Below are 71,252 nucleotides of genomic sequence, written 5' to 3'. Positions count from 1 at the left end.
CCCTTTCCTGGTCACCATCAACTCCTTTATCAAGATGTCGGTCTGTTCTTTTTCTACCCTCTGTGAGTATTAGACCCTGAGACTCCAGGGTCCCCACCTCTGGATCCACATCTGCATCTGTTGAGAGGGACCAAGCCTGGCCAGCTGTCTATGTTGAGGCCAGATCTTAAGGGAACACCGGCTCTAATCAGGACCAGCAGCAGGTGGTACTCCCTGAACATCACCAGGTGGACTCCCAGATGCCCAGGGGCTCCTCCTCCCAGGGGGCCGGGAAACAGGGGGTCCCACCCTGAACTCCTCAGCCCAGCTTGACTCTGGCAGCCGAGCTCTTGGGTTGGCATGAGCTGGTGGCTCACCCAGGAGGGGAGAGCAGCTGCAGAGAGGGTGGGAGAATTCCTCCCGCTGCTGGATTTGTAAAACAATTGATTAAAGACAATGCAATTAATTATTCTTTGATGAAATAGTGGAAATTACCAAGAAAATGAAGATTTCAGCAGCCGAACATTAAACCCCTCTAATTATGTCATTTCTGAAAAGGGGGGAGGGAAGGGAAGGGTGGAAGTGGCAAGATGGAAAGAAGAAAAGAAGTTTAAAAATAGATGGGGTGACCCTGGAGCTTCCTGCAGGCTGGGCAGAGGAGGCATGGATGAGGCTACCACCCTTAGGCCTAAACCGCATGGTTGTGAGGAGGAAATAGGGATTCTGGAGCTCTCTGTGGGGTCTTGAAGCAGCCTGGGGGGCAGACACTGAGATACATGCCTTGAGTCCTTAGAAAGCATTCCCAGCCTTTTTATAAATGGGACCGAATGAGGCTCAGAGAGGCATCATGGCTTGCTCAACAATGCATAGCTACAACCAGAGATAAAACTTGAACTTGGATCTTACCCTAGAACCTGAACTGTTTCAGCCCTGCCTGACTGGAGTCTACTGGAGCAGACACTGCAGACAGCTTTGGCACATGCCCCTCTGAGAGCTGCCCGTCTTCCCCATCAAGTCTCCATCTCAGGGCTGGTTTCAGCACTGAGTAGCTGCCAGGTGCCAATTTTGGCTGATCTGAATTGGGCCAGGCATCCAGTAGCACCTGGTGCGAGATGAGGTCTCCCTACCTTCCTGTGTCCTCTGTGATTCCCGCCCTCCAATAGGCTTCTGCAGGCCAGGGAGGGGTGGCAAGTATGTCTTACCTACACCTGACCCAACTACCTCTCCCAAGAAACCAAGATTCGAATGCTAAAGGCTTAGGTGCTGCCAGCCTGGCTTTGCTAAGTGATACTGGGTGGCCTTCTTTCTCAGTCCAATTCCCCTGTCTGCCACAGAGGGTACATCTGTCTGCCTGCCCATGAGAGGCTGCTGGGCACAGTCTGTTTCAGTTCAAATAGTAAACTCAGTCCCAGGGAACCTCAGCCAGCTCCAGAAGAGGGAAAAGAGGAATGAGGGAATTCAGAACTAGGAAAGAAAGGTTTTTATGGGACGGGCTGGAGGGCCAAGGGAACAGAGAAAGGCCAGCAGGAGTGTCAGTCGGGGGACCAAGGAGAAGGTGAGAAGCGGGCTCTGGAATAGGGCTAACTCCTGCCCCTCACAGACCATCACAGCAGGTCCAGCCTGCAGGAATGGTTGGCCCTGGCAGGGCCAAACACAGAGGACTAGTGGTTCTCTTTCAGCTTGGCAGAGAGTCCCCACCACAGCTTGCTCTGCAGTTCCCTCTCCTGGACCTTATCTCAGGCCGATCACATCATTTTTCTGAACACTCTCAGTCACTATCAGCCTCATTTTTTATCAGTTAATATTTCCAATCTGATCTAGCTTCGAAACTCCAATTTTTCATCCAGTCCTAACAGGCCTTTGCCTCTGCAGCCTAGCAGGTGCAGCGTGAGACACCTGAGGTGGGGAGGCAAGGCTCTGGTTCATGTGAAACACAGAGACCAGAAGTTGCCTCCAGGGAATATCGCTGATGGGACTTGGGGGACTTTCTCACTGGGACCCTTTAACTGGTATCTCCCTGATGGGGACCTTGGTGTCTGCAGCTGTGATGGCTCAGCTTCTGCTTCCAGGCTCCCCACTCAAGCTTGGAGAGCTTCCTTGTGCATCAGGTATCCCTCCGCGCAGCGTGCCTGCAGGGACTACTCAGACCAGAGAGAAGCCACCGCAGAAGGCATGGAGTTACCACCCCTTCTAGGCCCGCCCCTAAGCAGGGTTGACTCTAGGCCACAGGTCAGTTTTTTCAAGCTTTCCCCCTGAAGTAATTCTTCCCAAACAGAGTACATCTGTCAGGGGGCTCCTTGCTGCAACCCACGTCCCTGCTCCATCCTCACCACTCTCTTAGCGTGGCACATGGGTCACAGGACCAACTTGGGGCTACCATCTCACAAGACCTGAGGAGCTGATCTACCAGTCTGGAATGTGAGGGTTCTCAGCACAAGAGGTAAACCCCGTTTGGATACCCACCCTTGTGTAACAGTAACCTCCATCAGTTCAGAATTCCTTGACCGCCAGCCCTGTCACCTGGCCCAGACCCTCCTCCACTGGACGAGACATACAGTATTGAAGGGCAGGACCTCTCTGCAGCCATCCCAAGGTCTCTGGACAGGGCACGGGACCTGAGGCAGGCGGAACGCCACAAGTCTCCCAGCAGGCCACCTCACTGATCACACTCTTGTCACAGTTCAGCCCCCAGACTTGTTCTCTTTGGTCAGCCTGCTGATGCAGGGGTGTTGGCCAAGAAAACCCACATCCTCCGAGGCAGCAGCAAGAACAAGGCTAAGAACTGGACCGGCCTTGTATTCGAATTCCGGGGCTATCTTTTTTGACTGTCGTTTCTAAAACCAGTTTCTCCCTCTCTGAAAGGGGTATGCTAACACAACCTACGCCATGGCTGGGAAGATCCACTGAGAGGAGTCTTAGCCAGGTGCCAGCACAAAGCAGGCCAGCCTCTTCAGAGCCCTCCCTTGAAGAATCTCTTCCTCCTGGGCTTGACTCAAGCCCAGTAACAGAGTTCCTGGCTGCACAGGGTCCTGAACTTGTCATTTTTGCCAAGTAGAGGATGGCTGTGATGTGCCCAGGGCTCTCTGAAAGGGTCCTTGGAACCAGGAGTGGGGCACAGCCTCCCGAGCAGGGAGGGCTGTTCCTCCACCCATCTGCTCCCAAACCCCTCCCACCAGGGGGATGGCGCTCGGCCCCTCCCCCAGCTCCCGGCACAGATGGCAGGAAGGAAATGCCAAGGCAGGGACAGGGAGGGGCCACTCAGCCCCCAGCGGCAGCAGCCCCTGCCAAGCTTCCCACAGAAACAAGAAAGGAGCCCCTCCCTCACCCATGGCATTGCCCCTCTGAGAGCCACAGCCCACTGATGCCCTGGTGCCTTGCATCCTGTTGTCATGGTAACCAGGACGGGGCTGACGTGCCGACAGGCAGTCCAGGAGCCGCTGCCACATGCATCACTTGAACTTGATGTGACAGACACTGGCAGGCGGCTTGCACAGGGGTGGAGGGAGGTGGTGCCCCTTTGGGCAAAGGGATCTAAACCAGACAGGGGAAGCTCTCATGGAAGCCTGCCAGCCAGGACATGTTTAGGGTCCTCTGAAACCCATGAGGCCCTAGAGGCCCCACCCATGGCCTGTCGTGGGTCCTCTCCAGCTCCTTTTTTTTTCTTTTTTCTTTTTTCTTCTTCGCTTTTGTAAAAATTTTGTAAAAATTGGAAGAATGGGCTAGGTGGAAAAGAAGAAATAAAATAGCACGGGCTTGTTTTGTGATTGAAATATGACACAGATGTGGCTATTGTGGAAAGCCAGGCTCTATCCTAGTTTCCACTCCTTCCTGCCATCTGCCAGCCCTGACTTTCTGTTCTGCAGAATGGGGATAAAATGCTGCCTTCTCCACTGGGTTTGACTTTCTCACTCATCCGTGTCACAAAACGTTGTCAGTTTGGTGATGCGGCTCAGTTAACAGAGTGTGTACCTGGCATGCACAAAGCCCTAGGTTCCATCCCCAGTACCATATATACCAGGCATGCTGGTGCATGATTCTAATTTCAGAATTCCTGAGGTAGAGGCAGGAGGATCAGGAGTTCAAGGACATCCCTGACTATGTAGTGAGTTTGAGGGCCAGCCTTGGTTACCTAAGAACTTGTTGGGACACAGTGAGCAAGACTGACCTGTTTCCTACCCTCCTCGAGCTGATATTCTAATGGGAGGGGCAGACTCAACATGTGACAAGACTGTGGTGTCACTGGGACATGAGAAAGCAAAGATCAGGAGTAGCAGAATACCTGAGCCGAGGCTGATTTTAGACCTGGGTGGAGGTTGACTTTAGGAAGAAAGCTAGAAGGTGGCTTCTCAGCTTTGAACTCATTGAAGAGCGGGACTCTCTTAGCCTCCAGGCTCCCAGGTAGAAGACAACTGTATTAACGAGAGGGGGGGTGGGGGGGCGGGGAGAAGCATGGAGGAAGAAAGAGCACTGTGGCTAGGGCTGGAACTAGAACTGGCTGCTTTATTCCCAATAGGACAGCAAGCTAAGGACAGAGGCCATGTGACCTGACCTCCATCAGCCTGCTGTTTGCAGGTGCTAGTGCCCAGAGACTGCACCTGTGAGGTTGCCCAAGTAGAAGCCAGGTGCAAGGCAAGGATGTGGTGTGAGTTTGGGGGCAAGAGAAAGAGATGGGGAGAAGGAATCAGAGACAAGATAATTTGTGGCATAGAATCACTAGGGTTCATTCATGGTCAAGGTGTGTGAGTGTTGTGTGGGGGGAGGGGAGTGACACACAGGTCTCTGGTTTTAGTAGGGCTTAAGGTATTGGGGGGGTGCCTATTTCTAAGACCAGGAAACCCAGGTAATTTGTGAACCATCTATAAACATGAGACTTAAGCCGGGAGTGGCGGTGCACACCTGCAATCTCAGCACTCAGAAGCCAAGGCAAGAGGATCTTGATCAGCCTTGGCTACTTGGTGAGAGACTAACCACACCTTCTATACTGGCAAAGAATGTAGCTCAGGGGTAAAGTGCTTACCCAGCATGTACAGAGCCCTGGGCTCCATCCCCAGCACTGCAGGAATTGGGCACAGCGGGGAACACCTGGAATCCCAGCACTTAGAAAGTGGAGGTAGGAGGATCAGGAAGTCCAAGGGCATCCTCAGCAATACAGTGAATAGGGGCTAGCCTGAGAGAGAGAGAGAGAGAGACAGAGACAGAGACAGAGACAGAGACACAGAGAGTCAGAGAAAGAGAGAGAAAGAGAGAGAGAGAGACTTCACCTCTCATCTCCTGGTCCAGCTTCCTCCAGAAGACAGACCTGGAGAAGATGCATGATGGGAGCTCTTGGTTTATAAATGACAGACACACCTGGGGCATCCACAGGCACAGAGAAGAATGGCCTCCTTGAGGAGCCCACAGACATGGCTAGAGAGATGGAATCACTAGTACACTCGCTCTCCCAAGTTCCAAGTCCTCTAGTCTTTTTAAAATTGGGATCAAATTTAATTTTTTTAAAAAACTTTTTCCCTCTTCAGTGGGGCCTCTTGGCCACCTAGGATCTAAAAGTATGGAAAATGAAGAAGATGGCAGGCACACTGTGATCTTAGAGGTTGGGAGGGTGAGGTGGGAAGATGGCAGGTTTGAAGCTAGCCTGGGCTACATAGTGAAACCCTGGCTTAAAAACCCAAGCACAAAAGCACTCACAGGAGGGACATGATAATGAATCATTTGTGGAGTGGGAAAAGACTACCCCAGAGGCACACAAATATATGTTTTCAAATGTCACTATTCTGGAAACAGTGAAAGTAAATCGGGGTGGGGGGAGAATAATAGTAGCACGCTCTCAACTTTGATGTAGCAAACAGACTCCCACACTCCCATCCCAAAGCTTTAGAGAATGTTACTGGCTAGGCTCAAACCACACACCAACCTGTGGTTAATCAACTATGGGCAAGGTCCAAGAGGAACATGGGAGACCAGACAATCTTAGATTGTCTGCCATTCCTAGGAGGAGAGAAGGGTGCCAGGCAGACAATGCCCCTTACACGAGTGTCAGCAAAATCTCTGACCAGAGTAGTGAAAGAGCCCAGAAGACAAGGAAGATCTACAAAGAAAGGGAACACTTGACAGCTGGGACTCAAGACCTGTAGAAGGGAAAGCCTGTCAGCGGAGGAATGCAAACATTACCCGATGAAGGGAAGGATCCACCTCAGAGAAACCAGAAAAGAATGGACCAGGTTCGGGTGAATGGGCATTACTAATAATGACTACAAAGTCTATGTCCCTGGAGCCTAGGGTTACCAAGGCAAAGGCCTAGAAACCCATTGGGGTTGCACTGAAAAAGCAGTCTAGGTGGCGGTTAGTCAATCACTTTCAGTGGCGCTGGTTAGTCTATCTTTTCTTTTTCTGACAGGGTCTCGCTGTGTAGCCCAGGCTGGCCCTGAACTCACAGAGATCAGCCTGCCTCCTACATACCAGGCTTAAAGGAGGCCTGCACCACCACACCCAGGCCAGCTGGCAAATCTCCAGGCTCACTAGCTGTGTGAAGTTGGACTTACTAGATGTCTTATCTCCAAGCCTGAGTTTGCTTCTATTGAAAATGGTGGGCGTGAACCAGGCGTGGCAAATACATACCTCTCATTCCCACACCTGGGAGGCCAAGGCAGAAGGTTTCTGAGCCCAAAGCCAGCCTCGTCTGCATACTGAGGCCTTACCTCCAAAAAATAAATAAACAGTAACAAAATGGCGACCGTATTAATGGAAATAAGGCCTAAGCAGGGTGCCTCTGTCACAAACCTGAGTGCAGATGCAGAGAGAGGGGCATGTAAAAACACCTGCTCCCGGAGCAGGTACCATAAGATGCAGCCAATAATGTCATCTTCCACGTCTACGGCCTCCACAGGGGAGGAGTGTGGATGGGGAAAGGGCAGGGAAAGTGCGCTGAACTTTTGAGCTCTGATGAGAGAGCCTTCCGGAATGCAGGCGGCTTTCATTTGTGGTCCAGGGCTGCATCCTGAGCAAGTGACGGAGGCCCTACTTTCTGACCTTCTGCTCTGTGTCAGGCACTCCGCCAGGTAATTTACTCCCATTATCTCACACAGCAATGATTGGGGGCCGTGTATCGGTTAGCTTCTGCTGGATAATAAGTCAGCCCAACGTTTGTGGCTTAAAACCACCACCACTTACTGGTGAAGCTTGTGATGCCGTGGTTTGGAAATGCAGCTGGGCTGCTCCGCTGTCGGCTGGGCTCACTCAGGCATCAGCAGTCAGCTGCTAGACAGTTAAGTGGCTCTGCTTCTGGGGTTGGCCAGCTGTCATCAGAGTGATGGGCGGGATCTGGCCATGTGTCTCTCTTCATGCAGCAGGACAGTCCCAGCTTGTTCACACCACAGCTGGGAAGGGTGCCAAGAGGACAAGGGAGAGCATGCAAGACCTCTTGAGACTCAGAACTGGCCCCGCCACTTCTACCACATTCTGTCACAGGCTGGAGTCACAAGGCCAGCCTAGATCCAAGGAGAGCAAAGAAACTACAAAGTTGTGTTGATGTGAACGAGATATGTTCAGTACAGAGCCAGGTGTGGGGGTGCATGTATTTAATTCAGGCACTTGGGAGGCAGAGGCAAGCAGATCTCTGAGTTCGAGACCAGCCTGGTCTACAAAACAAGTTCCAGGACAGCCAGGGCTACACAGGAACACCCTGTCTTGAAAAACAAAAGACATGCTCAGCACAGGGGATAGATGCAGCTACTTGCAGTCACACCCACACGTTTCACTACCACTGCCATCTTATATGGCAAGCCCCACCCACAGGTTCCAGTGCATTCCAAAGGCAGGGAGCCTAAGGAAACAAGACGTGCTGAATCCACAGGGGTGTAGAGTGCAAGAGCTGTGACCCAGCCAGCAAGACTCAGAGAAGTAGCAATGTCTTGCCCAATTTATATAGCGAGCAAGCTCTAGATTCTTCCATTTCACTGCCTGGCGACACTCAGACTCTATTCTCTCGGGAGATGGTGGTAGAGCCCTGTTTGACACAGTCTCGAACAACCCACGGTAACAAGCACCAGTGAGCCTGGCTGACGTGAGGATGAAGAAGGAGAAAGGTCTGGAGTCAGGTTAGAGACGCTAGGGAAGATGGCTGGTGAGCAAAGTCCTCGCTGTGCAGGGATGAGGACCCGAGTTCTGATCCCCAGCACCCATGTAAAAAATAAAATTATTAAAAAGCCAGGCTTGCTGACAGGCACCTGTAGCCCTGTGGAGACAGGGAGCTCCTAGGGCTTGCTGGCCTACCAGTCTCCTCACTCTGTGAGGTCCTATTAGTGAGTGACCTTGTTTCTGGGGAGGGAGGGGTAGAGAGTAACTGAGGGAGACATTTGACATCCACCACTGGTTTCCACATCTATGGTTTCCACACACACACACACACACACGCGCGTATATACATCACATGGGAAACAAACAAATAGCAACAACAACAAAAATCTTAAAGGCGGGGGAGAATCAGGGGATGGCGCAGAGCCCGTGGCCCTGGCAGAGGCCACAGTTTTATGCTAAGGATTCCAGCCTGCCACACAGAGAGAGAGAACCCTGTTAGCCAGAACAACATTGACCCTTTCCAAGGCCAAAACTCTGTCTGGGCTTCAGGCTGGCAGGGTCCCATCAGAAGCCAGCGGTGAGGGAGCTGCCTCTGGTGTCTCACTGAGTTCCCAGCCCCAGAGGTGACAGGCAGGGCCAAGAGATCAAAGAGGTGCCACAGGGCTGAATAAAAGATCTTCCTCTCAGAAGTGCTCTCATGACATCTCCGCCTGGCTGAGGCTGAGTAGAGGGCACTGGCCTGCCAGGGGACTGCCCCACCTCCTCACCTCTACTGCCACCACCCCTCCCCCACAGACACCAGAGCCAGGAGCACAGCTGTGCCCAGCCAAGCTGCCGGGTGCCAAGCGGGGCCTGGCGGGCTCCCTCTCATCTGTCTCTCTTTAGCAGGAACAAATGGGAATGAGGGAATCAATTAACAAGGCTCCTTAGCCAAATGACGGCTGCTCCCACCTCCCCAGCCTATTAACCCTTTTCTTCCAGGGCTGGGGAAGACTATTGAGCTTGTTGCTGCAAGCCCAGGCCCTGGGGTGCCACTGAAGGCCAGGCTCTTGTCTATGTCAGATGTGGGTGGCAGCTGCCAAACTGGAGAGCAAGTGCCAAAACATGAGAAGCGAATTTCACCTCAGCAGAACCTGGGGTCAGTCCCAGAACACTCAGAGCTGGCTGCTGCAGGGCAGACCTGGCTCTTTTCTTTCCTCTCTAGGGACCTGGGACCCCTCCTAGAAACGAAAAGTAAACAGAAGGGGAAGGTATAAAGGTGGTCCTTAGCCCCGGAGGGTGAGTCACAGTCAAGTCCCCTCTGAGACCCAGGCTGGGTCTGGAAAGTTTATGTACCTAGGGGACAGGGTGGGAGGTGTCAAATGACTTTGCATCAGCCCTGAGCACCTTCCCTCCTCCGAAAGCAAATACCCAAAGCTAAACAATCTGAGTGATTCAGGAAGGCAAGAAGAAGATTCTGGAAGTCCTGGATTGTCAGAAGCTCTAGGTTCAAGTACCTGTTCAACATTGACACATTGCCTGATGGCATTTTGAATTATTAACTACTAGGCCATTCTCATCAAATGTCATTGCTTTGGGCCCAGGAAGTTTCCCAAGCCTTGGGTTGGCTTTAGCCTTGAGCTGGCTATGTTATACAACTCAAGAGGTACCGTTCACAGCCTACACCATCACAGACAGGACCACTGAGGTCACTATTGTATTAGATGAGAGTAACAGAGGCTTATGCAGAAAGACTTAAGGAGCTGGAGAGATGGCTTAATCAGGAAAAGGTCTGCTATGCAAACAAGGGGACCTGAGTTTGGATCCCCAGTATCCACATAAAAAGACAGCCATGGTGGCACGTACCCCCAGCACTGGGAAGGCAGAGACAGGAGGATCTCTGAGGCTTGTTGACAGCCAGTCTAGCCAATCTGTTTAGCTCCAAGTTCAGTCGAGAGACCCTTAAAAAAAATAAGGTGGAAAGTAATTGAGTAAAATATCAGAAGGTTACCTCTGGTTTCCATAGGAACACACACACACACACACACACACATTACAGAATATATATACAAATTTTTAAAAACTGGATGTAGCTTACATTGAAAAATCTACCATTTCCATGTGAACCTCAAAGGCAACGGATAGCAAGAAAGACAATTGAGGACAGGACAATCGGGAGATCAATCTGCCAAGCCCCACCCACACACTCCAGCGGTTTCCAGGGGCAGGGAGCCAAGTGTGCTCCAAGACAATTTTCTCCACGTGGAGGTAGGGTATAAGTAAGTACTGTGCTCCAGCCAGGGTCTCCGAGACATTTTGGTTAATCCACCCACCCATGGTTCCTTGTCACAAATAGGCAGTGAGCTTCTACAGTTAGCCACTCACCAGTTAGGTTGCCAAACGGTAGGGTTAGCATAGGATGTAGATAAAACCACACATATCCACCACACCGACTTTGGTGAAATGGAGATATACGGAGTCTCACCTTTCCGACCGGGAAAATGGAGACAATCATAATGCCAACCTCGCTGAGCCACCGTGAGGATTAAGCGAGACAACTCAAATGAGAGTGGCCTAGTACACGCTGATATGGGAAACAAGCTTGACTCAGGACCTCTCCAAAAGAAAGCATCTTGGCTAATTCACCCAGCTCTGATGCTCCAGGGCCCCAGAGCTCCAAAACAGTTGGTGAGTGAGCCAAGAGCCTCTTCTCAAAGGTCTGGAGCCTGCTACTCTTACTCAGGATGGGAATTCTTGCTCTCCTTCCTTGTCCAGGGCTACTCCACCCTCCAAGGCTCTGCCCACTGCCCCCGGGAAGAGCATTCACACATATATCCAGAGCAGGCCATTGGAGTTCAGACTCTATTCTGGCTGGATGATGGTGCTCAGACCCCCCTCCCAACCCCTTTGTGCCTCAATTCCCTCACCCTAAACAACAAGACTGGTAAGTGAAGCCACCTCACAAGGTTGTTTTGTATGTGGCCCGTCACATAAACAAATGCCATGCAAGTATTAGCCATTCACGTTATTAACGCGGCTGGCTCCCACTCCATCCTGTTGCGGAAATGGCATGGACCTCTGCAGGAGAGAGCTGAGTGCTGGGACAGAGCCGTAAACAAGACTGATTGACGCCGTCTGTCCTCCTTGCTCCCATCCTGGAGGGAGGCAGACACATCAACAGGCAATTGCAATGCAGCGTGACCAGGGCCACTCCCCAGGGAAGTCCAGGCTGGGGGCTGGGGGTGGGGTATGGAACACACTGCCCAGCCGGAAAAGAGGCCAATCGCATAGAAGGCCAGGCCACCTCTAGTGGAGGTGAAGTCTGTCAGACAATATAAGTTGTCTAGGGAATAAACAAACAGGGAAGGGCCAGCAAGATGGCTCAGCAGGTAGAAGTACTTGCTGCCGAGCCCAAAGACCTGAGTTCCATCCCTGGGATCCATATGGCTCGAGGAGAGAACTGACTCCCTCAAACTGTCCTCTGACCTCCACACACATGCTCTAGCATACAACTGCATGCATATACACACGTGCACATGCACATATACATATGCATGCACACTAAATCAATAAATGCTTAATTAAAAGGGGGAGGCAAGAAGAAGGGACCGGGCAGTCCAAGTGTTTGAGAGTGGGGAGAGGGGATGCGAAAACACATGTCACCTAGGCGGTTCTTGGTCAGTACTGGTGAAGGAATCCTGGGAGAGGATAAGATAAGCCTGGAGGGCATCTCAGTGGTGGTGAGATGGAGTTGCTCCTCTCATTGGCCAGTGTGTGATGTGCGATTTGACTGGGGGGGGGGTGGGAGGGGGGTGCATAGAGACCGTATTGGTAAACTTGTACTTCAATAACATTGGGTGTGAGGGTGTGAGGGTGTGCGGTGTGTGGGCATGTTTGGAAGGGTGGGGGGCTTGTTAAGGGTCACTATGCCTGTCTGAGTCAGTGGAGAGAGAGGGCACCCATCGTGTGTGAAGTTCAGTGTATATGTCTGCGTCTGCAGGTGTCCCTACGCCTATGGATGGCGGTATGTGCATTTTGTGTGAGAGTATGTTCTTGCAGGTAAGTTGCCCGAGTGTGAGAGAAAGAGAGAGAGCCGCCGTCCCCCCCCCTTCTAGCCCTGCTGCAGATCACACACACACACACACACACACACACACACACACACACTCCTGGGTTGAGCGGGAGGGGAGGCTGCCCGTGGCTGCCACAGCCAGTCAGGACTTGCTCATTTGCATGTTAATGAAGCCCTGGGAACTCTCCAGCTCCAGACTGACAGGAGCCCCTGGCCCAGTCCTCCCCTGACAAGCCTGGGAGGGAAAGGGAGGCTGAGATCTAGCCAGGGAAAAAGAGGCAGCAGAGGAGGAGGGGCTGGGAGGAAGCTCCCCTGGCCCCCACCCCTACCCTGTCCAGCAGCTAGCTGAGTGTCCCATGGCCTCCACTTTCCTTTCTAGGCTCCTAGCCCAGTGTAAGAGAGCTAGGGAAAAGCCTTCCCCAGACTGGGGAGAATTCAGGGGAATCTGCCTAAGGATCCAGATCAAATATGGAACACCCTTCAAACCTCCCACAGTCTGAGAGGTCTTCCTGGGAGCAGTGTGATGCCCTCCAGGTATTAGCCACACTAAGGGAACCACTGCATGCCCCTGCCACTTCTGCCCAACAGGAAGGACAAGGTTCATCTGGTACCAAATCTCTCAAGCCCTAGCCACCGCCAGAGTTCTATCAGGATGGGGCATGTCAGGGTAGGGAGGGGGAAGGATCGAGAATGGGGTCTCTGGAGACATGTGGAGACTGGGGTAACAATGGAGGGGTCCCTGTATCTGTAGTGTTCAGGAAGTGTAGTTCCCCAGCTCTGATCTATAGCCTGGGTTCAATTCCTGGGGCTCCTACTATTTTATCCCTAGGACCTAGCCAGCCCCTGATTCTGTCACCTTCCCCATCCCCCAACTCCCTTTAGGCATCACCCATTCCTCCCCCTGCCTTTTTTTCTTAGCCAGTCACTTCCCACAGGAGGCCATTACTCTCTGGGGAGCCCACAGCAGCTGGCTACCAAACATACTGTCTGGTTTTGTCTCAGAAATGTGTCCCCTGCCTTGGCACCGGGACTCTTGGGCTGGGGCCCTGGCTCCTCCCTCCTCAGTCTGGGCTCACAAGGCACTTTCTTTTCCTTTTGCTTTCCTGTCCTCCCATCTCTCTGCTCTGCCCTGGGCTTGGCTGAGCCCCTCTCTCTCTCCCCAGCCTCTGCCTCCATCTCTCCCTCCTTCCCAAATGCTCCAGTACTCAGATTCATTCTCTCTCTCTCTCTCTCTCTCTCTCTCTCTCTCTCTCTCTCTCTCTCTCCCACCTCTGGTCTGGCCATCCCCCACCCCCATCCCCGGCCCTGAGATGTCCTTACTATAGAGTTGGAGAGGTAGAGGTGAGGCCCCTCCAGGCCCCAGGTCTCTGCAGGTGAGAGAATAGGTGGTTGTTGCGGGTGTTGATTGCAGAAAGGATATCTGGCAGAAATAAGCTGCTTTTTCTGCTTCAGTGACGACTGTTACAATCAAATTGTCCACAGACAATTAGTGGAGTGGGAGAAATAAGAATTAGATTTCTAATTATTTTCTCAGTAAAAGCCTCCCTGGACTTGTGGGTGAGGGGGAAGGGCTTCTCAGTGAAGCTCACAAGTGCTTTGGGGCTTGGCATCCTTCGAGCTGGGGGCAAGGGCCCAGGTTAGAGTTGGTGTAGCCAAAGGGAGATGGCCTAGTCAAGCCCTCAGCACCTCAGGGAAGCAGAGAAAGAAAGGCCTTTGCCTCATGAGCCTCGGGCTACTCGAAAGAGTTGAAAACTGAAAGACTTGGGTCCTAAAACATCAGCCTTGACACCATTTGCTATTGGTTCCCATTTTTGACCCTCATTCCAAAAGTTGCCAAGGCATGGAGTTGTGTCGATGGGGCTAATGAGCTCCTCAGATGAGGCAGGTGTCCTGAGGCCCCGGGCCCAGGCTCACACACTGCACATACATTCACACTTGTATCTCCTTCCATAGCCCTCTGCCCCCGGATGTCCACCTGTCCCTGTGGAAGGAGGAAGGGACTCGAGGAAAGAGTGCAAAGCCTCACGTCCCCACAGGAGCCTCAGCTCCCACCCCTGTAGACGTCAATGCCAGCATCTCCTGAGGACGGCAGGCAGGAGGACAGCTCCTGACTCCCGGGTCACTTGGAAAGGAAAGGACAGTCTGTCTGGTTTGGCTGATGTCCTCTAGCACCTAGGGCATGGTTCCTACATGGTCCGTGTTCTCTAATGCATTTCTGTCGTGTTGAAGCTACTGACTCTGGTGTTCTGAGGACGGGAGAGATAGGAAAGGGGTGTCTCTAAGAAACAGCTTTAGGAAGCTGAAGGGAGGAATGGGCAAGCATTTAGCAATCTCAGCTGTGCCCAAGGGCTCTGGTCTGAATGGTGAGGCCCACCAGACCCATGCTTCATCAGGGCACACACCCCCCCCCCCCCGAGACTGACAAGCTAGCAGGAGAACCTGGAAACAGGACAGGCTCAGGTTTGGGTCTGGGCTGTGCCCTTTCACGCCACTTAGAACACTTCTACTCCCCCCCCCCCACCTCACTAACACTCAGCTTTCCTCTCTGTAGGATGGGAAGAGGCAGTGGCAGCTTTCTGGAATCATCTTGCTGCATGGTTCTGTGACCATGCTTTGTACCTGGTGACATGCTTTTGAGTCTAAGAATTATTGTCCCAACCCCTTTGACAGAGACACCAGCCCCCCCCCCCCCAACACACACACACGTCCTGATCCTAATTTAGAGTCTTCAGAAAGGAGTGCCTGGCTGTTTCAGCACCTTCAGGCCTGACTCCATTTTCATAGGGAGTGTAGGCCTAGCAAGCTACTGTCCTGAGTGCCCACTGACCATTCATACACTTGCACACAGGTCTCATACAAGTGATTCCTGTGGTCACCCATAGTCACCCACACACACCCTTCCAGGGCCAGCTCCCTCCTGTACCCAGGAAGAAGCAACCAGGCAACTGCTGTCCCTAAGGGAAATGAGGGGAAGCTTGAGTCCCATCCACCAGGGCTGTGCAAGCCAGCTACAGGTCTGGATTGGGTGAGGGTAGCTACTTTCAGCTACACCGCCGCTATATCTCCACCATCCTACCTCTGGGACCAGCTGTGTGGGCTCAGCAGGGAGGAAGTCACCTGCCTGGGATGACAAGACCCTCTACCTGTATTGATTTACCTGCTAACTGGCCTTCTTTGACAGGGACAGAGATGCCTCCCCCACCACCCATCTCTTTCTTCCTCCCCCCCACACCATCTCGGTTTCTCCTCCTGTCTCCCTGGATCCCAGGTCTCCGCAGCTCTGGGTCTGGGTCTCCCACACCCTGCCTGAGCTATGTAAATGTGGTATTTCCTTCTCATCACCCCGGCTGCCTTCCTGGCTCACATTTAATTTGATCCACAGAGGCGCCTCTACAGAGTCACTCATCAAAGCTTGAAGACAATTAGGTGAATGTCAGGGTGGCCTGGGCTCCACGGGGGCAACCAGAGTCTGGAGCTGGGCTGTGGAGGGTGGGGGTCAGAGGTCGAGTAGGAATCTTGGCCACCCATGGGGTTTGCCCAGGCTCAGTGGTCCACTCCTGCTGGGGGACCAGAAGTCTGAGCCGCCCTGTATTAGCAGGCCTGTCCTGCCCGGAATTCTACTTTGAAGCGTGTGTGGCGCCCCTGCAGTGGAGGACTCCTCTTCCCGTCCCCACCCAAGGCACAGAATGCAAGAACTAAGGTTCCGTGGATCTGAGTTCTATATTGGGTCAGGGTCCCCTGAGAAAACCACACATTCTTTTCTCAGACACTCCCTGGCCCTGCCCATGTCTGCTCCCACAGGGTCTGTCTGCTAAGCTAAAGTTCAACCTTTAACCCTCCTCCTTGCCTCTCTGCCTATCCAGTGTTTCTTTGTAGCTATGATCATTTTGTGCTGTTTCTCCCCGGTTCCCACCGCCTTCCTTCATCCTCAGACCTCTTATCTTGGTCCTTGCTCAGCCCCCAGCCTCCTGTAGCTTAAGCCACTTGACTCTGATTTGCCATCTCCACCTCTGACGCTAACGCTGCTCTAAGGGACCGTCCCCCTGGATGCCTCTCCACTGCCCCCTAGTTAGTCCCACCTCTCTCATCGACCCTTCTGGTTATTTCTCTTCCACCCTGTTCCTACCAGGCAGGCTGTCAACACATTTTCTCTTCCCCCTTTTCATAAACGATAATAATAAAATAATTTATTTTTAGTTCTTTTGTATGTGTGGTGTATGCATACACGTGGAGGCCATGTGTGCCCTCATGCACATGTGCAGAAGCACAAGGAAGACACTGGGTACCCTCTGTATCACTCTCTGCTTTATTTCTTTGAGACAGAATCTCTCACGGAAGCAGGAGCTCAGTTTTTCCAGCTAAGATGGCAGCCAGCAAGCTCCAGCAACCCTCCTCCCCCACTCCCCTAGCACTAGGGTTACACGTATGTATGTACAGTCATGCCTGGCTCTTTACATAGGTGCTGGGGATTCTATTCATGCTTGAATAGAAGGCACGCTTATCCACAGAGCCATCTTCCTAACCTATAAAATACCATTTAAAACTACTTTCTCTTAATAGCCCAACTTCTATCCTATTCTTCACTCCACAGAGAAGCTTCTAGAGAGCTGTCTACGCGAGATGTTTATCCTCTCCGGTATTCCTTGGCCCACTCCAGTGGAAACACCCTTGCCAAGGTCACTGGTAACTTTCCTCACTCTGTCCCTGGTCATGCCTCAACTGGATGCCAAGATATCCATGGGCACTGCTGACCTTGCCTTTCCTGTTGGCCCTTATTGCCCTCATGATGCCTCCTGGAGTCCCCCACCCATTCTTTGTAGGGACATTTCTAATGCCTCCTCTCCTTGCCGCACAGGGCTCCAGCCCAGGCCCTGCTCATCCTTCCCAGGACCCGGGTCATATACTTCAGCCCAAGGCTTCAGAAACCTTCCAAATGCCCATGGCCTGGGGTCCCCGGTTCTGGAACAGGGCCGTTTTATGAGCTAGGGACCTGACCACCCACCTATAGTTCATGGCACTGCCAATGTCTTCAAAATTCTCACCAAACCTTCCTTCTGACCTCTTCTCGTGGCTCCCCCAACTTGACAATTGAATGAACTATCAACTCTGAGTCTCCCCAGACAGAGCCTCCTTCTCCCACCCTTCCATTTGGGGTGTTGAGGAACTGTCTCTGAGACTGCTCTTCCTGTCTGCTTAGGCCTCAGAGTTCCCATGGTGCCCTGAGGCACCATAAACTGTCTACCTTTGGGTGTTTATTATCCTGTCCCCCCCCCCCCCACGGAATGATGTTTACTTTCTTGATTGTCCAAATCCATAAATCCATCTTTCCCCCCTTCTTCAAAGTTAATCTCCAACCCTTCCCCAGGAAGCCCCCAGTTTCGGGCCCCAGATGGCATGACTGACTCTCACTTAAGCTGGGCATTCAGGAGTCACCTCCACTCTCCTCCACCGTCAGACTCCATGGGATTGCCCAGGTTACCAGTTGACCAGTGGGCCATGTGATTATCCCTAGCCAATGAGCTGTGGACAGGGGTAAATGTTGCCTACCTGGTCAGCCCACAGTGGAGTGGGTATCTGGTCTTCTTGCTGTGATAAGTCTTCAAGACCATGCAGCCAAGAACACCAAGTTAACCCCAAAAGGAAAACAACCCTAAAGAGAAAGAGTGGAGCGGGGAGGGGGGAGGGCAGGAGGGGTAGCCCTGTTCCTTGGTTCTGCCGCAGGCTTGGCCTGAACAGGTAACAAGCTTGTATTCATATGCTAAGATGGGGGAGGGTTGTCTGTTTTCCTCAGTCTCGACCACTGCTACTTTCCCTGTGGGTAGCCAGGGGATGATCCTCAGCTCCTCACCAGGGGTTAAAAGTCTTGCACTCTCTGAGTGCCTACTGAGTGCCAGACTCATTGTGTATCCCCCAACTAGGAGATCTTCCAACACAGCAGGGCTCAGTGTTGAGAGAGAAAAAGACAGCTCTGCTCAGCTGCTGGGCTTCTGGGCTCTGGTGAAGTCTGTAGTGGGAGGAGTGGGAGTCACTTTCCTGGAGCTGTGAATTGTAGTAGCTCCTTTTTTTTTTTTTTTTTTTTTTTTTTTTTGGTTTCTCTGTATCTTTTGGAGCCTGTCCTGGAACTAGCTCTTATAGACCAGGCTAGCTTCAAACTCAGAGATCCGCCCGCCTCTGCCTCCCAAGTGCTGGGATTAAAGGCTTGCGCCACCACTGCCCGGCAGTAGTAGCTCAATTCTGTCCAGGTATAAATGTTGAGAATTTGACTGGTCCCTAGAGAAGGAAGAATTGGGGCTCTGGAAAGGGGAACCATGACTGTAATATACTAGTGTTAATATCATAACTGCGACCTCAGAGACATTCGTGTGTGTGTGTGTGTGTGTGTGTGTGTGAAGCACTAAACCGACCACACTCCCTAGATACCAATTTGTTTCTCTCAGCAGCAGCCTATGAGGCAGACATCCTCACTCACAAACTACAGACAAGGGTGTTGAGGCAGGGCTGAGGTAAGGAAGTCACTAAGAACAGTAAAGCCAGGGCTCGAAACTAGGATTTGGCTTCAGCGTTGTGTTTCTCACCCCCATAATAATAATACGGGCTCCTGGGACAGGGGAAATGTCGCTGGATGTGAGCTGTCAGGGCTAAGGTGAAGATAGAAGTTGATAAAACCGGTTTTCTGTCTGTGTATAGCTCTGAAGGGGAGGGCAGGCATGATGGCCAAGCCTCCCTCCCTCTTGTCTACAACTTTTGCCTTGATGCATACCCTAGACTGTTCTGACACCCCAAAATCACATAAGAATGAAGCCAGAGGCCATCCCTTCTTATGGCACAGGTGGGAGAGACGGATGTGTGACTTCCGATAGCATGCTCGGGGAGAGCAGTGTGTAAAGGGGTCTTTGAAGAAAAAGGAGAGAATGGGTAGAGAAACAGGTATAGATGCCATGGGATACTCACCCGCCACTGCCAGGAGCCTGCTTGTGATGGGTGTTCCTGGTAACGAGAGTCCAAGGCTGTGCTGTGAGGATGTGGGCGTAGAGGTTCCCCAGCTCCATGATACCTCATTCCAAAGACAGAGCTCAATTAATCTCATATCACCCTACTTTGCAAATGAGGAGGCTAAGGGTCTGAGAAACTGACTGCCCAAGGTCACTCCACAATGAGCAGCAGCAGAGTCCTGGCAGAGTCCCCATTCAAGCGCTGCGCCCAGCTCCAGCTGTTCCCAGCAGTGCCAGTCTTGATGAGAGAGAGAATTCCCCATGTCCCCAAGGAGACCTCCTACCGTGGGATCAGGTTACCTGGGCCTCCAGCAGCCAGGGTGAGCCCTTGCCTCACACGCCCACCCGTGTGCTAGGGACAGAAGGGGGACTTTATGTGCAATCTGCCAGACTCTCCAGAAAGCACTTAGGTTTACGATGTGCATGAAATTGATCGCCAGTTGGCGCGGCCCCCGCTCACTCAGTGCCAGCCTCTCGCTGGCAGGAGGCTATCCCCACCCCCACTTTCAAGGAGCATCAAAGCCGCCTGCCAAGGCCCCTTGTGAGGGTCCTTCTCCAGGAACAAGTGCAAAACGGAGGGAGGAATTCTGCCCAAAGGCCTTTCCACTGTGCACACCCCCCTCATTCGCCCCGTGAGAGTTAAATAGCTACGTGTTTTATGCCAATTTCAGCCTCTTCGGCTTCCTCTCTAACGAGCCAGTGCTTTCAAAGGCCCCACTAATTGGTGTTTGTGCCTCACACGCCACGACACTTTGATAGTCACTTAGGACGATGGTCCATCTATCACAGCCCTGGTAGAAGGAATCTGCTCACCTTGCTGCACCAGGGTTCCCAGCCTGTGTGCCCTGGTGCATGCACACAAGTGTGGGTGCATGTCAATGTGCAACCTGAGGACACACAGTTGTCTTCTTCCCTGTAAACAGGCCATCTCTGTCTGGGCACACCCCTGTGCACATGTGCACAAACGCTCCTTGGAGAGTAGCTCTTGTGTACCTGTGTTTGTATGTGAGTATGAGGGCACATGGGGCTGTGACTCTGCATATGTGCTCAGTTTCCTGGGCAGAAGGATCTGTGTGCACATGCAGCAGTGTATGCGTGTTCATGCATGTGCATGTTTGGGGTGGGGGATTTCTCCCTATGGGCATGTCTGTGAGAATACTTGCAAGTCTACTAAAGAGGTAGTTCGTGTCCAGTTGCACATGTGGATATGCAGGCTTATGTCCCTTAAGTACAGGGGAAGGTGTCAATGTCATGGAGGGCATGCAGGCAGGGTGCTGAGTAAGTCTGGTTCCCTGTGTGCCTCAGTGCCTCTGTGTGCCTAGGCGAGTGTGTATGTAGCTTCTGTGGGTGGTATGCAGAGGCAGGTGGAACACCAGGCCAGACTCAAGGCTTTGGGCTTTGCTCTGCCATTTGCTAGCTCCACAGCGTTGGTTACTTGTATAACCTCTAGATTTTGGGTTTCTCATTTGGAAAATGGAGGTAATAGAAATATTTACCCCATCCTGTCATGCAGACCAAATGGGAAGAGCTGGTGACTATGTGAGAAACAGGACATAAGATGTGCCTGTGTACCAGCCTGTGTGCTGTCTGGTGGGTGGCGCACACCTTTAATCCCAGCACTCTGGAGGCAGAGGTAGATGGATCTCTGTGAGTTCGAGGCCAGCCTAGTCTACAGAGTGAGTTCCAGGATAGTCTGTTAACACAGAGAAACCCTGTCTCAAAAAACAAAACAAAAGTTGCGCCTGTGTATAGGGCAGGTAGGACAGGCTCTCCCTCTTTGGTTTGTTCTTCCTCCCTCAGGCAGATACCTTCCTGGGGGCTTGCTATGCAGCCAAGGGAGCTGCTTGAACACTTGGGGAAAGAACTAGAAGAGTGGTGGTGAAGGCTGGCCAGGCCTGGAGCCATCGTTGGCACCTCTGAGATCTTAGTCCCTTTCAAAGTGAGTTTATGCTTTTATTACCTACGTATTGCACATGGGAAACTGAGGTACAGAAGTAGGTGGGAACCAGAGAGAGCAGGGTTTGTTCTCAAAAGCCACTGGCTGTACCTCTGATTCTGGAAGGAGATGAAGCATGCACACTGTCTCACACCCTACACATAGCCCTGTACGTCCAGAACAAGGGTTTCTTCACTGAGCCTTGGCCTGGGGTGCATGCCTTGGATTGTGAGGACAACCTGTCCAGGAGCCCAGCCCTGTACTTCTCTATAAGCAATGGTAAACAGCTCCGCTCTTACCCCACCAGGTACTCACAAAGAAACCTACCCAGAAAGGACAAGGACAGGAAAAAGGCTAAGGGCAGAGTTCCTTGTACCCTAGAATATAGTTCCTACTTTCTTGTTTCCCTTGTTTGCCACACTGCCCCTTAGTTGGTTGTGCCTGCCAGGTGGGTCATGGCAAAGATGAGCTCTATCCATAGGCAGGTCACAGGTTCTTTATATCCACCTAGTGATCAGTTAGGTGACCTAGTGTGCTACCAAATGAAAGAATGGCCCAGATCTGGGCCACACTGCCTGAGATTATAGCTAGTATATGTCCCTGTTTTAGTGTGTGCATGGTTTTTTTGTGTTTTGTTTTTGTTTTTTGCTTATATTTTGAAGAGGAGCTTTTTAAAAAATATATTTTGCAATTGAGAAATAAGACTTTAAAATCTCACCCATCTATAGCCCTGTCAATTGGCATTGCCATCATTAACACCCTAAATTTCAAAGTCTTCACCTGCTCCAGTATTAGGGAGGACCGTACCCACTCCCACCAATCCCTATCCTTTAAACCTATTGGTTTACCACCCCCTTCCCTAAATGTCTCTGGCATGTCTCTAAAACAAAGCAGAACTGATCCTCCACTGTGTATCCTTCACCTCAGTCCCCTTGCCTCACGCTGTTCCAGACTCATTCTGGCAGTATAGGACACAAGCTCTCCCTGGATTAGGATCCCTCCCCTGCTACCAACAGCCAGACCAAGCCTGCCCTGAAGGACCCTCGTGTTGGGCCTGGAACTTGAAGTCTTCACTGAGGCTGGCAGCCAGCAAGGGGAGCAAAAGGGACCCAAGGGGCTAGTGGCCCCGTCCTCCTCGGGCCTGTCGCCCCACCCTCCCAGCCGGTGGCCTGTCTGCCTTCCTGAGCTCATTAACTGCAGGTCACCGTTCAGCAGGAAAGACAAGGCGTGGGTTCTGCAGGCGTTCATTAGCCGTGAGAGGAACAGTGTGTGTGAAATTAGCAGTCACCTGAGGACCTCGATAATTTCATAATTAGGAGGCCTAATGGCTCCAGCTCTGGATGCCAAATGACTTAACCCCTCGCCTGCTGGGCCCCCAGCCCCCAGACCAAGAGTGCAGGGGAGGGCCTGCAGGAGCCCTTCTGTTCCAGCTCCCTTCCCTAGTGCCAACCCTGTTTGTTTGCGTCACCCACCATTCGGCACAAAGGCTGGCAAAGACACGGGGGTTGCAAGAGCAAGGTTTATGAGGTGAATGAATGAATGCATGAATGAATGAACAGGTGTTTAGATGGGGAAGGCACTACAGCCCCTGATGCTGCAGGTGCTCAGAGAGGAATGCTGTGGGTGGGGGTGGGGAACGAAAAGAAGGGCGCTCCATGTGCATAGGAAGTGGTGACTGTGTGCAGGCCTGTGTGTGTGTGTGTGTGTGTGTGTGTGGACACGTGCGTGCAAGCATGAGGTCACACACATGTGGATCTAGGATGTCAGCTTCTAAGAACCCTGTGTGTGGCCATGCCCAGGCTGCCATCTGGGAGCATGTTCTGCTGCCTCCTGTCTCTGTGGCAGGACCCAGGTGCCTTTCTCCATGCCAGCCTCTCTTGGCACCACCTGAATGACCACATCCAGAATGTCTATACAGGGAGCTTGGGGGCATTCTTGGCCAGGAAAGGAGTCCTAGGGGGTTTACTTTCAATCTTCATTTGCATTCCAAGTGCAATGTTTTCACTTAGAGAGAATATTTATTTGGAATTCTGAGAAGCCTATGCTAATACTGAGGGACTAAAGTCACAATCCTTAGCTCACAGGGAGTTAGGACAATTTCCTGTGACCCTTCACCTTTCTCAACCTGTCCTCATTCTGCTGGACCTTCCCATGGCCCTGAAGAGACAGGCACTGGTGGAGAGATGGTGTCCTGCCTTATTCCCTGAATGGTGGAAAGGAAGCAGCATACTGGAGCTGAGTAAGGCCAAAGGGAAGGAGAATGGAGAAGGGAGCAGAGATGAGAACAATGAAGGAATACAGAAGACGGGGGGGGGGGGGGGGGGGATCAGGAAGAAAGGGGAGGAGGAGAGAGGATAGGAAGTCTGAAGGAGGTGAGAGAGGGGAGGAAGGGGAGGGAGCCTGAGAGCATTATCGGCACTTAAAAAGCGAGCAGCTCAGTTCTTCTTTGGCACAAATAATGGCTTTTTTATGAATAAATCATGTGTCAGACGCCTCCCAGGGAGTAAGCATGGAGGGGGGCGCGTCTGCTGGGCTCCAAGGCTGGTGGGGAGGGCCAGTGACAGACCCCCAGCTGTAGGGGTGTTGCTCCCTCTCCTGATGGGGCCCAGAAGGACAGGAGCTGTCTCTGAACTGTCTCTTGAGCTAGTCCAAGCTGGGCAGAGCTCAGTTATCGCTCTGAGGTGGTATCCTGGCTCCCTGCTCATGATTTGGGCTGGATCCCAGGGCTGGAGTGTCCCTCTGCCCTTCTGCTCCCACAGACGGCAGAACAATCCAGAAGATGTTTCTGGCAGGGGAACACCAGCCTGGTGCTCCCGAGAGAGAAGGATGTGCCAAGTCAGGCAGACACACCCAGAGAGCGAAGCACACGGTACACATGTGGAGACAGAGAGCAATTCACACAGGCAGGGCCTCCACACATGTGGGCACACTCAGAGGTGGGTATGCTATAATTCACGCACTTGCATGCACATATACACACTCAGCAATATGCATTCAATAGAGACCTCAACCCCCACCCAAGTTGTTCACTAACACACACACACACAGAGAGAGAGAGAGAGAGAGAGAGAGAGAGAGAGAGAGAGACAGACAGACAGACAGACAGAGAGACAGAGAGACAGAGAGACAGAGAGAGGCCCACACAGACAGATGCATATGGAGCTACATGGACACACACAGACCTGCACATGCACAGCAGCAGCAACCCTCCGACAGCCCAGGGTGAGGGTAGCTCTGCAGCCCATCTGGAATCCAGACTCAGTTGGGTTGTGTCTGAGTCTTACAGTTGGGTGGAGCTGGGACATTACCCCAGCAGTAGAGGCCTTCCAGTCTCTACGTGCTCCCCAGGGGGCAAAGACGCCCCAGCACAATACTGAGGTCTCAGCTCTCCTCAGCTCTGAACCTGAACCTATGTGCTGCTGGTCTGGAGCCCCTTCACTCCTCTCGCCTCAACCATGTCCTGAGGCGGAGGTACTATAGGGAACCTGGGCATTAGAGACATGAGATCAGGGCAGAGAGACTGGCCCTATCCTTTGCTGGTCGTGTCACCTCAATAAAGCCAATCTTATTTGCTCCCCTAAACAAACCTACAAGACAAGCACTATTGCCTTCCAGATAAAAAAGTTGGGGTGTGGGGGGGCTCCTGGTAATAAGAGAATAGGTATTCTTTCTAGGACCTGCCAGTCTTTCATAAACAGCAAGGACCTCTCTGTCTCAGCCTCCTCCCCACTCCATTGCTTAGCGGGTCTTCTCTGCTGATGCCAAAGGAGTTCTAACCCGAGTGCCTCAGAACGCAGACAGACACCAGAGATTTTTGGTCTATCCCACTCAGCAATGCCCCCCAAGTTTCCCATCACCCCATAACAACCTCTTTGCTTCTGATTCTCTAAACTCCCTCTCCCTTTCAGCTGTCTTCCTGGGCTCTGACCTCCCCCTATCCAGGAAGACATCTGCAGCCTGACATGATGCCCAAAGCCTGCGAATGCTATTCACAGGGTGGAAGCACCCTGAACTTCTCTCTTCCAGATCCCGACAGGCAGTTCCCCCCAGGGTGGCTCCTGTCCCCGTGCTCCCCATCTCAGGGAACAACTTTCTGGTCAGGTACCCAGCATCACTAAGTCATCCATCCCCTTACTCCACAGGCACCCCACAACCAGACATTCCACATGCAAAAATACGCTTAATCCGTTCAGGTCACTGCCCTCCCCAAAGCCCTGGCAGTCACCATCCTCAACGCTGTCTCTTTACCTCGACTGCCTGCTGGAGACTTTGCCACCAGCAGCCTTTCCATTTCTGAGTTCTAGCCCAACTCAATCACTTTTGTTTCTGGAATTCATGAACTTCTCAACTCTGGTTATGCCATTTCCTGTCTAAATCTCTTCCTCTCCCAAGGCCAACTATCCTTCAAGGCTCAGTGGTGAAAGCACCCCCACAGCATCACCCCCCCCCAGCCCCCTCATTCCAGCCTTGATCATCTTTTGTCACTTGAGCCTCCAAATGTCCCCAAGGCAGAGATAATGTGCTACTCTTGGTACAAGAGCTGGCTTGGAACGGGTTCTCACTACCTTCCTTCCAGACAAATGAGCCAGTGCAGGATCTGGCTATTTCACATCTTCTCTCATTTACCTGTGATGGAAGGTAGACGCTATAGTACAGACCAGGCCAACAAGGCTACAGAGGGTGAGCCCAGCTTGAGACAGTTAATCATCGTCAACTTGATTGGAATTAAAATCACCCAGGAGACACACCCAGAGGCGTGTAGATGAGGCTGTTTCCAAAGGGGTTTGACTGGGAAGGGAAGATCCACCCCGAAGAATGTGGACAACAACTGTCCTCAGAGCTAGAACCTCAGCTGACTATAAAAGGAAGCAGCTCAGTGGGTAGAGGGCTTCCCACCAAACCTGAGGGCTACAGTTTGATCCCCGGAACCTACATGGTGGAAGGAGAGCCACCTCGGCAAACTTGTTCTCTGACCTCCACATGTGTACTGTGGTATGCACGTGCTTGGGTGGAAAGAGGAAAGTTTGGTTTGGGCATCAGCATCCTTCCAGCTGCCTCCGCTTCCTGACTGGAGATGAACTGTGACCAGCTGCCTTGTGCTCCTGCTGCCTTGCTTTCCTCGCTATGATGAGCTTCGCCACCCAAGTGTGAGCCCACATAAACCCTCCCCTCCTCCCTCCCATCAGTCAGTTTTGTCTGGGGCTTTGCTACAAACTAATACATTGCCCTAGGGGGGTACAGCCATTAAAGGAAGGGAACTGCACGAATTCCTGTAGATGCCTGTACTCACAAGGCTTTTTTCTTTAACCACTCCTGACCTTTGGAGAATTATTTTTCCTCTCTGACCTTGTGTTCTCATCTATATAATGGGAATAAAACTAAGGTAATACAGTTAACTGGCAGTTGCAGATTCTCAGTAAACACCTGCACCAGGCTCCCAAACCCTAAGGCTTGATTCAGGAATTTCTCCAGGCATGAAACGTTCTGCTTGCACGTGTTCACAAAAAAAAAAAAAAAAAAAAAAAAAAAAAAAAAAAAAAAAAAAAACAGGTGCAGAGCCCCACAAAGACTATTTCCAGCATCAGGAACTCAGTAGGCGCTTAACCAATGTGCAGCTGAGTAGATCTCTGGCCATGTATCCAGACAAAAATCACCAGCAGCAGCAACAGAGACCCCGGCATTACCTCCTAAAAGTCCCTTTCATCACAACCCCCACCCCTAACCCAAGGCGCGGAAAATATTTAAAACAATTTTATTCATGAAAATATGCTGTACAATGCACTCTACACGGCCTCGACACGGCACACACGCACACGCACACGCTGACGGCACGGCCACAGTACACTGCCTACGATACGCACCGGGGACGCCGCACCCACCGCCCGCCCCGACCGGACACTTATAAATATGGGAGAGAGGGGCCAGAACTGGCACGGAGAAAGGGGTATGGGATTTGGGGACTGGATCCGGAACTGAGGCCTGCTGGAGAGGCTGTGACCAGTACTGCAGGGTTTACTGACAGGATCGAGGAAATGCCAGGACCAGCAAAGATGGGAGACACTGAACCAGAGGGTAGCTGAGGACCGGAGGACTGAGCAGAATGGATGACCAAGATAGGTGTGAACGAGAGGGTTGCTGGCTTCATGTGGTGGTCCTGTGGCCAGTGAGGGAAAGTGTCATTTGAGAACCAGATTGGCGTTGGGTGGGCTATGCGGTACGTTACTGCAAAGGCCCAGGAATGGGAACTGAAGATCCAGAAACGCCCCTGCCCCACTTTCTAGGTGGCTTCAGGCATCAGCATCCACAGAGGGCCATCCGCCTGGATCTTTCCCACTCCCACCTAGCTGGACCTCAACTACTTCTCCCAGGCTTCCGGCCCCAGCAGGAGGTCTTAGGAGTTCGAACAGGATTAGCGAGGTGTCCCAGCCGCTCCCTCCCACCGCCCTCTGCGCTCAGCTCTGTGGGGATGTCTCCAGCTGGGCTGGGATTGCCTCCTGGTTCCTCCCGTGGAGCTGGGTCGGGGGAGTGGGGACCCGGGGATCGGGATGGGAAGACAGAGGCCCCTTGGGGACGGGACTGGGGCACCCAAGTTGGGCAAGGAGGCCCTCAGCCCGGCACCCAGCTCTGGTTAGGGGGCGGCGCCCCGGCCAGGCCAGGGGGCGGCGGAGGCAGGGCTGAGTCGAAGTTGAAGTCCATTTCGTCGCTGTCCATGAAGTCGTTGAGGATGATGGACTCGACGTCACACTCGAGGCTTCCGCTGAACATGTCGAGGTCCAGGTCGGCCGGGAAGCGGTCGGGTCCGGCACCCAGCGGCCCGGCTGCAGCAGCCGCATAGGGCCCGGGTAGCGCGTCTAGCAGGAGGCCACCGGGCGGACCCCCGAAGGCTGCGGCATGGGCCGGTGGGGCCAGACCGGCGGCGCCCGCCTCGCCGGGCAGCGTCATAAGGCTGATGGGGTGGGCTAAGGCACTGCGCGAGGGCGCCGGCGGCGCGTACGGGGCCGCTCCCTTGCCGGGATAAGCGGCGGCCGAGCCAGCCAGCGCTAGCTCCCCGGGCGCGCCCAGCAGCGGGCCGGGTCTCGGTGCGGGCGGCGGCGGTGGCAGCAGCGCGGGCAGCGCCCCGGGGCGAAAGGGCGTGGCGGCGGGAGCGAAGCTGGCTTGCTTGTTCTCCTGGATTGTCTGCATGGGCAGACGGCGTAGCGCACCCAGCGCCGGTGGCCCGAAGCCCCCGCCCCCGCCGTAGGCGCCCGCCTTGCAGCCGCCGAAGTAAGCGGGAGTTCCGGCGCGTGCCCGCGGCCCGTACGCGTCCTGCGCGCCGTCCAGCAGGGCGTCCGGCAGCCCCGCGACGCCGCCACCGTGCAGACCCATCGGGCCTCCCAGCTCGGCCAGACGTGGTATCTCGCCCGGGCAGCGCGCACCCAGAGCTGGCGACAGCGCGCTTGCGGGACTCGGGTACATGAGTGGCGAGGACGGTGCCAGGGCCTCCAGGGCCTCGTCGTCCTCCAGCTCGGCCGCCTCCCCGAGCAGGGGTCTCCCGCTGCCGCGGAAGTCGGCCCATGCCTCATAGTCGTCGCTGGCATGTGAGGCCGGGCTGGTGGCCCACTTGGCTGAGGCCGATAGGGGCCCTGGAACCGGTGCGCCAGGAGGGCTGTCGTCTGGGCTCCGCTCCGGCAGGTGCAGCTGCTTCTTCTTGCTCGCTTTGCCCTTGATGCGCAGGAACTTGGCCCCGTTGTCCATAGACACGGCCCGGCGCCGCGGGGTCTTGCCAGTCTTTCCGCCCTCAGGGTTCAGCATCCACCACGAACTTTTACCAGTGCCCTCGTTCTGTACACGGATGAACCGGGTGTGTAGCGACAGGTTGTGCCGGATGGAGTTCTGTGGTCGGAGACAGGGGCATGGGTGGCAGAAAGAGGAAAATGAGGAAGTCAAAGGGATCAAGGGGAAAGTGATGGGAAGATGGGAAGAAAAAATAAGGGGCGAGGGGAGTCAGAGGAAGATGGGAGGAAATAGAAGGATTAATGGAGGGTGAAGGGGGGGTAGAAGAAGAAAGAGTGCAAGTGTAAGTACCACGTTGGACAAATCCAGAATATCTACCCATTACATCTATCCTCAAAGATGTCCTGGTCCTGCCCTGTCCCACCTCCCGTGTAGATACTGCCAGAGGGCAGGGCTGGGGGCTTAAGGGCTATGACCCACTTTGAGCTCTACTCTGAACCTGTGCCACCCCTCAGCAGGGGAGTAGGACCCCATCTCCCAAACTCAGCCAAGCCTCTGGAGGGGCTGGCTAGACTGTGAGTCCCCCCCCCGCAGTAGATTATGTAAGGGCTCATGCCACCGCCGCGGCTCATTTGTCCGCCCCCCTCCCTTCCCAGCCTGGCATGGAGCCAGGAGCCCGAAAACCCAGGGCTCCAGAAATCAATCTCGCGGTGACTGATTAAGCCCTGTTTAGAACTAATTGCTCTTTCGTGTGTGGGGAGAATAAATTACCTGCTTTAATTTCGTGTCTTTAAAATGCAACTGCAGGTAGAGAGGACTGTTAACCCTTTGTGGGAAGGCCTGGCCAGAGAAAGCGGAACAGGCTAGGGGGGAGGGTGTCCCTGGACAGGTATAAGCCTATAAGCCTGAGACTTTTTGGAAATTGACCCCCAATTCCTCTAAGTGCCTGTAAACTCCAGAGGCCCAGGACTGACCAAGGAGACCTCAGAGCTATTCATGTTCAAGAGGCTGCCTGTCCCTCTGACCCATCTGGCTCAGCTCTGCTCTCAAAGCCCCTTTCTTGTGAGACTGTTATACAATTTCCCACATATTCCCCATTTACAGACAGCTTCAAACATGCGATGAAGCTTGCTTAAATAAGGCTCCACAGAGCCTGTCTGCTGTCCCTCAGTACCTCCTGGCCTTTACCTCTGCCACCCTGCCTATACCCTCATCTGAATCTCTATTGTGTCAATCAGGAGTGCCCTTGGGGTCATCATGTGCATTGGACAGCCTTGTCCAGGGTTCCAAGGTGAACGCTCAGCCCCACCAGTCCAACTTCCACAAAAACCTGGTGTAGAATCTCTGCTGGGTCCCCTGTCTTGGCCTTCCTGATCAGACACTGTTGTGCAGACAGCATCGACTTGGGTAGCCAAGACCGAGCAGGATACCTGGCTATCTGGCCACCTGGCTGTGTAACCATGGCTATGCATCAGTCTTTGAGCTACTCTGAAATACATGTTGTAGTCCTCACCATCTCTTAAGGCTGTTAGATCATTCCCTGAGCTAATGGGTGTGGTTTGGTGTTTGTGAACACTCCAGGTGCTCCTAAGCCTCTGTCTGGTCAGTACTTACCCCTGGACTCAACAGACCTGCTTGGTCACCATCTCCTGAACACCAAGACTTAAGTGCAGTTGTGCTGGGCATCAACCATTTGGGGAGGCCAGAATTACCCTCTTTCATCTATCACATGACAGAGGTCCAGAGGCATGATGTAATTTGCCCACAACCCCACAGCTGGGCAGTGACACCAGGCACCACTCCAGCTCTGCCCAGGTCATTGGACCTGCTCTTAATTTGCTAACCCACCTAGGCACACCCTAACCAATAATCTTCCAGAATTCTCCCTCTTGCCTCCTGTCCCCATCAGTCTCCAGAGATCCTTTCTCCTATCCATTATTATCTCCATCATCCCAGCGCCACCAGGCTGGCTGTCCATCATCCCTGCTCCACCAAGCTGGCTGTCTCTGGCACTTTATGGACTTCTGGCAGCCTTGCCCTGCCTGGCTTCTCCTGGGGCTCTGTGAGGAGGGGAGCTGGACCCCCAGGGAGTGATGGTCCCTCAGGTAGATACTCCCTTCCCTGGCCCGCCCATGCACCTGGCTCCCTGTCCCTCCCCCACACCTGTGTTCAATTCCTAGGAGGCCTCAGCTCTCTTCCCCTATGACTATTGGCCTTGCCAGAAGCTCCACCTCCCACCTTCCGAGTCCTTCTGGAATGGAAGTTCATCAGGCAACACTGTTTTATGTAGCTCAAGTGCTGTGGAGCAGGGGTGGGGAGGGGAAGAAAGAACACTGCCAGGTAATTGCACCTAGATGGTACCAGTCCATTTGGCCCTGGGATCCCTAAGTACTTATCTCCCGTAATCATTATGCCAAACCCTATAGGGTCAGGATTGGGATCCTTAGTTCCAAACAAGGAGGGTGTGGCTCAGAGATTGTGAGTTGCCAAGGTCACGCAGCTTGTTTGGCACAGAGCCAAATATGATTTCAGGTTGGTCTTTGTGGAGGACATTCCATTCTGCTATAGGCCAGGGAAGGTCAGAGAGTTTGCAAAGACTCTTAGCGGGTGCTCACATGTTCCTCAATCTTCCCATGCAGCTCATGCCCAAGAGCTTCCCGTGTGGAAGGCTGGGTGTGGACTGCAAGGTCGAGACTGTCTACAAGTTCTGTGCTTCCTTCTTAGCACTTTGCAAGGGCTTCAAACAAGCTCCTATCCTTTATAACCTTATAAAGGCCCGTGAGGAATTGTAGCTTTCTCCCCTTGCCCTCACCCTGGACTCAGACAGGAGTTGGGAGTTCAAGCCCCGGTCTCATGTCATGGCTTTCACAGCCCAGGGAAAAAAAAGAATTTATCCAAGGTGATCCAGGACCTGGTGTCACGGGATATGCCACCCAGGCCTCCTGACCCCCAGCTTGGAACTCCTCCTACCCACTCCACAAAGTCTGACCTAGGAGAAGTCTATCCTTGGCTCCAGGGCTGTCTCTTTACACACACTGATGACCTGGGCCAGCTGCGCTCTGTGGAGTTTTCCAGTTTGACACTGAACAGTTTGTGAAACGGTCTCATCTAGAAGTCTGCAACTTTCCCCCCCCTTAAAATAGGATTCTCTTTTCCTAAATGAAATCTGATGTAAATCTGAATCATGAGACACTCAAGTCCCCCGCCCACTCAGCACCTTCACTCTCCATGAATGAGGCCCCATGGATGGGTTCTGCAAGCCAGATGGATGGGGCCGCTGAGCTCAGAGGGGTGCCAGACTTGCTCAGGTTTACCCAGAGAAGTGGCCTGGAGCTTGGGGTGGGGTGGAAACTTAGGCCCCTGAGTGCTATACTGAGCTCTGTTCTAGATGTGCACCAGGGCTGTGCCCCTGAGAGAAGCCCACAGCCTGCAAACCAGCCTATCTCCTTAGGGCCTAGACACCTGGTGCCAATCAGAGCTCCCAGCCAAGAGCCAGTGGCAAGCACTGATGACAACTCTGGTTGCCCACAAGCCCTCCTGGGAGGCCAGAGGCCATGAAGGAGGTGAGGGAGGTAGAAGAAGGAGATGCCTCTGCCAGGCAGCAGTAACCAGGGCTCCCTCTTGGAGTCGCTTAGCAACCCACCACCACAGCTACGGCCCAGGCATGCCCAAGTTCCCTTGATGCCCAGGGCTGGGCTCAGCTTCTGGGGCCTCCCACATCCCACATGTACGTCTAGGTTTGGCACGATCTCTTATGGAAGATAGGACCTCCCTGATTTGGAGCCCCAGGGAAATGATGTAGGGGCAGAAGAAAGGACAGTAGATTATATTCATGCCTACCCCATTCTTTCTTAGAACCTGGGCCTGGGTGAATACCCTTCTGGGGCCCACCCACTAGGGAGAGAAGCCTGACAAGAATGGCATACGGCCAAGTTCATGGGCTCTGGCACTGGATCCAGATGCCAGTTTCAGCTCCAACACACACAAATGGTTCAACCCTGGGGCAAGGTACTGTGAAGCTCCAGTTCCTTCAACAGCTATGGCTGTCACCTTTGCTCCCCTGCAGCATCTTTACAGAGATGCTTAAACACCTGATGTCCCTCCCTGCCCATTGCTTCTGTGAATCAAGGCCAAGTCACAACCCACACAGCCTCTGTGACCTCTCAGATGTCACTCTGCACACTCCATCCTTTGCCTCCACCTGCCAGGCCAGGTGCCCTCCCCTGCAGATGCTCACAGAGATTTCTCTTCACATCTCTATCCCAAGCACTTCTCACTTGGAACCCACTCCTATAATTCTCTTAAAACGTGTCCCTCTTCCTTGGAATGTCTTCGTCCCCTTTTCCCCAGCCTGACTTTTTCTAAAGCTACCCCCTTCTGAGTGAATACAGAATACTGAATACTAACTCGAAAATCCGGTATCTGAAGAGTTCCAAATCTGCACACTTTTAAGTTACAACTTTCAGATTTGTGTCTTAGGAATGCTAAAAGTCTATACAAATATCCCGAAATCCAAAGGGATTTTGTAATCAGAAACAGATCTGTGGCCAAGCATTTTGGATAAGGGATACTCAGCCTCTGAGTAATTTATTGACCATGTTTTACTTACTGTCTGATTGCCTTATAATAGAACTTTTGTAAGGGCAGTGATTTCTATCCCCACCCCGGTTTTTTACTGTACTCCATGTATCTGGCATAAACTAGGCACTTAAAAGTTTGTTCAGTAAAGGAATGAGAGACAAACATACAGGATACTGGATCACAGGAGGATCTGATTGAACCAGCCCTGGCCAGCATTCAACAGGGACTTTTCCAAACTGCATTTGGAAGCAAACCCAGAATAGGATGAGAAGCAAGCGGGGATGTGGGAAAAGTCAAGCCCACCATGGCGAAGGAAGGACAGGCTTCTCAGCATGTTAAAAAAGGGCTCACAGGCACTTGCTGCTCTCCCAGGCCTCCACCTGCTCCTAGATTGCCCCAAGTTGGCTCACACCCAGACCTCCCATTGCAACATTCCCCTAGGCCGGAAGACACTCCAAAAGCTCCAGGGGGTCAGAATGACCTCGACCTTGGCGCCTCCCGCATGGATAGGGTCTGATCCATCTGGTGGTGACAGCTCATCTATCCATCGGGACACCCTCATCTATTCCCAGGACACCCTTCGCCCACGAGCAGTAATGCATTCATCTGACAGCACAACCCCATTTATCCAGCACACCAGTCCCATTTATCCAGCAAGTACAACCTCATTTGCTAACAGCACTCCATTCACCTGACGGGGCCCCTCATTTATCCAGCAGGACACCCTCATTTATCCTCCAGGTCGGACACGCTCCTTCCTCCTGTGGTGTGGCGGTGTTCTCCGATGGTGCAACCCAGCCGATCCAGCAGGACGTCATCTCTCCTACAAGTACACTCCATCCCCCTGACAGTACAACCTCATTTATCTAATAATGCACCTTACCTTGCCTCCCAGTACCACCTCATTCCCTGACAGCACCACCTCGTTTATCTTCCGGTACAACCTCATTTCTCCTCCTGGCACAGCTTCATTCCCCAACAGCTCAACCTCATCCAATCTCACTTCTCCAGCCAGACCCTGCCAAGTTTTGGTGGAGGGGTGGGGACGGCTGAGTGGAAAGAAGAGAGATATGCCCCCTCTTTTGGTGTTCCTGCCTGCAAGGGGCTGCATGATGCTTCAACTATATGAATTTTTTTTTCAAGACTAAAAAGGAGCTATGGACTTTGCCTTTTAAATTGCTTGGCCTAACCAGAGAGCTCCACCACCGTCTCAACTCTTCATTCTGTCCCCACTAGGACTAGAGAGGGCCCACAAATCGTGATCTGGGATGTGGACATCTGTGATCTCTGCTGTGGTCCTGTGATCCTGGGAAGGGGGCATGGAAGGCTACCCTCTCTGGGGCGCCTTCAGTGGTATGCTGGTAAATGTTTAACAACCAGCTCTCCAGGAGGGGGAAAAGCCGGCTGATTGATTTGTAGCTGTTGCTGCCTTGTGGAATAGATCCTCCTATCATAGCCCAGTGAAGCTGCCAGTGTGAAGTCAGAGACTGAAGAACCGAGAAGAAGTGTGCACAATTGCTCTCGTGGGCCAGCTCTGCGCAAGCACGCTGTTGGCGTGTGCTTCTAGTACTAGGCAGCAGAAAGGCACCACCTGCTGCATGCCAGGTGTAGGCGGGGTTCTCTTATCTCGACAATCATCCCACAAGAATGGGCCATTAGTTTATGGGGGGGGGGGAAATTGAGGCTCCGGTGAGTTTAATGACTCCCAGGTTGAAGCCCCAAGGCTGGAAGTGAAGAAGCCAGATTCAGGCCTTGTTATTAGATTCCAAAGCCTATGTTCTGCCTATCCTGCCCCCACAGTGGCAGGAGACACTGTTCTGCTGTACATCCCCGTAACTAAATCCCTGTCTTGGTTCACAAGCTCAGGCTTTCCTGGCTTTCATCAGAGACAGGATGTGCAAACTCTGTATCCACTGCCTGCCACCAACCCAGCATTATCTTCTGGTCAGCCTGGTTCCTGGGGGTTGGGGTGGGAGAATTCCAAGATGGTGAGTTCAGTCCCACCCAACACTATCAGGTGTGGATAGATGTCTCTACAGGATCCGTCACAGGCAAAACTCTCAGCCCAGGCTAACCTTGTCTATAGGGTGGTAAACAATGACCCAGCTGCAGCCTCAGTGTTAGAGACCACAGGTGGGTCTCTGACCTCCCTGCTACAACTCCAGCACTCACCGAGAGAGTTCCCCAAATCCAGCTGCTCATCCTTCCGGTTCAGAGCCCCAGGAGTAGCCCCAACGCTGTCCCTAACTCCTCAGTCTATTCCTAGAACCCGTCTTTCCAGGAGCACACATCTGAGTCAGACAGACCCACAGTCTGGCACGCGAGCACACGGGGTGGAGGTGGCGTTTGCCCTCTGGTCTGGGCTGGAGTTGGAGTGTTCAGTCCAGGCAGGCTTCCTGGTAGATGATGTCAGAATCTAGAAGTCATGTGTAAATCCTGGGTACTAAGGTCTGCATTGAAGGAGGGGTAAATGGCTGGGCAGATGAGGGCAAAGAGCCACAGGTGCCCATGAGTGAGCTGAGCGTCATCAGCGGAACAGTCTGGGCAGCGAGAGTCCAGGAGGAATCAAATACTGAAGCAAGACATAAAGTCGGGTCAGGGTCAGATCACAAAACCCTATTCCTCTCTCCCCTCTCTTCCCCTGACACAAAAGAGCTCATATAACCAGCCTGGGCAAACAACAAACCGGCAACAAGGACCCAAGCTTGGGTACAACTCCAGATGGACACTCGGGGGCCTTTTTAAGTATCTGAAGTCTGTCCAGCCACATTCCCCAGACCAGCAGACCTGTCTGGGCTTCCAACCACCATAAATGTCCATCTCTGGTGCCTCTGCATACTTTGTTCCCATGTCCTTGTCCCTCCCTCTCTGCCCCATAGGTTCTATTCCCCCATCCAGGACTGCGCTGAGCCCCTTCCACAAGCCATGGAGACAGCTGACTGCCCCTACCACAGCACTGACGACAGACTGAGTTCAACTGAGTCTGTCTCTTCCACTAATGCCTGCAGGGCTCACAGAAGTGTGGAGGAAGGAGGGGCCCCTCAGCAGTGTCTGACTGCGCATGCTTGGTGCATGAGCAACCCTTAAGACCCTGCCACGGGCTACCAGGGTCCTCCTGAGCCTCCCCTTTGGCTTCCCCAGGGACTTCTGCTACTATGACCTCCTGCCTTTCTTGGTGCTTCCTGGCTCCTAGGGAGAATTCAGCATAATTAGGGGGAAAGAATACTTTTTTCTTTTCTTGAAGAAGGGTCTTACTATATAGCCTGGAAGCACATAGTCTTCCTGCCTCGGTTTCTCCAGTGCTAGGATAATCATACCTGGGTAAGATAACCATATATTAAATATTATCACTTTTTTCATAAGATGTTATGACTACATCACCAAGTCTTTGAGCCAACCTTCTGAGCTTAGTACCCTCATTTTAGCGGGTGCCAACCCAGACCTCTTGCTCTGAAATGTTGCTAAGGCAGTGGTTCTCAACCTGTGGGTCGTGACCCCTTTGTGGATTTGCATATCACATATCTACACTATGATTCATAACAGTAGCAAAATTACAGTTATAAAGTAGCAACGATATACTTTTGTGGGGGGGGGGGTCACCACAACATAAGGGTCAGAGCATTAGAAAGGCTGAGAACCACAGCTCTAGGGAGAAGCCTAGGCCAGGCAGAAGCTCCTAGGTTGTCCAGGATCAGAAGTGGGACTGACCAACTGGCTCAGCTGCCCCTCCCCAGAACCCCGAACCATGAAGTCATTCAGACTTGGCGTGGTATCCCTCTAGTCTGATCACCTCCCTTATCTGCAGGCAGCTCCTCCCTGCTCCCCTGCTCAGGCCCTGGGAGCAGCTGCAGTGACCTCACCCAGCCCTGCCCTGGGCCCAGCTCTGGGGAAGGCCTAGCAGCTGTGCCTGGGCCCTGCAGGCTGACTCCTAGGGGAGAAAGAGGAGGAGCAGGCATGGTGCCAAGAGAACCATCTGCTCTCCCAGGGGCACAGCCACCCGCACAGACACTGGCCTTGCCCCCAGGGACTGCCCTTGGCCCTCTATTTCGACGATAAGGGGCTCCGAGAGCCCAGGTCTGCTCCCGACCTCGGAGGTCCTTCAGGATGTACCGGAGCACCACAAACGTCCACTGCAGAAATGAACAAGTGCTTGGGAGAGGTCCAGGGCCAGAGGCCAGAGGCCAGGCTGGGTGTGCTGAGTGTGGCTGCCCGACTGTCGGCCTAGCTGACTTTAAGTCCTCACTCTCCCTGCTGGGGCCTCCATCTCCACATCTGCTTAGCTGGCAGGTGCCTCTGCAAAGGGCACGCCCCTCCTCCTCAAGGCCCAGCTCAGGTTACAAGAGGAGGTGGTGGCAAGGCCAGCTGAGGACAGAGGAGGGGACAGGAGGGAGAAGGAGGAGGCCTCAGAGTTTCCCAGATTGTTGATGGAGGAGAACCAGTAGGCAGAGAGAGAAGGGTCTTGCCCAAAGTCACATAGCCTGGCAGTGGGGCAAAGAGAACCCAATATGCCAGAAACAGGCAGCCCTGGGCTTGAGGATTACCTTGGATGAGTGGCTTTCTCATCTGTGAAAATGAGGATCCCTGGGGCTGAGGATCCCTCTCAACGGGAAAGTGTTTCTGCAGGAGCACTAGGCCCTGAGCTCAGATCCCCAGCATTCACAGACGAACCAGGAGTAGAAGCACACAGCCACAACTGCAGTGCTTGGGCTCAGAGACAAGTAGATCCTTGTTGCTCACTAATCGGACAGTCTAGTAAAATGGCGAGCTCCAGATTCACTAGGAGACCTGGTGTCAAAAAATAAGGCTGGGAGCAATAGAAAAAGGCACAGCAACACCTGACCTCCACATATACAGTGTACCTGCGTGTGCGCGCGCACGCGTGCGCGCACACACACACACACACACACACACACACACACACCAAGCCTTAAATCTGCTCCGTATGCCTCCCAAGGCCACAGGGAAAGTTCTGGAGACTCAAAAGTAATGGATCAAACTAAGGGCCGCAGAAGAGACTGGACTGCCAACATTCTCACAGGTTGCATTGTTGCATTCAGGGAACAGAAAATAGAGAGGGATTCCTCTAACATACACACACCCTTCATGGACATGCATAGGGAGTCCTACCCTATATACTGGCTACTGGCAGGTAGCTCCTTTCTTCACAGAGCAATGAATAACAGTAGTGACCTCTGATAGGACTTCTTAGGGACTTTAAAGGTGCTTTTCCTGAAATTCTAAGAAAGCTTGGCCGTAGGCCTGTCATTCCATTTTGTAGAGGAGCTTCCCGGACTGCACAGAAAGTGAGCATAGCGAGGCCCTGCCGGTGCCATTGTGTCCCCCAAGGCCTTTCTACACACAGCCCAGCCAGTCTCATCACGAGTCTTAAGGCATGGCGGGATGGCTGCAGAGACCTCAGCCTGACATCTGGAACCTAACTCAGGTTCATCCACTAGTCTTGCCCCGCTGTGCCCTTGCTACACAGGCCACTCTTGAGTGACTTGTCTGCTGGTGTCATCCCATCTCCCACTCCCGCTGGAGTGCCAGCTCCCAAGCCTGAGCTTGCCTACTACCCAAAGCCACGCTTGCTTTTCCAGCTTCTATTCTTGCTGGGTTCCCCCAAAGAGTCAAAGAGGTTTGATCTCCTTGCCTCCAAACACCCGTAGCTGATGATCTGACCTTCTGTCCTGTCCTGACTGTGTCTGTCCACAACTAGACTCTCTTTGTGTCTTCATCACCCAAGCTTGATCTCCCAGCCCCTCAAGATCAGGTGCAGTCCTGACAACACTGCACAGCAGGTGCCCAGTGGTGTAGCCTTGGATGACAGAGCCCTCAACCCTGGGTCTGTTAGCCAGGGAAATAGGAAACTGGCCTGCCCCTGCCTCTGGGACACTGCCTGTCTGGGAAAGGCAGACTGGAATAAGGACCCATTTCCCATGCTAGAAGCTCCGAAGTCAAACTTGAAGGGAGAGCATAAAGACAGTTGCAGGGGCAGAAAGGCAGCTTGGAATGGCCTGACCAGAGGGCTGGCCCAGGGTGAATCCAGCCCTGGGGCATTCCAGTGCTGCCCCACGTAGCTGAAGCCTCTTGACTTCTTTTACTCTTAGCTTCCTCATCCGCCAGTAGGATAAATAACAATAACAGTATCATGGAGCAACCGTGAAAAGGTGTTGGCACATGGCAGGTGGAATCCTGAGCTAGAACTTTAAAGTGGCTAAAGCAAGTGTCAGAGAACTGAAGGGGGAGGAAAGGTTGACAAGGCTGGGGGCTGGGCCTGGAGTACCCCATGAGGCTCCCCAAGGATGGACAGATACTGCTGGGCTGTACATATGTTCGCTCTCCCACCAGTGGGGAACTAGCTAGCACAGGGCCTGTGACTTCACTTTCTTCACACTCCAGGCCCAGAGAGCCTCACCCTCCAACACCTCCCTCTGTCCTGCATCAAAGGCTGATAGGAGCAGCACGTGCCGGCTCTGGCTGTGGCTCCCTTCTCTCCAACCATGTCTTATACAGTGTGGTGCGGATACATGGGCTAGATGTAGGTGCTGGGGCAGGAGCTCGGTCTCCTGAAACTGATGGCATTAGTTCCAAATCTCTACGGCAGGAGGAGGGGAAGGGAGCATAGACTCAGCTAGGAAGCAGCTTAGAGAAGCAGCTGAGCCACAGTGAGTGTGCAGGGTGAGTGGGGAGGCTGGTAGGCCATCATCTAAGAGTTGACTTCTGAAAGACTGGTCACCCAGCATACCCGTTAAAATATAGATTTCAGACCTCATGTCCAAAACATCGAGATGGGGATTGGAAAATGTGCTGGCAAAAAGCTTCTGGGCACTCTCTGATTATAGGCCGTGGGCAGCTAAGGATATAGGCAAAGATCCTCAAGGAGACATACTGGCTTCCAGAACCACCTGGATGGTGGTGGCTTCAGTCAAAATACCCAAGCACCCTGGCTATTTTCTCTGAAGGGTGTCCCAAGGGATCAACCAAGGAGAGCTATCTTGGTAGGCCCGTGACGACGGCAGTGGGTGGAGGCGGAGAACTTCAGCGTCATTGGCGAAGGTGGCAGTGCAAGGGTGCCTGAGTGGAGTGGTGTCGGGAGACACGGGGTGGGGCCTGGACAAGTCTGACAGAAGGCCCAGGGACCCGGAGTAGTGTGGGCTTGGTTGGCTCCCAGGGGAAACTGAGGTGCCTTAGAGTTCTAAAACAGATCTTGAAGCTCTGGAAGCAGGAAGGATGGCTACTATGTGGGAGTGAGAGAGCACTGGCCACGGGAGATGGGAGGAACAGAGTGGAAACAGAGAGGGCTGCGTCTAAATCTAGGCTCCGCCTTCTCCCAGATAAGCCTTGATTTCCTCAACTGCAAAATGGGACCACAAATGCATAGCTGGCCTGACTTGAAAAGGATGAAACGGGAGACCATGTGCAAATGAGTAGGACAGACTGCCTTGCATCCAGATTCTCTCCGCATCCCCTTCCCACTGGAGGCAGCCCCCTTAGAGACCAGGAAGGTTTCTCTTAGTAAAGAGGGAGGCCCTGGGGGTAGGGTGTGGGAGGCCCCACCCCCACACACCACCTGGCCCCCTCCCACCTCCACATATGGGTTGGGGGGTGGGGAAAGACAGCAAACAGCTAAACCCTCCCAAACAGGAGTGGGTTTCCATGGTAACCGGGGTGCCAGGAGAAGGGGGGGTGCTCCAGATCCAGCTGTCCCCCTGAGCACCCTCCTCAGGCCCTAGAGCCCAAGCTGATGCCCACCCAACAACCTAAGCCCCCCATCTGCCTGCTCTGGGGCCAGCTGGGGCTGTCATGAACACTCCCTTGTGCTAGCAGAATGGTTGCCACCTGGGTACTGCCATGGGTAGGGCAGGCGTCTTTAAGTAGGAGGCTCAGGTTCAAGACTATCCACACCCCTACTCACAGGTGTTCACAGTGAGAATTCCTTTCAGGACCATGATCCCCTGGGCGCTTAGCGCCAAAATGTAAGTCACAGTTCTGAAGGTCCCAGAGACTGGGTTAAGGTCCTCTGGACCTACAGAACACCAAGGACTTCAGCTCACACACTGAATCACGGTCCCCACAGGGACTCTGTCCACCCTTAACTGGCCCTGACTCCAAGTGACCACAAAGGGTTACACCTGGACACAGTGGGTGATGCTTCAGGGCACTGCCCAGCAGAAGAAAAGAGTCTTTCCAGGCTAAGATGATGTATCTTGCCACTGAATGGCAGTCCAGAGGGGAATGGGTTAGAGAGGCCTAAGCGTGACTGGCATCCAGCCTTATACTCTTTAACTTCTCCAGTGATCCAAAATGTGACCTGGGCGTAGACAGGGCTCTTATGGGGAGGTGTCAGCCCCATCCACCTGTCACTCAGCCCCCATAGTGGGGGACAAGGCCAAGGCAGGCATAGGGAGGAGCTGATAAGTCTGCTACGAGGTCAGGGAAGCACCTTTAACCCCAGAGGCTCACTGCCACTTACAGTTCCTGAGTACTCTCAAACCTCAGGTGGTGGCCATCACCAGCTGCCACTCAAACACAGAAGGGGCGCTCCAACCCTTTCCAGATCCAAACCCTTCCCAACAACAGCTAAGGAACCCCCAGACCTACGCAATGGCACAGAAAATGCTGGAGTCTGAGGGTTAGAATTGGGTTCTAACACTTAAGACTAGTATTTGCTAGGTATGCGACCTCAGACAAGTCACTTCCACATCTGCAAAGAGGGTAGTGGTGAGTATCCGGTGGGACGTGTGTTTGGTGCATGGGTCTCACTAGTCCTGTACTCTGGCAGGGCCTCCCTGCTTCTCAGTTCCTCGGTTCCACTCAATGCTGCACCCGAGTAAGTCCGGAGGCTGGAGCCCTCAAGGTCTGCAGAGAGCCCCCCACCGCATTAAGTGGGGGCTGGAGGGCGATGAACTTTCGAACCCACAAACCCCCCGCGCCGTTCATTACCTTAACGCGAGTTAAAAATAACCGTCTCATCTCTTTAAATTAGTCTGTCTGCAATTACCGCCTGGCACGGCGCTGCCCGCCATCGTCCCGCTGGAGCGGCGCCAGGTGGCAGGCGGGGCCCTCACCCTGTCTGTCGGTCTGTCTGCTGCCTCCCGACCCCCCTTCCCCCGAGGAGCGGCAACCCCTGAGGCCCCCGGAAGCCCCGCCCCGAGACTCCCCAACTTGCGCGGGGTGGGGGCCTGGGGTCGCCTAGGGCCAACCTAGTGAGGAGCTAAAAATTGGGGAGGGGGCTCCAGGCACGGCGTCGGGGGAGGGGCGCCGGGAGGCCCGGGAAGCCGGAAGGGCCCGCAGCGCGCCAGCGCTCGTGGGTGGGTGTGAGCAGGTGGCCGTGGGAGTCTGCCGGGCGTGCCAGCAACTGTGCCAGGAGCGGCTGGCACGGGCTCGTGCCCAGGAGGCGGGCAGCTGCCAGCCCCTCGCTCGTGCAGTGAGGGGGGTGAGGACACCCCCCCAATCGGGGCTCACACCGCCTCCTCTCGCACCCCCACAAGCCCTTGGGGCTGGGGATCCCCGAGGACAAAGGAGGGGGAAGGCGCCCTGGTGGAGCGGGCTGAGGGGAGGGGACACTACTCTCCAAATCACCGCTCAGGTCTAAGAGCAGGACCCTGCTGCTGGACTCTGGAATCAGCCCCTCATTCAAGCCCCCGCCCCACCTGGAACTTACAGGGCCAGGCCTAGGCCAGATGGGGCTAGCACCCGCTTTCTGATCCCACCCCTCAGCAGCAAGGCTGCTTCAGCCCCTGGGGGAGAGGGGAAGTCCCCATCCACTGGGCTCCTCCCCTCTGGGCCTAGGGACAGAAATGGGAGGCACCCAGGCCTGGCCTGGGAGCTCCCCAAGGACTGGCAGCCAGGAAACACAAAAGGAGTTGAACAACTCCAGAGGCGTTCAGTGGAAGGAACTGCAGGACTGTGCAGCCAGGAAGGCTTCCTGTAAGAGGCCAGGGCCAAGGGAACGTGGATTTTATGGAGCAGCGGGGCTGGAATGGGAGGTTCTACTCTGAGAACCACAATTCTTGGTCCACTACACTCCTGGCCAAGCCCAGAGCCCAGGCTCCATTCTCTCTGTCCCCAGAGGACCCCGATCAGCCTTTTTGATGGAACCCTAAGTAGTCCTAAGTCTCCAGGTCTCTGTCTGGTTTGGGTGGCCTGAGCCTGATGCTGTCTTCTGCAGCACTGGGACCCCTTTTCTCATCACAGATGGGACCAGAGGTGACCCTTCCACCTTTCCAGAACCACTTTCCTACCAGCCCGAGAGCCCTAGGTTCCAGTCTGCAACTGCAAAGCACCCCCAAATCCAGCAGGCACAGTTCCTACTCAACGCCTCTGAACATAGTCATTTCACCCCTCACAAAACTATCTCCCCAATTTTCCCTAACCAAGAAGACAGCCCAGATCAAGTGGGACCTCCTCTGTGAGGGAACATCAGACTCCCTAGAATATGGAACCCACTTTCCCCAGCTCCTGCCCCACCCACCAGCCTTTCCTGTCTCAAAACACAGGGTCTGGATGTGGAAGCTGCTCAAAGCAATGCATCCTGAAGACAGTCCCCTTAAGGAGCCATAGTGCAAGTCCCCACCCCCATGGAATCAAGGTTTGGTACCCCTCAAGGTTTCAAGGACAACACTTTCGTGGGGGGGGGTGTGTGTGAAAGGGATGAAGTAATAATGCATCCCCGGTCCTGGCACCTGAGGTGTATCCAGCCTTGGTCAAGCTGAGATGAGACGAGAGCTGGAGACAGCGCCTCCTCCAGGCCTCTGCAGGAACTGACTTGTGTGCCAGAAGGGGTTCAAGGACAGGAAACTCCAGGAATTAGAAGGAAAGGAGGGACCCAGGGGGAGTAAAGGGAAGACGAGGGGAACAGCCATGCAAGAGACAGCATCAGTTAGATTCCCTCCAGAGTCTGGGTGCTTTCTGCCAGCAGGAGTTCAAGCTTGGGGCTTGGGGCTGCTCACCCAGTGCCCCAGTCCAGGTGAGGCACAGAGAGGACCAGTGTGTACCCAGCAGTGTGGTGCAGTGGGAATTTCATTCAGTGGGCAGACAGGAGACTTGGACCCTTGTCCAGGGTCTGCTGCTTCCTGACACCCTCAGGAGAGAGACTCCCATCACCCCACAGGGCCTCAGCCTCACAGTTTGAGAAATGAATTCATGGGGCTCAATTCTCTCCAAGCACACTGCCATCACATTCTACAATTTATATCTGCCCCTGCTTGCTCACCAGTGCCAGCAAGACTGTTCCAGAGGCTTGGTGGGACCTGGAGAGGTGACACAGCCGGGCTGGAATCCAACTTGCCCATTTTCTACCTGTGGGCAAGTTGACGTTTGTGCTCCGGACCTCAGAGCCCTCCCCTGTAAATGGTTATAGTAACACTCAGCACACGGGTTACTGAGCACTTTAAAGATATAAGAAGAGCTTAGCCCCAACATGCTTGCTCAGTGAGCAGCAGCTGTCTCCTGGCTTCTAGTTTCAAGTGCTTGCTTCCATCTTTCCCGGGTCTTCATCATCCATCCAAACCTGCTGGAGCTCTGCCTCTTCCAGGAAGCCCTCCTGATCTACTCTGGTCCTGGTATTCTTTCCCAGTTCACAACTTCTGAACCACCCACTCATATCTTTGCTCTCACTACACACATAACTGATGGCTTCTTGGGCCAGACTCTCTATAAGGTGCTGTGGGTACAGAACAACCCTGACATTGGCTTTCAAAGGCGTAGGAGGGAGGGAGAGCGAAGCAAGACACACATGGTTGATCCACAATGCATGCCTCAGGGCCAGAAAAAAAATGGGGAGTCCTGAGCTAGCTACCGCAGGTTAGGGAAAGCTTCCCGGAGGAGGGAGGCACTGGGACTCTGTAACCCTGAGGATAGGGGCTGCATCTCCAGGAAGGAGAGGAAGGTGGACTCAGGAAACAAGGGAAGCAAGTCCAAGGGCAGGACATACTTGAGAGGAAGTTGTATTCTGGTGGGAACTGAGCTACGGGGGACTGGAGAATTAATGGGATGAGACTCAGGTCTACTTTTTTGTCCTGTGTCCCTGCCCATGGTCAAGGAGAGACGAAGAAGATGCCAACACACCACCATCCAAGAGCTGTGGGCTCCCAGGACAGCCAGGGGCATCTAGAGCGGTCCATGGCCACAGCCCCTGTCCTTCTCCTCAGACCTTGCTGCCAATCAACACCTTGCACAGCCTCATCTCCGGACACAGACATGTCTTCCTCATAGTGGCCCTCCTGTCCCACAAGCGGTCCCCTAAAGTCTCCTCACCTCCAAATGCATAAGCTAGCCCCATTTCCCAACCAGATGGCCAGAAGAAGAGCTGGGTCTAGAAGCTAAAACCCAGTGAAGAACCCCATCGGAGTCTTCTCCTAAGATGGCTCTCCCCTTTCCACTGCCCGCCGCTGAGGACCCCCAGGGTACCCCACTCCTGAAGTGTATCTGGGCCCAAGAGGCCAAGGAGGTGGGAGATAAGTTGCCTAGAGTGGGCAGGGATAGACGCCCAGGCCTCAACGCCCTTCCCTCAAATACCAGCAGGGATTACCAAGCAGCCTCCACCCCATGCTGTGCCGGGGAAGGGGCTGACAACACCTGCCGGATGAAGAACTCATCTTAGGTGACCTGCCATGCTTTTTACCTCCCCCCCCCCCCCCCCGTCTAGTATTGGTGCTCCAAGATGAACTCTTGACACCATAGAAAGAACTGAGGACTCATGGTCTGTTAGCACCTTCATCATGGGGCCAGCTCCAGGAAGGGCAAGGGAGATTGGGAGGGAAAGCAGACAGGAGCCCCAGGTCACGACTCCAGCTCTTTAAAGCGGGTGCCCTGATGAAGAGGGTAAAACAAGTCACAGAAAGCAAAGGGGGCTCCCCCATGTCTGTGGCCTGGACATGAGTTATGCTGCTATGCCCTCAAGGACAGGCTAGGGATATTCTTCTGGGAAATCTCAAAAAGGTAATCCCTTGTTACCCTACCAGCCCTCCAATCTCGCGCATCCTTCCTAGGGGACATAAATGAATACAGCTACAGATAGTACGCCCCTCCTCCCCCGTCAACTGACCTGCCCCACGCCCTGGGCGCGCACTCCAAGACCCTAGGGGTGTTCCAGAGCCTCCCTCCCCGTGGCCTGCCCAGAGCCCGGACGCCCCCACCTTCCAGCCGGCTGAGCTGTTGCTGTCGCCTTTATCCTTGAAGTAGGGCACGTAGCGGACCATCCAGTCGTAGATCTGCGAGAGCGTGAGTCTCTTGTCCGGGGCGCTCTCGATGGCTTTGGTGATGAGGTCGGCGTAGGAAAGGTTCCCCCACGCGTTCCGTCGGGAGCTCTTAGCTTTCCGCAACGGTCCGACCTCCGCGCCCAGAGGCGGCGCCGGGGCCATCGCTGGGGCCGTCGCCCTGCGTTCTGGCCCGCAGTCTTCGGAGCCTTCAGCCACCCCTGCGCCCAGCGCCCCGTCCTCGTCGCCGGCCAAGTCGGGCTGCGGCAGGGGCCAGGTACAAGAGCGCGGCCGGCTCTGCGGCGCGAAGTCCGGGTCCACGTCCACCTGATGCGCTCGCAGCTTCGCAGCCATGGTCCCGCCCGGCTCGGGCGAGGCAGGGAGGGAGGCTCCGCGGAGGGTGGGCGCGCGGCTCTGGGATCTGCGCGCCCCGGGGAGGCCCGCGGGAGGGGTCCCTGGCGGCGCCGGCTCAACCGCGGGGCGCCATGGACCAGGGCGCGGAGGCAGGGGGTTGGACGCACTGGCGAGCACCAAGAGAGGGAAAGACCCAGGCAGTGAGGGGGCGGCGGCCCGGGAGCCCAGCGGGCACACACCTCGCCCAGCCCGGCTTCTAGCACCTGCCGCCTGTCTGTGCTTGCAGCCACCACCGCCACCGCCGCTGCCGCCGCTCCGCGGGCGCCGGTCCCGCGCGCGGGCCCCGCTCTCCCGGGACGAGGCTGGCTTGCACCATGCCGGAGCCCGAGCCCGTGCCAGAGCCCGCGCCGCCGCCTCCCGGTGAATGCCGCCGCCGCCGCCGCTCCTGCTCCAGCGCCAGCTCCCGCGCCTGCCGCGCTCAGCGCCGGCTGCACCTCGGGATGGGCGGGGGACGGGGACGGGGCGGGCCCGGCGCAGAAGAAGGCGGGGCGTGCTCACCCGGGGCCGCGGAATCCTTGCTTACTGGGTGCCCCGCCTGCAGACTGTGGGGGGCGCGGAGCTCCCGCTAAGGGCGACCCCGCCAAAGCCCCGCACGCCACAGCGCCCCCTAGGGAGCAGGCGAGAAGCAGCTGGCGCAGCCCCGCCCCCTGCCAGGCCCTCGGGGGAGGGCGACGTGGGGGCGGATCCCGAGTGCTCCCATTGGTGCACAGCGGGACTGCCCCGCCCACAGGCTGCAAAGGATCCCTCCCAGGAGCGCGTCAGCGGGTTATTGTTACAACCCGGGGTTTCCCGGGGCAACAGTAATGGGGCGGGGCTCAAAACACTGGTCCCTCCCTTCTTCTACCACCCTCAGAAATGCCCCGCCCTCTGTTTCTAGACCCCTGACGTTTCCAAGTCTTTGCAACAGCCAGACCAAGCGTTGATCTAACTCTCCTCTCTCTTCTTTGTGCCCTGGACCGGTCTAGGGAAAAGGAATGGTTTAATAATTTCTGGATTGTAGACCAGGCGTTGCCACAGCCCTACCTGTTCCGTGTGCAAATGGGCATCCTAGGTTTTTATGGCGCTTCCAAGCACAATTTTAGAGCTTTGATTTCCAAAGTTCAACTTGTGGCGGGGTTTATCCTGCATACTATTTTAAAAGATCCTTGGACCCCCGACCCTCGAGTTTCTGGCGGTGGGTCTGTGTTGGGGCGGGGACAAGCTCGCAGGCACTAAGGACCCCACTTCACAAATCACTGTCTTCCAGTATGTGGAAGCTTCCCAAATGGACTTTTAAAACAGGTGCTTACCCCCAAAGTTCAGAATGTTTGGGGGAGGGAATTCATTCATTTAATGGGTATTTATTTATTGAGCATCTTTGTTGTTCCTGTCTTCTTTCAGGGCCCTATGGCAAGAACAGCAAACGGATACAAATGAGGTCCCTACTGTATAGACGACTAGTGGAGGACTCAGATGTTAATCCCATCATCACGTGACCCGAGAGGGAGCCGCTCCTGAGAGGCTATGCAGTCCATTACCTCATCCCAAAGGGTACAGGAGGCTAAATCTCCAGATACCCCTCCATCTGCCAGCCTTTGCTCAGGCTATGCCTTATGCCCAGAATCACCCATTCCCATCCACAAGGCCCCCACTCAGCTTAAAAGTCAGCCTAATTCTGACACCTCTTCTAAGTCCAACCCCTGCACATGCCTGTCTATTCCCTGCTGGCTCAGACCACTTGCTGCCCTTTGGCACAGTATCCTATTTTGCCAAGAGGAAACTGAGGCCCAGAGGGGTAGCAACCTACCCAAATCTGCAAGGCCAGCACTTGAATTCCAAGTTTTAACCCCCTCCTAGCCAGTACTTGGTAGAGTTCTCTGGGTACTGGAAAAACTGTGTTCTCACTAAGTGAGACGGACCTCCTCTCCAAAAACTTTCTTCCTTCAGATTAAAACTCAGGAAAGGATGACTGTCAAGGGTGAAAGTAAGGAAGGCTTGGATTGCAAGACTGGAGCCTCATCCCCCTGCCCTCCAGGGTTGGAGCAGACCCATCTTTGCAGATGACTGGTGTGTCATCAGCCTGAGTCACATGCCAAAGGCAAGGGTGGGCATGGGAACTGTGGGCTACCCCTTACATATATACATGCTTCAGGGGGTTCTGTTTGGAGCATGCAGGGCTGACCCCCACAGTTCACAGATGCCCTTCTTGCCTGGGGAGTTGACACTGGGCCTGCTTTTTGGGTTTCCCAGAGGCCAGGCAAGCAAGCTTCCTGCCATCCTTGAGGTCAGGCCTCGCTCTGAGTGTGACATGGGAACTTGCTGGGGACCATACTAGGGTGGGAAGAAATTCAGCTGGGGGCTCTGGCACAGGTTCCCACTGCAGAGCTGGGATACCAGGTTGGCAGAAATGCTCAGGGGCTGACTCAGGCTCTGCTCCACCCCTGCCTGCCTAGTGACCACAACTGCTGCCTGACCTCTCCTCTGGGGCCTATGTCTGACACCATCAATGCTCTAACACACCCACTAGGGCACACTGACTTTCTTTATCATTCACAGGCCCACCCCTGCTTACACACTCATCAGAGCAGTCTCACAGACAGTTAAAAGGAGTACGGCAAGTCATTCACTGTTTGAAGCCCCATTTCCTGCCCTGTCAGCAGGTATCACCTTGGTACATCTGAAGTATGAAATAAAATTCTGAACAATAGACTCAGAATCAGTCCAGCAATGCTGTTTTAATTATTATTGCTCGTATGTATTTTCCCTTCCTATTTTTCTTTTCTCAACTCATATACTCTTCTCAGCTGCTCTTATGATGAGCACACACCTCAGCTCACACTCAGGGGCTCACTCATGTACACACTTGCTGCATGCCCTACACGTAAATCTAGTTGCATAACCCTTATCTTCCCATAGCTTTCTTGACCATTAGCTCCCCAGTCCCCTCCCCCACGTGAGCTCTCCAGCTCCGCCTTCTTTCACTGCCACTCACTCCCACATCCGGTCTGCTCTCAGACAAGTTCCTACCTGGCTTACCTTCCTATGTCTCCTTCCACACACAGGCACACTTGCTTTCACACCTTCCTCATCGGGAACTTGCACGTGCATTTTGATGTATGCACACATTTGTCCTCTTATGTGCGTGTGTCGTGTGCTTGCCCATACAACTCTGTAACTAATGCTGGTGCATATGTACCTAAACAGTGCCAGCAGCCTCCTCCATACCTTAGCTGGTCCACCCCTCCCCAGGCCAAACATATACCACACAGCTGTCCCTATGCACCCACCTCACTGAACAACCCCCATGCTGGTCTCCACAAACGGTTTCCCTCTCGCTGCTTACAGACCTTCCCACCTCTCAGAATAGCCCCTGCCACCACGGCTGCTACCACTGCTGAGCTGTCAGAGCCCTCCAGAGCCTGTGCCCTCTGCTCTGTGCCAGCTTTCTTGGCTTGCTCAGGGGTAAGTGAGGACAGGAGGGAGGATTCTCTGAAGACGGATGTGTGTACCCAGCTCTGTACTCCAGCACCTCGCTTTCAGAGCCCACCCGGAAGACAGACTTTGGGGTTGGCTGCTGCCACCTGCACCACCCTGCCAGGGGCTCCTGACCATCACCCTTCTCACCCTGTGAAGCAGAGAGGCTACCTCCCCTCCATAGGCTCAGAGAGGAAAAGGTTTTACTTGGACAGAGGTAGATCACAGTAAAAACCTGTCTGGTCCTCCTAGGCTCCTCAAGAGGACCCTTTCCTAAGTCACAGATTTCAAATAAAACAAATAAAAAAAAAAAACCCCTTCTGATGCCAAGCAGAACCTGCTTGATATTTGATGCCCAGTGTCAGGGAAAAGAATAGTACAGCAGTGATGTCTGCAGACACCTCTGGAATGTGGGGGAGGGGCTGGTGTCCAGAGGAGGCCTCCAGGTTAGAAGGGGGAGTGTCTGTAGAAGGAAGAGGGGACATCAGGACAGCTGGGAGCACCTCCAGAACAGGCTCATGCCTGGCTCCGGCTGGGACAGTGCCCGGAAATGGGTGGGGCTGAGCTGAAGAGGCAAGGCCAAAGGGACAGGGCAGCATGGAGGGCCCCTTGAAAAGAACCAAGGCCCCTTCAGTTGCTTCCACAAACATCCTGGGGCACAGGGTTCACTGATTTGAGGAAGCAGCTCAAGCAGCCCCTGAGGAGTTCCTGCCAACATGGGGACCAGACCCAAAGGACCTGGTGCTCTCTTTTGACCAGAGAACTGTCCACCAGAGAATCAATGCCAGAGTGAGTCCTTCTTACCCTTTTCCAGCCTGTCTTCTTATGCCCTCAGTTCTACCAAGCACGCTCATTGAGTACCAACCTCTGTGGAGTTCCTGACTGAGAATCTAACTCCTTGGGGAACAAGAGCTTGGCCCATTCAGTTCACGGCTCTGTCCTCAGGGCCTTGAGGAGAGACTAGCACCGAGGAAGGAAAGTATGGCAAATGAAAGCATGAGCTCACACTATTCTCGCAAGCCCCTGAGAAGCAGGTACGCTTACTTCTACTTTCTGAATGGTGGAAAAAGGGGCTCAGAGAAGGAAAGTGAGCCTCCTGCCTCCCCGAGATTCAAACTGTGTGTCAGGGTCTGTTCTGTGTGTGTAGGCATGCATGTGTGTGAACAGGGCATGTGAGGGCGATGACGTGCGTGTATATGGAGGCCTGAAGACAACCTCTGGTGTCAGTGCGTGCCTTCCTCCCTGAGGCTCAGACTTCCTTTGGTTGCTCGCTGATGGATGTGCTGGGCTAGCTGGCTTGTGAGTTCCCAGGGGTTCTCCCAGCTCCTCTTGCCATCTTGCCTTGGAGCATTGGGATCTGATTTTATGTGAGTTCTGGGGATTCGAATTCCGGTCCTCACACTTGCGTGTCGAGCATTTTAGTCACTGAGCCATCACTCCAGCCTTGGGTTAGCTTCTTGTGTTGCCAAGGGTATGCTTCTGCTATGGGAAATGAGCTTAGAAAAGGGAAATCCCTTCGCTTTCCCTGAACCTCTGTTTCCTTATTGTGCAATGAGAATGGCTGCCCTTAAATGCGGTGTGATCAAGATGCCTAGCCAGAGGGTAGATGTGGCACATAGTTGTTTAACTGCTTGACAAGAAGGCACTAAGCCCTAGGCGTGGTCTGTAGCACTGCATAGACAACATGGGATGGGCCACACTGTCAGCACTAGGGAGGTAGAAGCAGGAGGATCAGAAGTTCAAGACCATCCAACTACACAGGGAATTTGAGGCCAGCTTAGAATAAAGAAGGCACAATCTCTAAAGTAAAATAAAAAAGCCATGCCTAGATCCCAGCATGGAATAAATGTCAAACAAATGTACCTGCCTCTTGCCTTTTTTCTTTGCCCTGAGTTTACCTGGAAGCCCTGGCCCTGTGAGTCACTCTTCCTTCTCCACTGTGGGAAGAGGCACACTCATTCTAGGGCCTCCATAACAGAGCACCACAAACGGAGTGGCTTGAAACAACAGGGATTTGTTGTCACACAGCAATGAAGGCTGGAAGTCCCAAAGTCAAGGTGGTGCCAGGGCTGTGCAGCTTCTGAAGGCTCTGGTGGCCATGTCAGGGCTCTGAGGCCTTATCTTGAAGGCATGGCACTCCAGTCTCTTTGTCTCTGGTCACTAACATGGTGTTCCTCCCTGTCTGTCTTCCCAAGGGAATCTCCCGTTGTCTGTCTCTCTCTGTCTCATCTTCCTATAAAGGATACGGGGCTCTTGCTATTCCAGCATTCCTCTTCTTAATTCATTACATTAGTTGAGAGTTTTATTTCCAAATGAGTGTCACATGGTAGGGTTCTGGGAAGGGCTCACATTTTAAGGAATGCCAGTGAACGCAGAAGCCGAGGCATCACAGAAACTAGATGGAATGTGAGGCAGGCCGCTCTGCATTTCAGTTCAGCCTTCCTCACCAAGTTGTCTGACTGTGCTTCCAAGGTGTGTGTGTGTCTCACCAGTCTCCCATGGTGGTGGCAAGGGGACCATGGTGTAGGGAAGATAGACTAAGGACTGGCGTGTTCCACGGCCTCATTGCCAGAGGAGAGCTCATAAGGAAGGGCTGCCTGCCCCCGACTCTTCAGAGACGAGTAAACTCAGCCACAAACATTTGTTTCCGAAGCCTAGAGTGTACTGTTGAACCAGCCACCTCAGTTTTCCCATTTTCAAGTTAGATCCAGACAGCTCATCCCAAACTGGATGCAGAAAAGGGAGGAGTTAAAATAGCTAAAAAGGAACTGCGTGAATTTTGTAAAACTGTAATTTCTTTGGCAAATAGCTTGGCCTTGGCCTTGCCCTGTGTACTCCAAGGCTCATGGAAATCCTCACTACCTCCTGGGATAACTGTGGACCTCAGGGCCCTATGGTAAGAGGTTTCTCAGAACAGAAGCCAAGGCCTCTGGTGAACTTGGTAGTTAGAGCAAGCAGCCTAATGGAGGTAGCAAGAGGAGCGGGGAGAAGGCCTCTCCTGTGTTGGGCATGTGCTGTGGGTTCCCAAAGTCATGATCTGGATTCTATTCCCATTCTGTAGATGGGGAAACTGGGGGCATTGTCTGAGGAACTGAACATCTCAGTCCCCTTCCGAACTCTTACATTGAAACCCTCACCACATGGTCATGTGGGAGGTGACCTGTGGGGAGCCATGGGGATGAAAACCTCACCAGAAGAAAGCCAGAGTTTGCCAGTGCCTTGATCTTAGATTAGTTACCAGTTATACCTGAACGACAAACTCCCTGGCTTTGATTTTGCTGCATTAGTCCTCATCCACGATGCCAATGACAAAGGCACCAACATTTACTGAGTGCTGCAGGCACTGTGCTGGGCAACTCCTCATTTCTCACTTGATCCTTAATTGAACTTGAGACTCTGACAATATTTTAGAGGGATAGCAGAGGCTCAGAGACAGAATAATGTTCCTCGGGTCACAGAGCCAGGCTCCAAGCCAGGGTTTTCCCACTGCAAAGTCTAAGCTTTCCCCACTGCGGTTGTTCATTTTTTTTTCAACCTGGCTGCTACCTATACAGGTGGGTGATGCCAAGCATGGGTGGCACAGCCTGCCCATACCAAGCATTCATGAAACAGGGCTTGCCAGCTTCTACCCTGAGTGTTATCTGAAACCACATGCTTTTTAACCTCACTTCTTAAACATTGCCAGGTAAAACAAGCTGGACGGAGTGATGCTGAGCCATGGACAAGGTCCACCAGTGCTACCAGCCTACTCCCTCAAGGATCTGATGAATTAAGTGTCAAGTGCAGCTCTTTTAGTGGGCTTGAACCTGCCTGGGGTCCTGAGACCTGGGCCCACCCCTTCCTGCCTGGCAGCCTCCTTTATGCTACTCCTCCGGTACGTAATAAGTATAGCTTGCATCTGCCCATCCATGAAGAATACAGCCTTAGCTACAGGGCCCGGGGCCACATATACATTCATGTTTTGTCTTCAGCTACCATTCAAAGGCACGTCCCTCAGCAAAGGGACCTTGGCCACATACATACACCCTAAGCCTGACTACCTTCTGCTCGCTTGTCCCCAACCGTCATATTTTCTCCCAGCCTGTATCTCAAATTGTGGAGAGAGCATGGGAATTGTGCCCAATGGCCGTTGGCTATAATCTTAGCTCCGATTTAAGGCCATTAGGCATGTCACCTTCCTGAGCCATCTTCCTTAGCAAGGAGGCATCACTGACGACGCCTTCTTTGTAGGACTGTGGTGAGGATGATGGGAGGAAATATAATAGCAATGCCATTTCTGGAGGGCTGATAGCGTGTAGCCTTCCACTTGGGATGTCTGAAGGTGTCTGTCTGGCTCCGAGACACCATCTTGGCAAGTTGATCATCTGGCCTGGCTGCTTTTCCTGAGACATCTCACCCACAGCTCACCCTCCTGGTAAGTAGGTTGTGCTGGAACCAGTGGGTATAGGACTCTGGGGTAACTGGATACCATTTGGCCACGTTCCTCAGCACCTGTTTATGCCCATGCATGTCACAGAAGAGGGCAGTTGGGAAGGAGCGGCACAGAGGAGGTGCTCCAAAACTCCTGGCTTCCAAGCCCTTTCTTACAACTTCATCATATGAATAAGATGTAATACAAAGTTAATTCTGCACACCGACCAGCTGTTAGTCAGCTTTCCATTATTATGACAATATACCCAAGCTAATTAGTATATGAGGAAGAAAGGTTTATCTTGGCTCTTGATTCCAGAGGTTTCTATCCATGATCGCCTGATGCATTATTCATGGGCTCATGGCAAAGCAGCACAGCATGGCAGGAAGGATGCGTCAGAGGAGGCTTCTTGGTGTAGCTAAACAGTGAAGAAAGGAAGCAGAGGCCACAGCCCTCCAGCCTCTAGAACCAGGGACGAGGGGAGGGCTCCTCAGGAAAGTGCTTGCCTTCCAAGCACAGGGACCTGAGTTTGACTTTCAGCACCCAGGTAAAAATGCTAGACGTGGTGGCATGCACTTAAAATTCCAGTGCTGAGGAGGAAAAGGCAGAAGGGGCCCTGGGGCCCCTGGCCAGTCAGTCTAGCATAACGGGTAAGCTCCAGGCCCACGAGAGACCCTATCTCAAAGAAAATGGACACCATTCCTGAAGACAACACACAAAGTTATCCTCTGACCTAAACACATGTATATGCACCCCCTACACATGTGCATCTTCACACACGAACACACACACACATGAAAAGAACAGTTTCTGCACACACACACACATGCACACACACACACACACATACACACACACACGCACACGCACGCACCTAATACCACAGGCTGGAGACCAAACCACCACCACATGGTCCCCAAGGTCCAAATAACAGCACCAGACACATTTGCAAGAGTGCCAGAAACACATGAGAAAAAGGTCACTTGAGAGCAGTGGGTGACTGTGGGGTGTGCTGGCGATCCCGGCTCTTTGTCAGCACCATACAGTAGGTACAATAATGTTACCTTGCTGCCTGCTGGGAAGTGTGGAGCTAAATCTTGTTTTTGACTGCGGTAACTGTCCTCAGTTTAAGCTTATGGCTCATTCCCTCTTCTCATTTTGTTCTAAAGCCCTTACTCCTTTCCCCCACTGAATGGGCCTATTGTTATTGTGTGTGTCATTTTATAAAAATTAGAGTCTCCCCCAAATCCTTTTTAGGAAGCAAATGTGGCAAGAATGATGAACGAGGGAAAGAAACCCAGACGCAGGAAGCAAGTCACATGTGGTGTAAAGGCACTGGCAAGGCATCTCCCTCGTGCCTGACAAGTGGGACTCAGTGTAGCTGTCACCTCCTCTAGGAAGCGTCCCTGGGACTGATCCCTTTGGACATTGCATTCATAAGAATTCATCAGCAAAACAGAACCGATAAGAGGCAGACAACAATGATAGCTAGAAACAGACAAAAGATAGGCAGATCTAGAGAGAAGACAGCTGAGAGACAGACAATAGATGACAGATAGAGGTAGAGGAAAGATAGGTAGATAGAGAGAAAAGATATTGAAAGCCAGGGCTGTAGTTCAGTGGTAGAGCACTTGACTAGCATGTGGGAGGCCCTAGGTTCAATCTCTAGCAGTATTTCTGGTTAAAGCCCCCAAAATAGATATAAATAGAAGATAAAAATATGTAGACGATAGATGATAGATAGATAGATAGATAGATAGATAGATAGATAGATAGATGGATAGATAGCACATAGCAATTAATTCGTAATTATGGAGGCTGAGGAATCATATAAGCTCCTTTTTCAAGCTAGAGACTAGGTAGATGGATGATAAATTGATATAGATAAGTAGAAAGGTAGGTAGGTAGGTAGGTAGGTAGGTAGGTAGGTAGATAGATAGATAGATAGATAGATAGATAGATAGATAGATAGACAGATAGATAGATGATAGGCAGACAGGCAGGCAGGCAGACAGACAGGTAGACAACACATAGTGATCAACTGGCTCGTGCAATTGTGGAGACTGAGAAACCTCACAATCTGCACTTCTCAATCTGGAGATGTAAGTTATCAGTGGTGTAGTTCTAGTTAAAGTCTGAAGACCTAAGAACCAGGCGAGCCAGGGATGAAAATCCTAGTCCAAGGGCAGGAAGATGACCAATGGCCCATTTCCAGCAGGCAGGCAGGTTCAACTTGGATAGAGCCCACACACACTACAGAGTCTAACCTCCTTCCCCAGTTTCACAAACTCAAAGGCCGATCCCCTCTGGAGTCACCTACCTTCCCGGACACCAGAAATAACATTTCATCTGTGCACTCACTCCTGGACCTAGTCAGGTACACACAAAATTAAAGCCCTCCAATGCATCAGTGACTCTTCCTTTGTTGGGCTTTTTTTGTTGTTGCTTCCAGGTTCTTTATTCCCACACCCACCTACTCATTTGTGGGCTCCTGCTGAACAGGACCATTGTCTTCCTCATTTCTCTCTCAAGCCAGCACAGTGTCAGTGTGAACAGAGGAGACAGAGATGGGGAGACATGGGTCTCCCAATGGACTCAAGCTATGGCTTATAGAAGACGCTCAGAAGGAGTGTGGCCTGTAGCTGTTTGAACAGAAATGGCCCCCATAGATTCAGGTGTGTGAATGCTACACCCATAGGGAATGGCACTATTCGGGAGTGTGGCCTTGTTGTAGGAGGTGTGTCACTGTGTGGAGGCAGGCTTTGAAGTGTCATATACGCTCAAGTCATGCCCAGTGTGACAGTTCACTTCCTGCTACTTTTAGATCAAGAGTAGAACTCTCAGCTTCTTCTACAGCACCATGTCTGCCTGCATGCTGCCATGAAGATAATGACCTAAACCTCTGAAACTGTAAACCAGCTCCAATTAATGTTTTCCATTGTAAGTATTGCCGTGGTCACGGTGTCCCTTCATAGCAACAGAAAGCCTAACTAAGACAGTGCCTTTAGCAACCATAGTGTGGAATAGTGCAGAGGGCCAAGGTTTCAGCCATGCAGATTCAAGGTGAATACTACATTACCCCTTTCTGGCTTTGCAACTTCAACTATGTTACTGTGTTCTCTAAGCCTCAGTGCCCACCACCACTGCCACCGCTAAAAGGATATGTGTGTCTGTTCCTAGTCTTTCAGGACATGTTAAACTTCAGACATCAGCACCCAGAGCCACCTCTCTTCATCTGTGTCCTGTGACCACCATTCAGGTCCTGATCTTAGAAGTCCCTGTCCTATTACCTTAATTGTCAACTTGGCACAACCTAGAATTATTGAAAAGTGGTCTCAGTTGAGAGATTACCCACATCAAATCAGCTTGTTCGCATGTCTGTCGGGGATTGTCCTGATTGTTCATTGATGTAGGAGGGCCAAGCCCACCATGGGCAGCATCACTCCCTGGGCAGGGGGTTCTTGGCTGTATAAGAAATCTAGTGAAGTATGAGCAGGAACAAGCCAGTAAGCAGCATTCCTCCATGGTCTCTGATTCAAGACTCCGGTTGGGTTCCTGTTCTGGCTTCCCTCAGTAATGAGCTGAGACCTGCCAGTACAAGCTAAAGAAATTCTTTCGTCCTCTAAGTTGCTTTTGGGTGAGATGCTTTTTCCAGCAACAGAAAAGCAGCCTAGAACACCCCCTCAGTTGCCTGAACAGATTTCTCCTTAATTCATGCTACTTCTAAGTAGTGTGATCATGGGCAAGCCTTTTTGATGTGACTAACAAATGATACCGTTACTTCTGGTGAAATAATTAATTATTAAGATAGGAACTATTTTATAATAGCCACAAAAAATGAAGAGCATCCTGTGGGTGTGAAGAGTGCATCCCATAAAGTTCTCTACTTTAAGGCCTGGGTCCCAACTCAGAGCACTATGACAAGGGCGGTAGCCTCTCGCTGTCCGCAGCCTAACCTGCTCTGATCACCCTTTCTGTTCAGCCCCATGGAGGACTAAGCACGGGGCTTGAAGTCTCGAAGACTTGGCTTCCCACCCTCAGGCACCACCTGTCACCTGCGGGACTCTGAGCACATTGCTGCTCTTGGCTGCATCTTCTTTTCCATGTCTGGGATCTGGGAAAATCCCCTTAGAGGGAGTAACCAAGAGAATACCTGTGAGTGAGTCTTGCCAGGTGTCTGCGGAATTTGAAAGTTTTGAGTGACATTGGCTGTGGCTGGCATTTTCTGAGTCTTTTCTCTTTTGTTGATGTCTACATTTCACGTCATTTTTGTATGTTCATGTGTGTGTGTTGCGTGTGTTGTGTGGGGTGTAGGCTTGTGGAGGATTGATGTCATGTTTTCCTCAATTACTTCTCCAGTTTACTTTAATTTTTTAAAGACTGGTCTTTCACTAAATTTAGAGCTCACTGATTGGCTAGACCAGCTGTCCAGCAAGCCCCGGGGTCCTCCCATCTCTTCCCCTCTAGCACTTGGATGACTGTGGGAGCTGGATATCCAAACTCAGGTCTCCATGCTTGTGCAGCAAGTGCGTCACTGACTGACCCATCCCTCTAGCCCTTGACTGGCCCTGTTAGAAACTGTTTAATTCCCCATAAATCAGTCACCTTGACATTTGATTTGGAAGTAGCGTGTCAACTGATGAGGCCAGCATCCCTGCTTTAACCTGACTTGAGCAGGTTGCTAGGTCTCTCAGAGATCCAGTTCTCTTTCTTCTTTCTTCTCTCTCTCTCTCTCTCTCTCTCTCTCTCTCTCTCTCTCTCTCTCTCTCTCTCTCTCTCTCTCTCTGTTTCTTTCTTTTAGCTGTAAGGTGGAACTTGGAATACTCACTTCACAAGGGGTCCAGATCTGGCTTTCCATTAACTGCTGTGATGGAACATCTCTGTGGTGACAGGCCACGCACCTGGCAGGTGGGAGTATTCCCACTAGCTTGCCACCTCCTGTTCCCACACCTCAAGCTCTGCCCTCTCCTATCTGTAAGCTGTTACTTGAAGAAATACAGTGAGGGAGGAGGCAGGCCCAGGGCCTCTCTCATGGTCAGGCTTCCACAGACCCAAGGAGCCAGCCTGAGCCATCAGTGGAGTCTCAGAGCCAGCTGGGCATGCCAAGTTGTCCCTGGTGGGAAGAGCTAACTGTGGACTCGGGTTCAGATTTCTTATAGATTTAATTTGTGACTCTAGACAGTAGAGAAACCAACAGGCATAGAAGGAACCAGCCTAGTCAGTTGTCTGCTGTGCACCAGGAACCTCCAGCATGTCTTCATCCGTGATGTGGGGATGGCAGCAAGGTCTAGGGCTGCTTAGGGACCAAATGACAGTCATGGATCACTGGCTGTAGAGGCTTCACTGCTCAGTCGTGGGGTGGCAGGGAGAGATAGCTGGGGAGACTCCAATCCCAGAACTGGCAGACGCACTAAGGGAAGATGTTAGGTTTGGCCTGAGGTGACACAGTGCTAGGGTAGCCAGGAGAGGCGTTCAGGCAGGCAGGCTGCTGACCTATGTTATGGAGCTCGGGGAAGAGGTCCAGAGGGGAGATGTGGACGACAGGTCCTCGGTACAGAAATGGTGACACTGAAGGGGCAGCCAATCCCCGAGAGTGATTGTGGAGCAAGATGGCAAAAGAGCAGAGCCGAAGGGAGACTCTGCAAGAAACCAGGATGTTCCAGGGATTCATATAAGGAATGAATCATTTATATAAGGAATATAAGGCTATGAGGAGGAGGGAAGAGGGAGCTCTTCTTCAAAGAACTATGGTGTAGGTCTTTAAGCATCTGAGCCTCAGTTTCCTCATTTGTGAAAAGGGGATACCATGTAGACTTTGGTCAGGGTTGTATGAGACCTGGATGACCTCATCTGACAAGACTCCCAGGACAGAGAGGGCCCTGAGCAAGCGTGAGTGCTCCCCACTCTTCATCATAGCATGGAGTTGTGTACCCATCAGTGGTCCCGAATCCTCCAGATGGCACCGTCAGGTCAGCTAGTCTCATTCTGGAAACACAAGGGAGGGTAAAATATACGCTAGATTCTCAGCAAAAAATCATGGCTGTCTTTTTTTAAAAGACCACTGGCCTTGGTGATGGGTATACCAAGGCGGGGCTACCAAGTTCTTCTCTGGCTCTGTTCTCTGGCTGTTTCTGGAGTGAAGTGACTACCTGCAGCTGACCTCTCTGCCCAGAGATCTGGTGTTTGGGACGTACTGAAAGGCCAGCAAGGGCTGAGTGAAGCTAGAGCAAAGCTGAGTTGTCCTAAAAGAAACTTCTGAAGCTGCAGCCACAATGATCACACAGAGCATAGAGCAAGACACAGCCATCCACCCTACCCTGTCCATGGCCACCATGCCAACTTCAGAGGCGGTGGAATTGTTCCCTGTGTTTCATGTGGAAAAGGGTTCTGTCAAGGGTCACGTTCCGTTCACAGGTGGCTCTACTTAGGACTAGAAGGAAGTCTGTGATCATGAACAGGTAGTCAGCTGAGTCTGGGGAAGTGGGGGGAATACGGGAGAGGGCAGGGACCTGGGGAAGTGCTCTGTTTGTGTCCCAGTTGAGCAGGAACAGGTGCAGGGAGGAACTGAGACCTGGTCTCACAGCCTGCTGCTGGGCCAGCTCTGGAGGGACAGACAAAATGCCAGGTAGATGGAGGCCTTTCCATGTAGCAGAGCTCCTGCAGAGTCTCCCCAGGACATTCCACCACCTGTGCTCTGCTTTCTCATCATGAAAGAAGCCATGGAAAGGAAGGGACAGAATTGGGGCTATATGTTGGTATCCATGGTGGCCAAAGAGGCAGAAGCTCCCAACTCACCAGCTGTGTGAATTAGCATCCCTGGAGTGAGTGCTAAGGACAAGGCTGAACAAGGTAAGAAAACGCACAACATGGGCTTTCCCAAGAAACATGCTAGAACACACAAGACTGCAATGGATCCCCAGCACAGAGGGGATTCCTGCCATCTTATTTGCCAGATGTGGAAATGGACCCAGAAGGAGGCAGGGATTTTCCATGTATGTAGTGTTCCCATTTGTCTAAGACATGTCCTTCCCAAAAGGCTCACATACCGGAGGCTTGGTCCACAGCCGGCAGTGATGTTTTGGTGGTGGTGGAAGCTTCACCAGTTGGGGTCCAGCAGATAGAAGTAAGTCACTGGGAGGTAAATCCGTGGGATAGTTTGTCCCTGCCCCCACTTTGCTCTCTTTCATGGCTGCCATGTTCTCCACCATACCCTCCTTGCCTGGAAGGACTGACAGGTCTGAAACCATAAGCCCAAATAAATCAATTGCTTCTGTCAAGTGTTTGGTCACAGTGACAGGAAAACCAAGGACTATGTGTGGTGAACTCATGTTGGAGGCCAGACTGGACCCCAGAACTCCTCACAGCCAGTGCCCTAACCCTCAGGCCCATGACGGTTCTTTCCGCCTAGGTCGGTGCTATGTTAGCAGCAGCACTCAGCCAGTTCAGGCCACTTTCAGAGGTACCATGTAGAGCTGTGCACCATCCCCATTGCCCCTCTAGTGAATGGGTACGAGGGCTGGGAGTATGGCCCGTCCACAGTGTGGTGGGTTGTAAGTGTGTAACTCATTATTTGAATTTGGGGGTCCACACATGCGTGTGCATGCATATATGGATGGTGTATATGCATGTGGGCATGCACATGAAGGCTAGAGATTGACGCTGGGTGTCTTTCTTCATCACTCTCCACTTTATATGTTGCAGCAGGGTCTTCCACTTGAACCCAGAGCTCACTAATCCAGCTATTATAGCTGGCTAGCTTGTTCTAGGATTTCCTGTCTCATCTCCAGAGTGCTGGGATTACAAGTGGGCTGCCACACACATATGGCATTTAGATGAGCTATGGGGATTTGAACTTCAGTCCTCGGTCTTGCATAGCAAGCATTTGACCCTGAGCCGTCTTTCCAACCCCAAGAGTTGGAATTTTTACGTGAATAAAAATGCTTTCAAGATCTCCTTAAGGATTTCTGATGCTGATCCAATGCCAAAATGACACTCTTTGAAGTAAATTAGGTTTAATAAAAAATATTTTTAAACAGCTGTTACCTATTCGCTTTCTCTTTTACTAAGTTGGCTACTAGGATATGTGAAATGGCACATGTGGTTCCCCTGATGTCACCACTGAAGAGCGCAGGCCTTCATAGGACAGGAGACTTGGTGAGATACAGATCTGCATGTCAGGAGGTGTCCAGGCACAAGGTAGCCTGTCCAGAGAAGGCAATTACGACTGCAGGTCTCAGAACGAGGATGTATTGTTGGGTAACCTCCAGAGCCATGTCAGATAAGGGACAGTTGAAGGAACTGGACATGACCCACTTGGAGAGGAAGTACCTTAAAATAGCAAAGAATTGTCACAGGACAGTGGCAACAGGTTCTCTGTGTGGCTGAGACAGGAGAGCTGGGACTCAGAGGAAGCCAGCTGGCTTTTGCTCTCAGGAGGCTAGGGCTGCCTGCAGGTGACCTGGGTGCCCAGCCAGGGTGCAGTAACGAGCAAAGCCTGGGATTTCTTGGTGGATTTGCTGTCAGGTTACTTCAGTGGAACAATCTTCATTCTTTAACCTCATGGGCCACCCATAGGCTGGGCGGCTGGCCTGGGAGTTCAGGACAGAGGGACTCTCTGAGGTGTCAGCCTACTAATAGCAATGCTACAAACCAGGAGCCTAAGATGCTAACAATGAGCCTCCTCACCCACCCTGGTGAGGTAGATAAGGAATCTGAGGCTCAAAAGGGTGCCTCGTTCAAAGCTGCACAGTCTGGGCAGACGGGGATTTGAACTCTTTCTAGCAGACACGGGTGCCCACTGATGCGGGGGTGTTCTCCTACAGGAGTCAGGAGGGCTAGGGCCAGCTTGAGTCCTGGGGGATCTAGCCTGGTTCTTCCCGGGAAGCCAGAGCCCCACTGGGCTCTCCAATTAGCAGGAGCAGAGAAATCAGAGGCAGCAACAAGCTCTGCTAATGAGCTGCCACATTAAACAATGAGTCACACTTCCATACGGTGCAGCTCCAGCCCTAACCCGGAACAAACAAGCTGTGAGAAACAGTTTACAAAACAGCGAGGTGTGACTGTTCCCTGCTGCCACTGCTGCTGCCACCACCAACGCCACCACCACTAGCCCATCGCCCGCGCACCAGTACCACCACCACCCACATTAACACCACTACCACCACCACCCACATTAACACCACTACCACCACCACCCACATTAACACCATCACCACCACCACCCACATTAACACCATCACCACCACCAACAACAACACCATCACCACCACCAACAATAACACTATCATCACCAACAACAACAACAACACTATCACCACCACCAACAACAACACTATCACCACCACCAACAACAACACTATCACCACCACCAGTACCATCACCACTACCACCCACATTAACACCACTACCACCACCACCCACATTAACACCATCACCACCACCACCAACACTATCACCACCAACAACAACAACACTATCACCACCACCAGTACCATCACCACTACCACCCACATTAACACCACCACTCTGATGACAACCATTCTTACCGCCCTCACCACACCCACCTTCACCTCCCCCACCACCCTTACCACACCCACTACCTTCATCATCATCAGTATCAAGACTACCACCAATAACACCCTCACCACCACCATTATTGCCACCACTACCACTACCCTCACCACAAACACTGTCACCATTAACACCAACCCTTGTACCTCCACCGCCACCACTATCAATACAACCCATGCCGCTCTCACTGCTCCTCTTACAATAACAGCAACACTGTTGCCACCACTAGAAATACCAACAGCCACCAACACTCTGCCCAGTGCCTGTGTGCAGGTGTGGACAGAAGGGCAGACCTGGGAAGGGCTCCTAACTTATCTCTTGACTTCTGAGCTCAGGTGAGCCTCCATCTACAAAAGCAACCCCAGGACAGCGCCCCTCCCCAGCCTGCAATATCTACTACCCTTCTAGCCATTGCCTAGGACCCATCTGTCATCTGGTGAACTAGTGCAGGTGACTTTATCTCGCTGGCCCCAGAGTCCCTTATTTAGTTGCAGAGACAACAATACTGTCCAGCACATTCTTTCATTCTAACTGAGGTCACCAACCATGGGAGCTGCTACCACAGGAGGCCCTACACAGAGACTGCCTGGAGCAAATCAAAGATTCCTCCCTACCTGCTTTTCCATGTACAGTGATGGGGCCAGCTGCCTTCCCTTCCCTGAACCATATCACACTTGTGCCACTGGCTCACATAACATTGTATTGGGGCCGGGCGGTGGTGGCACACGCCTTTAACCCCAGCACTCTGGAGGCAGAGGCAGGCGGATCTCTGTGAGTTCGAGGCCAGCCTGGTTACAAAAGTTAATTCCAGGACAGGCTACAAAGCTACAGAGAAACCCTGTCTCGAAAAACAAAAATGAAAATAAACACTGTATTGGGGACTTGGGGTCAGAGATGACCTTACTTTACGTCTTAATTAGGATTTCTGTTGCTGCAAAGAGACACTATGACCAACGCTTATAAAGAAAAACATTTAACTGAGGCTGGCTTACAGTTCAGAGGTTTAGGTCATTGTCATCATGGCAGGAAGCATGGTGGCAGGCAGGCTGACATGGGGCTGGAGAAGGAACTGAGAGTTCTACATCCAGATCTAAAGGCAGCAGGAAGAGCGAGTGACGCTGGGCATGGCTTGAGCATCTGAAATCTCAAAGCCCAACCCCAGTGACACATTTCCTCCCACAAGGCCACACTCCCTAGTAGTGCTGTTCCTTAAGGACCCATAGGGGCCATTTTCATTCAAACCACCACAGTTTATCACTCCCAACCCAGCGTGGGGAGTCAGATTGTGCAGTGGGAAGAGACAGATTTGGGGGACAGCAGCTGTAGATTCAGATCACTCCCTACCAACTTTCATCTCTGGGGTCCTGAGCATCTATGGTAACAAGACAGATATGAACCCTGTCCTGGGCCAGACTGTGTGTCAATGTTTTTAATGCACTTCCTATGACCTCCAGTCTCCCAGCGAATCCAAGGAGAAGCATTTCTATCCAGCGCGGGAGAAAAGAACATGGACTCAGGGCGGCCAGGTCTGGGCGACTCCAGAATCAGTTAGCTAAGGCTGACTGAACCCTATTTCCCAGAATCCTTTTCCTGTATGTCTCAGGTTGGAACCTCTGCTTCGCTAACCCAGCCTTGGCTGACAGGTGCCTGCAGTTCCACACTGAGTTAATGATGGAGCAAGGGTTCACGTGGGCTGCCCATCACTGTGCCTAGATGCTCAACTGGTCTGCTCTTGTAACGACAGTTAGTACATAGTTCTTACGTGCTACTTACGTGGTACCTCTGCCGTTTCCTCCACCAAACCTTTCGGTTCATTTCTGAATGAACTACCATCCCAAATGTCATGGACGGGAAAACCAAGTAGAGTGGGGTTACGATTACACAGCTAGTAAATGGGGAACCTGAGAGTCAGATCTAGACTGCGAGCACAGTCTACCTTCTCACCTGACATGTTCTCTCGGTTCCACTGTACTACAATTTCATCTCTAAATCTCAGATGTTTTTACCTATAAAATAAACTGCCCTACCTAAAATATAGGATCATTGGGATAAGTCATAGTGAATATGTAGTTACAGGGCATCTGGGAATATAAAATAGGATGCCAATTTATTCTGTGTCCTACAACCACTGAGAAGTTTCCAGACATTGAACACCAGGCAGCACGAAACAGTAGTCCCTGAGAGAGGAGAGACTAATGAGGCGAGCCCTTGGATGGCCGGCTTCCACCTGGGGAGAGTTTCCAGCCTGCACTCAGGGCCTCAAGGCGAGGGGATCACAGCTTCCTCTGGAGTTGAGGAGACAGACCTGGGAGCCTGAGCAGCAACGCTGCAGGAGTTCACAGGGCAGAGACCTGGAGAGAAGAGAGCCCAGAGAGGAGGGGAGCTTCAAAGACCCGCAGGGCTCCCCGCAGGCCTGAACATGGGCAGAACTAGTGCGTGAGGGGACTACCACGAGGAAGGACCATCCAAAAAGGAGGCCAGAAAATAATTCCCAGAGTTCACACAGGCCTGGTACCGTTAACATGCCTAGCAGCCCGAGTGCAAACCTTCTCAACTCCCAGCACATTAAGCAGTTTTCTTAGAAGGGTATTGCTTCTGTACTAGAGAGGAAAGAGTAGTTCTGCCTGAGAAGGGGGCAAAACAGGCCTCAGAAGAACGCTCTTTTCAAGTGACTTAGCCACTTCCCAGAACAAAGCTCAAGAATATTTATCAGAATACTAAAACAATCAGCTCACACCCAAGGTGAAATTCACAATGTCTCTCACGCAACCAGTGACTTCCAGGCCTCGGAAGACACAACCTCCGTGGGGGATGCAACAAATGGCTAGACATGGACTCCCTAATAGCACAGCAGACGGAATTAGGGCACAAGACATTAAACAATTATACTAACTATGGCCCACAGATTCTGAAATCTAGGGCAATGATTGATCATGCTAACTAGTAAGAAAGGAAAAACAAACAAACCAACAAGACAAAACCAAACTGAACCTCTGGATATGGGGGTAGGGAACCAGTATTTAGGATAGAAAGAGCATGCTGGATGAAAGGGGCAAACAGAAGAAAGGATTAGTAAATTGTTCTCACACACACTCCCCACTGATAATAAGTTAAAAATAAAGGTATAGCAATAGCCAAGGCCAGTGAAGAAAGACACTCAGCAGGTACAGGCACTTCCCATGCAAGTTTGACCACCTGAGTACAGTCCCCAGAACACATAAAGCTGGAAGAATGAAATGACTCCACAAAGTTGTCCTCTGACCCCCTCACTCCCCACTGATAATAAGTTAAAAATAAATAAAGTTGCAATACCAGGCAGTGGTTGCTTCCCAGCACTCAGGAAGCAGAGTCAGACAGATCTCTGAGTTCAAGACCAACCTGAGAGAGTTCCAGGACATCCAGGGCTACACAGAGAAATCTTGTCTAGGAAAAAAAGTGTGTGTGTGTGTGTGTGTGTGTGTGTGTGTGTGTGTGTGTGTAGCGATGTAAACTATCCAAAATTAAATACAAGAAGAAAAACATTTCTAAAAAGTTAATAATGAACTGTAAGACAACATCCAACAGCTAATATATGTGTGATTATTAGAGTTTTTAAGAACAGGGGCTTGGGGAAGGGCAGGGAAGCTGAAGAGATGGCGGCTCAATGGTTAAGAGCACTGGCTGCACTCAAAGAGGACCCAGGCTCAATTCCCAGTGGTTACATGAGAGCTCACAATTGTAACTCTAGTCTTAGGAACTATGACACCCTCCTCTGGCCTCTGAGAGCAATGCATGCACGAGGTGAGCAGACATACAAGCAGGCAAATATCCATACACATATAAATAAATAATATTTTTTTTAAAAGAAGGAGCATATCCAGAGGATTTTTATAAAATTTTAATTATGTGTAAGAACATACAGAGGTTCTGGCCTAGAGCTAGAGTTACAGATATCTGACATGTTTCTGGGAATTGAACTTAGAAGGTGGAAGGAGAGAGAGAGGGAGAAGGGGAGTGAGGGAGGAGAAGAACATGAAGGAACAGGATGGTCGAGATGGGGGAAGAACAGAGAGGGAGAGCAAGGAAAGAGATATCTTGATTGTGGGAACCATTATGGGGCTAGTGTGAAACCTGGAACCAGGGACATTCCCAGGAATCCACAAGGAAGACCTTAGCTAAGACCCTAAGCAATAGTGGAGAGGGTGCTTGAACTGGCCTTCCCCTGTAATCAGATTGATGACTACCTCAGTTATAATCATAGAACCTTCATCCAGCAACTGATGGAAGCAGATACAGAGCTCCACAGCTAAGCACCAAGCCAGTCTTCCAGAGACCAGTCTAGGAGCAATAATATGAGCAAAGGGGTCAAGACCATGATGGGGATACCCACAGAAACAGCTGACTTGAGCTAGTGGGAGCTCATTGACTGATAGCAGGGGAACTTGCATAGGACCAAACTAGGCCCTCTGAATGTGAGTGACAGTTATGTGGCTTGGGTAGTTGCTATGAGACAACTGTATTATACTCTGTCAGTTGTACTGGTTTAATAAAATGCTGATTGGTCAGTAGCCAGGCAGAGAGTATAGGCAGGATGACCAGAACAGGAGAATTCTGGGAAAAGAAAAGGCTCAGTCTGGTGTAGGAGGTTCTTCTGTCTATGTGTTGCTTTCATTGGTTGAATGAACTGCCTTGGCCTTTTGATAGGGCAGCACTTAGACAGGCAGAGTAGACAGAACTGAATGCTGGGAAGAAGGGCAGACAGAGAACTCCATGGATCTCTTGCCTGGGACGGATGCTGGTTAGAATCTTGCCAGTAAGCCACAATTATGTGGCAATACACAGATTAACAGGTTAAATTAAGATGTAAGAATTAGCCAATAAAAGGCTAGATATAATGGGCCAGGCAGTGATTTAATTAACACAATTTCTGTGTGATTGTTTTGGGTGTAAGCTAGCAGGGCAGCTGGGACCAAAAGCAGGCCCTCTCTCCTTGCAACATCAGTTTGCAGCCGTCACCCAGACACAGAGGAAGCAAGATGGGATTGCCTCACTGATAAAAGGTACCAAGCCACGTGACTAACACAGACACGAATTATGGGTTAATGTAAGATATAAAATTAGTTAATAAGAAAACCTGAGCTAATAGGCCAACAAGTTTATAGTTAATGTAAAAGCTTCTGTGTGTTTCTTAGAGACTGAACGACTATGAGACTGAGCAGGACAGAAACCTCTGTTAACAAATGGTGCCAACATGGACAACTGTATCCACATAAAACTTGAAAGAGCTTGGGAAGTAATTCTAGACACAGAAGAACAGAGTTAATCTTGATAGCAGCATTTTCTCAGGTGGGTCTGTTTGCTAGAAGCAAGTACATCTCATTTAAAGAGAGGCTTCCTGACTCAGCTTTAGCTGCAAAACCCTTGCAGCCCTTTTAAGAGGCTCTACCACAAAACACTTAAATTGTGTTTATAAAGAGCTGACAGCCTGCTTCTTGTTGGTGGAAGGGACCTTGAAACTTAATAGAGTCGTGGCAATAAACATGGCTCCCACCAGTACCTCTGCAAGGAAGCTAAACTCTCAGAAAGCTAAGGAATGGGGTGGATCCAGCTGTCAAAGTTATAGCTTTAATCCTAGCCATATCGCTTAGCAAATTAAAGGTTCATGTGGTCAGAAAAAGAGATATACAGTAAAGATAGATTCAGATGAAGAAAACCTCTAAATGGTTTATGGTGTGTTTAAAAATATATGTAGGCTTGGGAGAGAAAAGAAAAATGATAAAATCCTGAAAGAAACAAAGAGAGAGAGAGAGAGAGAGAGAGAGAGAGAGAGAGAGAGTAGTTGGGTATGGTGCCACACACCTTTAATCCCAGTACTTTGGGAGGCAGAGACAGGCAGATCTCTGTGAGGTCAAGGAGAATCTGGTCCACAGAGTGATTTCCAGGACAGTCAAAGATACACAGGGAAACCTTGTCTCAAAAAAAAAATTAAAATAAAAATAAAAGAAATAGAGTTTAAAATAAAACCACATAAAGATGGATACTACACAGAGAATCTGGATACTGTATGTATGATGGCTGAGGAAGGACATCAACGTTGGACCTCCCCATGCATATGGACATGTATGCATGCCCACACCTGTGAACATTCATACACTCATGAACAACTCATACATACATACACTAATAAAGATAATTTCTTGGATGAAACAAACTTTATTTTGGTTTTGTGATATACAGAGTATAAAATACATCACCAACATAAAGGTTGACAAGGAATTCTGTAAACAGAAGTTTCTGTTCAACCTGGTCCTGCAGCTGTTCAGGCCCAAAGAAAAACAGAGAGGCTTTATATTAATTACAAACTGTTTGGCCTCTTAGCTCAGGCTTTTTACTAACTAGTTCTTACAACTTAAATTAACTTGTGATTCTTATCTATGTTCAGCCACGTGGCTTGGTACCTTCTCTCAGTATGACATTCTCATCTTGCATCCTTTGCATCTGACTGACGGCCACGTCTCTGCCTTTTCTCTTTCCAGAATTCTCCTAGTCTGGTTGCCCTGCCTATACTTCCTGCCTGGCTACTGGCCAATCAGCATTTTATTAAACTAATACAAGTGACAAATCTTTATAGTGTACAAGAGCATTATCCCATAGCAGAATTCATGGAAATTCACCATTAGATGGTTCTCTCTATGTGTATGTGTGTGTGTTTGTGTGCATGTATATGAATGTGGTTTTAGATCAGAGGACAAAGTTGAGTGTCTTCCTCAATTACTCTGTACCATATTTTTTTTAAAGACAGACTTCCTCACTGAGCCAGGAACTCACTAGCAAGCCTCGGAGATCTTCCTGTCTCTACCTCCCCAGTTCTGGGGGTCCAGGCATATGCTGCTACACTTAG

At 52.1% G+C, this 71,252-nt stretch overlaps 1 protein-coding gene across 1 annotated transcript; it reads right to left on the bottom strand.

Moving 5' to 3' along the window:
- Nucleotides 1–27,637: 27,637 nt before the first annotated feature.
- Nucleotides 27,638–46,878, bottom strand: Foxo6 (forkhead box O6). The gene is made up of 2 exons (XM_038332343.1): nucleotides 46,465–46,878; nucleotides 27,638–28,903 (listed from the first exon to the last, which is right to left on the bottom strand). Exons 1-2 carry the CDS (start codon nucleotides 46,876–46,878, stop codon nucleotides 27,638–27,640), a joined length of 1,680 nt encoding a protein of 559 aa, XP_038188271.1.
- Between the last annotated feature and the right edge of the window lie 24,374 nt (nucleotides 46,879–71,252).

Source organism: Arvicola amphibius, chromosome 6, assembly GCF_903992535.2.
Source record: "Arvicola amphibius chromosome 6, mArvAmp1.2, whole genome shotgun sequence".
NCBI classification, from domain to species: domain Eukaryota; kingdom Metazoa; phylum Chordata; class Mammalia; order Rodentia; family Cricetidae; genus Arvicola; species Arvicola amphibius.
Note: the sequence above shows the minus strand (reverse complement) of the source record. Positions and strands in the feature narration are given on the sequence as shown.

Bases quoted from the DNA above. Each gene is read 5' to 3' on its own strand.
- Foxo6 (XM_038332343.1), bottom strand. From the start codon at position 46,878: ATGGCTGCGAAGCTGCGAGCGCATCAGGTGGACGTGGACCCGGACTTC. The intron at 28,904-46,464 runs GTGGGGGCGTCC...CTCCGACCACAG, and splicing joins ACAGCTCAGCCGGCTGGAAG to AACTCCATCCGGCACAACCT.